The sequence below is a fragment of the Salvelinus namaycush genome, chromosome 35 (assembly GCF_016432855.1).
Source record: "Salvelinus namaycush isolate Seneca chromosome 35, SaNama_1.0, whole genome shotgun sequence".
In the NCBI taxonomy this organism is placed as follows: Eukaryota; Metazoa; Chordata; class Actinopteri; order Salmoniformes; family Salmonidae; genus Salvelinus; species Salvelinus namaycush.
In genome coordinates, this window is record NC_052341.1 from 7,803,208 (window position 1) to 7,866,602 (window position 63,395).

The window sequence follows — 63,395 nt, forward strand, 5'->3', positions numbered from 1 at the left end:
TCCCCCACAGCCCGGTTCGACCTGTGCCTGCACACTGGAGGGACCGGGCTAGAGTGGGCATTCAGCCTGCAAGAGTGGTGCCAAGGCTGCGCACCAGAACTCCAGTGCTCCCCCACAGCCCGGTTCATCCGGTGCCTCCTCTACGCATCAGGCCTCCTGTAGGTCTCCCCAGCCTGGTGGGCCCTGTGGCAGCCCCACGCACCAGGCTGTCTCTGCGTCTCCTCCCTCCAGCGACGCCCTCCAGTCCGGACCCTCCAGCGACGCCCTCCAGTCCGGAGCCTCCAGCGACGCCCTCCAGTCCGGAACCTTCCGAGTCGCCCTCCAGTCCGGAGCCTCCAGAATTGCCCTCCAGTCCGGACCCTTCAGCGACACCCTCCAGTCCGGAGCCTCCAGCGACGCCCTCCAGTCCGGAACCTTCCGAGTCGCCCTCCAGTCCGGAGCCTCCAGTGACGCCCTCCAGTCCGGAACCTCCAGAGGCCCTCCAGTCCGGAGCCTCCAGTGACGCCCTCCAGTCCGGAGCCACCAACAAGGGTGCCCAGTCCGGGGCCCACAACGAGGGTGCCCAGTCCGGGGCCCACAACGAGGGTGCCCAGTCCGGGGCCCACAACGAGGGTGCCCAGTCCGGGGCCCACAACGAGGGTGCCCAGTCCGGGGCCCACAACGAGGGTGCCCAGTCCGGGGCCCGCTACGAGGGTGCCCAGTCCGGGGCCCGCAATGAGGGTGCCCAGTCCGGGGCCCGCAATGAGGGTGCCCAGTCCGGGGCCCACTACGAGGGTCCCCAGCCCGGGGTCGGCGGCGAGGGTCCCCGCTCTAGAGGTGCCACCTAAGTGTGCCAAGCCAGAGGTGGAGCGTGGTCTACGTCCCGCACCAGAGCCGCCACCGCGGAGAAATGCCCACCGAGACCCTCCCCTATAGGTTCAGGTTTTGCGGCCCGGAGTCCGCACCTTTGGGGGGGGGGGGGGGGTACTGTCACGCCCTGACCGTAGAGAGCTTTTCATGTCTCTATTTTGGTTTGGTCAGGGTGTGATTTGGGTGGGCATTCTATGTTCATTTTCTATGTGTTTGGCCGGGTGTGGTTCTCAATCAGAGGCAGCTGTCTATCGTTGTCTCTGATTGAGAATCATACTTAGGCAGCTTTTTCCCACCTGTGTTTTCTGGGTAGTTGTTTTCGGTTTAGTACCTGACAGGACTGTTTCGGTTTCGGTTATTCACTTTGTTATTTTTTGTTTAGTGTTCAGTTTAAATAAAAAGGCATGAACACTTACCGCGCTGCGCTTTGGTCCGATTCCTCTTCATCCGACGACGACACCCGTTACAAGGATTGGAAATGATGCAGACAATTACATTGATGGAAGCTACAAGATAGCTGCAATATTAAAGCAGATCTACCCCCTAAAATAATAAATAATAATACTTTTAGTCCATAAACTGATTTATACTTTAGAACTGAGATGGTCTGAAAGGATAATAACATATTAGCCTGAAGGACATAAAATATCCCAACATAGCATTGTGAGAAGAAAAAAAAGCATTGAGCAAAAAAAGACATTGCACACATTAGTGAAATTGTGTGGGCCTTCGGGATTGTTTTCTGGCCAAGCATCAAGGGAAGCCTTGTGACAGAGTGCATGTGAGGGACAACATAGTTTTTATGTTCATGGTTGTGTGTGTGTGTGTGTGTGTGTGTGTGTGTGTGTGTGTAGAAGTTAAAGGGTTGTGTATGCCTGCGGGCTGAAACTGATGCATTGGTGATGAGAAATGATATAAGAGCTGTTTTGTCATCCCAACACAGCATTTTGAGAGAAGAAAAACATTGCACGCGTAAGTGAAATTGTGTCGGCCTTTGTGATTGTGTTTTTTTGCCAACTATCAAGGGAAGCCATGTGAGGGACGACATTGTTTTTATGTTCATGGTTGTGTGTGTGTGGTGAAAGAGTATGTATTTCAGTGCATGTACGTGCGGGTGTGTCGAATTAAATCTAATTTTATTTGACACATACACATCAGATGTTATTGCGGGTGTAGCAAAATGCTTGAAGTGTGTGTGTGTGTGTGTGTGTGTGTGTGTGTGTGTGTGTGTGTGTGTCTCTAAGTGTGAGGGTAATTATATGCATGTGTGAGCGAACAATGGGGGTCAATCTAATAGCAAAGTGCAGGGCCGGTGTAATGGATGCTTTGAATGAATGACTCACAGGGAGAGAAGAGCAAGGAACAGAAGGAGAGATGGAGGGAGGGATGAGGGAGGCGGTTGGATATAGATAGAACTCTACAGAAAAAGCAGGGAGAGAGGGAGCTAAAGAAAGATCTGTTACGTCATTGCCAACATGTTAGGATCTTTTATGCGCTCCAAAATAATACGGACCATTGTCTTACATACAAAACACCGAAAGACCCCTCTCTCAACCCTGTTATTCTGACTGTTCCAGTTCCAGGGATTTACTTCCAGTTCACTGAAGCAATTCATTTCTGATGGGAAGGTGAAAACAAACTGAGAAATTCTTAAGAAATCAATTTCAGAGAGGTGATTAGTTTACTGTAATGTGTGTGTGTGTGTGTGTGTGTGTATATGTATTTGTAGTGTGTGGTGCGTGTGTTAGCCTGTGCTGTGTGTCTAAAGAGACAGAGCCCTGGGGAAAGAGAAGAAGGCACTCGTCTGTGGCCTTCCCTCTCTACTGTCACTGCAGGAGCAAGAGCCGTATTACAGATCTCAGAGGGCCGATAACAAGCTAACTGTCCCTGGACGAGACCTGAATGACTCAGTAGTGCCTAAAAAGGTGCCTGTTGCAGATGGTGTGTGTGTGTGTGTGTGTGTGTGTGTGGTGAGACAGGGCCTTGGCACCTGTCAGAGTTTCACCCACAGACCCCACCTGTCACCTTGTCATTCCAAAGGTCTAACGTCAAATGTCCGCCCCCACACACAGGACCTTTTGGTTCCAGCCTTCCCTGTCCCTCTGTCTAATCTCCCTGGCACTAGGACCAGGGTCCATTTGTATCAAGCATCTCAGAGTAGGAGTGCTGATCTAGGAGCAGTTCTGCCATAGAGATCATAATGAATAAGTTTACATTGATTGATAACTACTGTGAAAAATTACACTTTTACCTGATTTGTTTGATATTAATAGTTAGCAATTAATACTTAACATATAGGAGGATATTTATGTCCTGTTAGTGTCTGTGTTTTTATAGTCTCCACTCTAGTTCCCTGCAGCTAATCTGGGCGTATGGTCACTAGAGATGGCTTGAGCTGACAAATGAGTTAAAGACTCCATTACATAGACAAGATGTTGTGGGTGTAACCGAGACAGAGATAGCCAGGAGGAGTTTAGAACACTTCCTCATTGTCTCTAAATCATCCTTGCATCTGGGAAACTAAGCCAGGGTGGGGTTAAGACAACAACCCATGTGCAGAAAATGACAGGATGAACCCAGAGTGGCTTATGATGCTCCTTGGTCTGCATGAGGGGTGTTGAACCAACCATGACTGAGCATTGTTAGTGTCAGCTATATAGAGTACTCTGCATTTGTGTAAAGGTTAGGTTACTCGGTCCAGCACTCAAGGGTGGGGGGTCGACCAGCCTCATTATTGCAATAATTCATCGATATTAAATAAAGATGATTGTTTGAAGAAATGACCAAATCTCTCTCAGTACTGAATTTCCACGACACTGCTCTCTGTCACTCTTTTATCCCTGTAAAGATTGGGACAGTCTTCCCTTTGAGTGATCTCCAGGCCAGCACGTCATTATAATGTCCTTTTCTTTTGAAGATCTATGACACTTTTTTGTTCTTGCATTCAGTTCTGTAAAAGAAGAAGAAGAAGAGGAGAAATGCAGCTCTATCTGGTACTCAAACGCTTTCCCATCACATTCGTCAGCTGTTTGCGAGTTGGGTACCAAGCAGGTCCAAAGTGCATGAGAGGAGATGACTGTGATTCAACAGTCACGTGGAATTTGACTGCGGTCATGACCTGTGACTGCCAGTGTGGCGGTAATACGGTCACTGCAACAGCTCGAGTTACAGTCTATTATCAATTACCTAACCTTGGATAATCAGAATCTTGACATTACAGAACCTTGAGGGATATACACATGACACAATAAATTCTGTATCACCTGGGTAACAGAGTGGCAGGTGGAGATAATGTATTTCACAATACAATTCTTGTAGATGCTCTTACCCAGAGCGTCTTACAGGAGCAATTAGGGCTATGTGCCTGGCTCAAGAGCACATCAACATATTTTTCATCTAGTCGACTCAGGGATTTGAACCATCAATCTTTCAGTTACTGGCCCAACGCTCTTAAGCGCTAGGCTACCCGTTGCCCCGGTAAGTACTTACTTACAGATGTAGGATCTTAATTTGATCACCCTGTTGCAGGAGAACTGTCATGCAATGTAGGAAATGTAAAAATTGTCATGTATTTGAGGCTTAAAAAGGCTTCTGAAGTTTCTAATTTCCACTTCGAAATTTCAGACTTGATTTTCCTCTACAAAAAATGTTTAAACCCCTACAAAAATGTCCAATAATTATAATCCACGCAATAATTCAAATGTTCTGTTGCTGCAGGATTATTCTCCCACTGTAGCAAACTGGCTCAAACTAAGATCCTACACCTGTAGTCCTCATTGTCCCGGGTGTGACATAAGGCCACAACAACCTTTTGCCACAGTCTGTCTTTGGCCACAGCTTGTCCTCTATCCAATGAGAGGCAATGCAAGAGGGTTATGAAAAAGTAGAGACAGAACAATGTTTTATCTTCATGGTTAAACTCATCAGTATTCTGTGATGACATAGGAGTATGGAACTGGCAATGGCTTTATGTGGCTTATTTTAACCTTTAATTAACCAGGAAAAGCCCATTGAAAAAGCCCAAGGTCCAGTCTCTTTTTCAAGGGAGACCTGGCCAAGAAGGCAGCAACAATCAAAACATTACAGAATTAAAACATGCAACAATACAATACAATTCAAAACATGATCCAGCCTAAAAAAAAGCATTTATACTCCTCTGTAACAGTCTCTCGCATTAAACATGTAAATTCATTCAGTGGCACTAACATATCTAGATGAAGCATGGCTTGTAGACTATTCCATACATCTGGTGCACAAGACGAGAAGGCAGTCTTGCCTAATACTGTAAATGTCCTGGGGACTTTAAGTAGCAACCACCTAGCAGACCAGGTATGGTAACTACTGGTGGTGGAGACCAGACTACAGAGGTAAAGAGGGAGTTTACCCAAAAGGGCTTTGTAGATGAACACATACAAATGTAGCTTTCTACGCATATAAAGTGAGGTCCAACCCACCATTTGGTACAAGGTGCAATGGTGGGTGAGTGACTTGGCATTTGTAATAAAGCGCAATGATGCATGGTAAACAGAGTCCCAGTCTCTGTAAGACAGAGGAGGCTGCATGCATATACAACAAGTCACCATAATCAATTACAGAGAGAAAAGTGGCCTGAACAAGTTTCTTTCTAGCCATAAGCAGGAAGCTTATTACAAAAATAAAAAACAATTTCAATTTAAGCTTCATCAAAAGATTATGCATATGAACTTTAAAGGAGAACTTGCCATCCAACCATATACCTTGGTATTTGTAGGATGACACTTTTTCAATGGATAAGCCACCAGATGTGACAATGCTAACCTTCTCTGAGTGTGAGCTCTGGTAAAGGTCATGAATTTAGTTTTTTGTACATTCAAGACCAGTTTGAGACCATAAAGGGAGGCTTGCGGTGCCTGAAAAGCAGTCTGGAGCTCTTCAACAGCCTGAACCAGAGGAGGAGTACATGAATATATGATATCATCTGCATACAGATACAACTTTGCTGGTTGCATCCTATGTCCCAAATCATTAATAAAAATTGAGAACACAGGAGCTAACATGGAACCCTGGGTCACACCTATATTAATCTCAAGAAAGCTAGACTTGTGATTGTCAGTATATACACATTGTGTTCTGTCAGAAAGATAGTTCCTAAACCAATTTACTGCCCTTCACTGAGAGCAATGTTACTGAGTCTAGCTAGCAACAATTCATGGTCAACTGAATCAAATGCCTTTGATAAATCAACAAACAGAGCAGCACAATGTTGCTTTTAATCAAGTACATTTATGATGTCATTTACCACTGACATAGCTGCAGTTGTGGTGCTGTGCCCTGATCTAAAGATGGAACCCTGCTCAGTATGTTATTTTCAATTAAGGCATTTTTTAACTGTGAGCTCACTAGGGATTCATAGACTCTGGCCAGGATAGGGAGTTTGGAGATAGGACCATAGTTATTAGCATCTGAGGGATCTCCACCCTTTAGCAGTGGGAGGACATAAGCTGATTTCCAAATGCTGGGTATGGAATTGGTCAAGAGACTCAAGTTGGAAATGTGAGCCACAGGTTCAGTAATAATACCAGCTGCTATCTTTAAGAGGTAGGGATCCAGGTTGTCTGGATCTGCAGACTTTTTAGTGTCTATAGCCTTTAGTCCTTTATAGACCTCAGTATAAGAAACAGGCTCAAAGTTCAAATGGCTCACATGAGAGCCTATATCATAGTTTACTGTAACAGAGCTTACATTAGAGGCCTGGGCCCAATCCATTATCAAAAACTGAACCAGCAGATATGAAGTGCTTGTTAAAAAACCCTACAATATTGGCATTATCCTTCACTTCATTAGAATCAATCATCAGAACCTGACACTGATTTGATTAGCTTCCAGAACTTGGTAGGGTTGTTTAGGTTCTCTGTGACTGGGTTTAGATAGAAATCTGATTTGGACTTCCTGATCAATCCTGTACATTTGTTTTTAGCGCTCTGAAGGAGGCCCAGTCAATAGGAGCAAGTGTATGTCTAGCTTGAGCCCAAGAGATGTTTCTCTTTCAAATTAATTATGCCAAGTTATCTGAAAAACAGGGATGGTCCCTTCCACTGATTCTAAATGTCTTAACATGGGCATGCTTATCACAAATGGACACACATTTCATATAAAAATAGTCCCAGGAAGTGTAAACATCAGGAATCAGACTTACTCTTTCAATATGATGGTACAGATCATGTAAGAACGCTTGCTCATCAAACTGTCTATAACAGGGTTTGGCTTTGGTCATGTTTGTATTTCTAACACAAGCAATTGCATAGTGATCACTGACATCATTACAGAAAATCCCAGTCAATGTGTATTTGTGAGGGGTATTCGGAATGTCCAATAGTGTCACACCCTGATCTGTTTCACCTGTCTTTGTGATTGTCTCCACCCACCTCCAGGTGTCACCTGTTTTCACCATTAGTCCCCGGTGTATTCATCCCTGTGTTTCCTGTCTCTCTGTGCCAGTTCGTCTTGTTTTGCCAAGTCAACCAGTGGTTTTCTTAGCTCCTATTTTTCCCAGTCTCCGTTTTTTTCCTAACCCTCCTGGTTTTTGACCCTTGCCTGTCCAGCCACCGAATCCGCCTGCCTGACCACTCTGGTCATTTAATCCAGGATGGCATTGAGTAAAGAGCAGTAACAGATACATAATTCCGGTTTTTCGAGGACTTTCAGCACAGGTGTGCAACAACCAGGAGAAGTTGTGTAGAACAACGTAAACATTATTCTATCTTCATGGTTAAACTCATCAGTATCCTGTGATGACATAGGAGTATGGAACTGGCTTTTCCTTTATGTGGATTATTTTGTTTTATGCTAATCCTTAATCTTGTTGACTCAGTGATGGGGGTTTATACACTATTAGAAAAAAAGTTTTTCGAAAGGGTTCTTCGGCTGTCCACAAAGGAGAACGAACCCTTTTTTGTCCCAGGTAATACTATTTTTGGTTCCAGGTAGAACCAATTTTGGGTTCCATATAGAACCTTCTGTGGAAAGGGTTCTACATGGAACCAAAATGGTTCTACTTGGAGCCAACAAAGGTTCTTCTCCAATGGGGACAGCCGAAGAACCCTTTTAGGTTATTTTTTATAAGAGTGTAGTGAAGACGAGGCTAATACAGAGAAAAACAAGTCATTCCTGTGATGGACAGTGAGAGAGAGACTAATATTCATTACCCCCCATCTCAGTGAAAGTGGCTGTAGATTAGAACTACAGTGTCTTGCAAAAGTATTCATCTCCCTTGGTGTTTTTCCTATTTTAAATAGATTTTTATTTGGATTTCATGTAATGGACATACACAAAATAGTCAAAATTGGTGAAGTGAAATGAAAAAAATAACTTGTTTTTAAAAATTCTCAAAAATGGAAAAGTGGTGCGTGCATATGTATTCACCCCTTTGCTAAGAAGCCCCTAAATAAGATCTGGTGCAACCAATTACCTTCAGAAGTCACATAATTAGTTAAATAAAGTCCACCTGTGTGCAATCTAAGTGTCACATGATCTGTCACATGATCTCAGTATATATACACCTGTTCTGAACGGCCCCAGAGTCTGCAACACCACTAAGCAAGTAGCATCACCAAGCAAGCGACACCATGAACACCAAGGAAATCTCCACACAGGTCAGGGACAAAGTTGTGGAGAAGTACAGATCAAGGTTGGGTTATAAAAAAATATCCAAAACTTTGAACATCCCACGGAGCACTATTAAATCCATTATTCAAAAATGGAAAGAATATGGCACCACAACAAACCTACGAGAGAGGGCCACCCACAAAAACTCACAGAGTTTGCCAAAAGGCATGTAGGAGACTCCCCAAACATATGGAAGATGGTACTATGGTCAGATGAGACTAAAATTGAGCTTTTTTGCCATCAAGGAAAACTCATCATTACCCCGAGAATACCATACCCACAGTGAAGCATGGTGGTGGCAGCATCATGCTGTGAGGATGTGATTCATCGGCAGGGACTGGGAAACTGGTCAGAATTGAAGGAATGATGGATGGCGCTAAATACAGGGAAATTCTTGAGGAAAACCTGTTCAGTCTTCCAGAGATTTGAGACTGGGACAGAGGTTCACCTTCCAGCAGGACAATGACCCGAAGCATACTGCTAAAGCAACACTCGAGTGGTTTAAGGGGAAACATTTAAATGTCTTGGAATGGCCTAGTCAAAGCCCAGACCTCAATCCAATTGAGAATCTGTGGTATGACTTAAAGATTGCTGTACACCAGCAGAACCCATCCAACTTGAAGGACCTGGAGCAGTGTGGCCTTGAAGAATGGCAAAAATCCCAGTGGCTAGATGGATGTGCCAAGCTTATAGAGACATACCCTAAGAGACTTGCAGCTGTAATTGCTGCAAAAGGTGGCTCTACAAAGTATTGACTTTTGGGGGGGGTGTATAGTTATGCACAATCTAGTTTTCAGGTTTTTTTGTCTTGTTTCTTGTGTGTTTCACCCCAAAAATATTTTGCATCTTCAAAGTGGTAGGCATGTTGTGTAAATCAAATGATACAACCCCCCCAAAAATCTATTTTAATTCCAGGTTGTAAGGCAACGAAATAGCAAAAATGCCAAGGGCGGTGAATACCTTCGCAAGCCACTGTATGTTCATTTCACTGCCATTCCAACTCGCTAATTAGATGAGAATGTGTTTGGATCAGTAGACACATATGCAAGCAGACACACACACACACACACACACACGCACTGCTGTGTAGGAATATTCTCAGTAACAAAAGAGTGATCAAATTAAGATCCTACATCTGTAAAAAATAAAAAATAAAAAAAGTTTACATTAATTCTCTCTTTCTATCTGCTTTCAGCCCTCAAGGACCAGAGGGTTTTAAGTGGCAGTGTGGCACACAAAGCCATGCCAGCCTCATCTGTTCCTCTCAGACTTTCACCCAAAATAGGCACATATTTTCTTTGAAACGGTTGAAACCAGTAGTATTTCTCTGCATCTTGCAACAACAGCAAAGTCGGCATTTTGCATTAGGATTTAAAATGAACAAGCCTTATTTTCGCCTATGCAAGATGGTAGAGAGTGGTCATGTGACTTCAACAGATTATATTGCATTTGTGTGTATGTGTGAACTAAATATCTCACCAATTCAGAGCCACACTCACACATGAATGAATACAACACTCGAATGAATACCTTTCTCCTCCAAAACCACAGAGGGAGAGCCATTATTATAATGATGTAATAAGTGGTTCCTGTGTGTGTGTGTGTGTGTGTGTGTGTGTGTGTGTGTGTGTGTGTGTGTGTGTGTGTGTGTGTGTGTGTGTGTGTGTGTGTGTGTGTGTGTGTGTGTGTGTGTGTGTGTGTGTGTGTGTGTGTGTGTGTGTGTGTCATTGTTTTCCTTCCTTTTCAGCAGAACATCATCAGCTTGGAGCTCAGCTGCTAAACCCACAGAGACCTTTAACCAATTTAACCATCCCTAAAAATGTACCACAGAGCACCCTGACCTGGGGAATATTTTGGAAGATTTAGGACTATTCATCATTTTCCAACCTGTCTGCTCCTTTTCCCAGGACACAGACCCACAGAGACTAACATTAGGAGATAAGGGTCTGGTAAAATGATTTAATCTGTCATCACCCCGAGAATACCGTAGGATCAATGTCACCTCGCTCCCTCTATTCCTATCTCTTTTTGTATTTTCACTCCTTTTCTCCCTCTGTCTGTATCAGCTCTCTCCCTGCAACTCCCAGTATTTTCACTCTCTGTCTGTATCCGCTCTCTCCCTGCTACTACCAGTCTTTGATCTGTTTTTTATGTCTTCATAGCTCAATAACGAGGCTGAAATATATTTCATTTCCAATAGTCAATAGTAAACGCTAGTGCAATAACAGAATAATATGGTTCATTTCCCACTCCCAGAGTTATTACCAAATGATTCGATTTTTCTTTGCCCAGGGGCCAAAAGCAATTCTGAAAGGAGGCAGTTTTCTCTCTCACTGTAAACAGCCATAGTTCTGTGTGGGCAGATCTATATTGGATTAAAACACTTGGGGTAGAGTAATGTGATAAAACAGAACAATATAATGAAGAAATATAAATGAAAGGGAAATGTGTGGGAGGGGATCTCACAACCAATAAATGAAAGGGCAATTTGTGTGAGGTGATCTCACAACTAATAAATGAAAGGGCAATTTGTGAGAGGTGCTCTCACGACTAATAAATGAAAGGGCAATTTGTGGGAGGTGATCTCACGACTAATAAATGAAAGGGCAATGTGTGGGAGGGGATCTCACGACTAATAAATGAAAGGGCAATTTGTGGGTGATCTTACAACTTGCCTTATTAAAACACTCCAAACAGTTGATTTCAAGTCCCCTCAGAGTAGAATTAGGATAGATTTCTTGCATTTGTAACTATTGTTGGGGTTCATTACAGAAATGGCTGAAAATACAGCATGCAGTATATGATGAGGTTATATAGTAGATTAATGATGTCAAAAGATTGTTGGCTTGTCATCAGCACTTCTTTCAGTCCAACAATCAGATACAAAACAAGAATTGTAGATACTGTATGTCGAGTCATGCTATGGTTGCATATAGTTTCCTTGTCATGCTTGAAAGTGCGTAGAGAACCTTTGGGCACCCAAGGGAAACAAAGGTAGTGGTTCTGATACTGAAGGTAACCCAGAACCAAGGAGGGATTTACTCAAAGCAATGGTGCCACCTACTGGTTATTCTGGAGAAGTGTATAGTATGTCTGCTCAACAGTATTGGCTTTATCAGCCACACTTAATAGGCTGACGGTTGTCTGGAACCGGACCCAGAACTTAGTTGGGGGTCTCAAAAAAAGAATGACAAATAATGTATGATAATTTATGCTTTGGCTGCGTAGAGTTTATTTGTCATGCTTAAAAGTGCATAGATAACCTTAGGGTTTCCCAAGGGTTACAAACAATGATGAATATAAACCTGCCTCAACACTGCATCTCTGTTCTCCTCTCTCCCCCAGACCTGATACTGAAGGTAACCCTGAACCAAAGATGGATTTACTCATCCAATGTGAGTACATGTTGTTTGAGGTACAGTAGGTCAATACAGAAACAGTACTATAGCAGGTCTTTACATACACCTTAGCCAAATACATTTAAACTCAGTTTCACAATTCCTGACATTTAATCCTAGTAAAAATTCCCTGTCTTAAATCAGTTAGGATCACCACTTTATTTTAAGAATATGAAATGTCAGAATAATAGTAGAGAGAATGATTTATTTCAGCTTTTATTTCTTTCATCACATTCCCAGTGGGTCAGAAGTTTACATACACTCAATTAGTATTTGGTAGCATTGCCTTTAAATTGTTTAACTTGGTTCAAACGTTTCGGGTAGCCTTCTACAAGCTTCCAACTATAAGTTGGGTGAATTTTGGCCCATTCCTCCTGACAGAGATGTGTAACGGAGTCAGGTTTGTAGGCCTCCTTGCTCGCACACGCTTTTTCAGTTCTGCCTATAAAATTTCTAGAAGATTGAGGTCAGGGCTTTGTGATGGCCACTCCAATACCTTGACTTTGTTGTCCTTAAGCCATTTTGCCAGAACTTTGGAAGTATGCTTGGGGTCATTGTCCATTTGGAAGACCCATTTGCGACCAAGCTTTAACTTCCTGACTGATGTTTTGAGATGTTGCTTCAAATTATCCACATAATTTTCCTTTCTCATGATGCCATCTATTTTGTGAAGTGTACCAGTCCCTCCTGCAGCAATGCACCCCCACAACATGATGCTGCCACCCCCGTGCTTCACGTTGGGATGGTGTTCTTCGGCTTGTAAGCCTCCCCCTTTTTCCTCCAAACAAAACGATGGTCATTATGGCCAAACGGTTCTATTTTTTGTTTCATCAGACCAGAGGACATTTCTCCAAAAAGTATGATCTTTGACCCCATGTGCAGTTGCAAACTGTAGTCTGGCTTTTTTATGGCGGTTTTGGAGCAGGTCCTTTGCTGTTGTTCTTGGATTGATTTGCACTTTTTGCACCAAAGTACGTTCATCTCTAGGAAACAGAACGCGTTTCCTTCCTGAGCGGTTTGACGGCTGCGTGGTCCCATGGTGTTTATACTTGCGTACTATTGTTTGTACAGATGAACTTGGTACCCTCAGGCATTTGGAAATTGCTCTCAAGAATGAACCAGACTTGTGGAGGTCTACAATTTTCTTTCTGAGGTCGTGGCTGATTTCTTTTGATTTTCCCATGATGTCAAGCAAAGAGGCACTGAGTTTGAAGGTAGGCCTTGAAATACATCCACAGGTACACCTCCAATTGACTCGAATGATGTCAATTAGCCTATCAGAAGCTTCTAAAGCCATGACATAATTTTCTGGAATTTTCCAAGCTGTTTAAAGGCACAGTCAACTTAGTGTATGTAAACTTCTGACCCACTGGAATTGTGATACAGTGAATTATAAGTGAAATAATGTGTCTGTAAACAGTTGTTGGTAAAATGACTTGTGTCATGCACAAAGTAGATGTCCTAACTGACTTGCCAAAACTATAGTTTGTTAACAAGAAATTTGTGGAGTGGTTGAAAAATGAGTTTTAATGACTCCAACTTAAGTGTATGTAAACTTTCGACTTCAACTGTATATGTCAGAGCGGCATTGGACTAAGATACAGTGGCATAGTATAGAGTACAGTATATACATATGAGATGGGTAATGCAATATTTACAAACAATTAAAGTGAATAAGATACTGTAGACTAAGATACTAAGATACCGTAGTACAGTTTACACATACGAGATACGGAGACATTATTAAAATGGCTAATGTTTAATTTCCTTAAAGTGGCCAGTGATTCCTAATCTATGTCTATAGGCAATCGCCTCTGATGTGCTAGTGATGGCTGTTTAGCAGTCTGATGGCCTTGAGATAGAAGCTGTTTTTCAGTCTCTCGGTCCCAGCTTTGATGCACCTGTACTGACCTCGTCTTCTGGATGATAACAGGGTGAACAGACAGTGGCTCGGGTGGTTGATGTCCTTGATGATCTTTTTGGCCTTCCTATGGCATTGGGTGCTGTAGATGTCCAGGAGGGCGGGAAGTTTTCCCTTGGTAATGCGTTGGGCAGATCGCACCACCCTCTGGAGAGCTTTGCGGTTATGGGCGGTCCAGTTGCTGTACCAGGCGGAGATACAACCAGACAGGATGCTCTCAATTGTGCATCTGTAAAAGTTTGTGAGTGTTTTAGGTGTTAAGTCAAATTTCTTCAGCCTCCTGAGGTTGAAGAGGCACTGTTGCGACTTCTTCACCACACTGTCTGTGTGGGTGGACCATTTTAGGGAAACGGAGTGATGTGTCAGTGATGTGAACGCTGAGGAACTTGAACCTTTCCACCTTCTCCACTGCGGTCCCATCGATGTGGATAGGGAGTGCTCCCTCTGCTGTTTCCTGAAGTCCACGATCATCTCCTTAGTTTTGTTGACGTTGAGTGAGAGGTTATTTTCCTGGCACCACACTCCCAGAGCCTTCACCTCCTCCCTGTAGGCTGTCTCATCGTTGTTGGTAATCAAGCCTACTACCGGAGAGAACATCTGGCTGCTGCTCTGTTGCCATGGAGAGGAAGGGAGGCCGGCACAACATCTGGCTACAGTCTCCCCAAGAGAGGTCAGGAAGAATTCATGTCTTTGTATCCCAACTCTACCAGATAATGTGGTCATTTAACAGATGTTTTTATCCAATCTGACTTACATAACTGTCAACATTGACAGTTAGTGATACATATGAGCTGATATAGTGCTGGAAAGGACAGGATCAATAATGTATCTGTCTAATTCAGTGGTTTTCCACCTGTGGTAAGAGGGACCACTGGTGGTCTGCGGGGTACTGCAGTTGGTCCACGATTATGAGACATTTTTGGAAAATATTAGGGAACATTTGGGACAATAATTATAAACAATGTTCCGTTACCTTTCACAATGCAAATTGTTTAACAAACATCCATCTGTAATAATAGGCCTTTCATTTGTGGCATTTACTCAGATTGTCTCTAAATTTGAACAGCAAATATATTCTATTTTAAAGGTCCAATGCAGCCATTTTTTTAAATCAATTAAGTACCTTACTGTGATTGTTTTCAATCAAAATGGTTAAAAAAAAAAAATATATATATATATATATATATATATATATATATATATATATATATATATATATATATATATATATATACTGTATATAAAAAATTGCTTCTTAGCAAAGAGCATTTTCTCAAGCAAGAATTTTGCTAGGACTGTCTGGGAGGGGTCTGAGTCGGGATTTTTTTTTTTTTTTTGTGGCAAGAGTGTGGCGTCTTGGAGTGTAGTTTCCTCTCAGTTTCTAATGTTCCACGTCATCATCAGTTCCACGTCATCAGGTCGTTGGGTATGGACAAGAGTCTTTTCACGCGCCTTGAGAATCACAGTGAGGCTGTAGTCAAGCTGAACGTCCAGTACAGGAAGAACAGGTGGGTTATTCTCCCTAAGAAAATCATGTCAACTATTTCATCAAATTTTTCAAATATATATATATGTATTTTTTCAAATATCATATCTCCTTTTCTATGCACTCAAAAGTTGCTGTTTTCATCCATCAATGTTTTTAAACTAATTTATTGGTGTCCCACCCTGTAAGATCATGTCCCTGAGAAACACTGATGTAAGGAGGCAGGCTTGAGTGTGGCTCATTGCGTACGGCCGACTGCATGCTAACCTTGCCCTCCCAGGGCTCTATCCAGAGGCAGCTGGGGCTGATCCATCCGGTAGACCTGGCCTGGGTCCAGGCAGCTCTCTCTCTTTTCTCTCTCTCTCTCTCTCTCTCTCTTTCTCTTAGTAAACAGCATAGTGGGTCAATTTCCGGAAACAACTAAGAGCGATTAGTTAGTGTAGTAATACCTCTACATGTATCAGTATTAATCACAAAACGGGGCACCACGGGGCATTTTGAATCAAAACTGTAGTGGAACACAAAGAAATGGATGTTGAACCAGTGACCAGATTACTGCATACTTTCTTCAAGACAGATATGCAGTTCTGATACACAGTACATACAATCTCTATCATTGCTGTGAATCTATGTAAATCAGACAAATTATTTTAAAATGTATTATTTTGTGTATTTCATTTGATTTTCATTGAAGCTCTCACCTTCAGTAGCAGGATGACTAAGCCGTGCATCAGATCAGCTTCCGTTTGGTTGCTGATTCCCCCCTTGTCAACTGTCTCCAGGACAGGAACCGGACAGACAGCTGCAGCATGCAGACACAGGTCCAATAACATACTGTACATAGGTCCAACAACACAGTTACACAATACACAGGTCAAACAAGCCACACTTAAAGGTAGAGTCAGCGAATTGCCATTGCCACTAGCAGCACAGCAGATATTGAGATGAACGAGATCTGTTACAGTGTGGTAGCCAGGATACCAAAACAGCAGAGAAGTTTAGCCTTATACCCTCCTGTTCTACTAGGCTGGTTGCAGGGCCAGTGACATTGGGGTCATTGCTCCCTACAGACAGCAGCTGAAGGCCATCTTAGGCCTGCTAACTGCGCAAGCCTTCAGCACTGTGGAGGTCAACGCTGTGGAGAAGTACAACAGTGTCATCACCATTTCCCTCGTCAGGAGTCACCCAGAAGGCAACGTGAGTGGACCTTAAACCAACCATGTCTCTTGAGATATGAACCTTTACTTGGTCAAAGTGCATAACTTTTGGATGGATAGTTATAACAGACTTTGAGCAAATTTCACCATTAATTATTTGTATCTAAATTGGACATATTGTATGGGTCATGACCTTCGACCTGTGTGTGACCTGGTCTGAGCTGTTGAAAGACTAGAGGAGGCTGAATGTGGCCATCACAAAAGCTCCTCATGGTGGTCTCGGCCACCATCCTGCACTGCTACGCCCCTCTGGAGAAACTCCACAGCCACCTCAACCAGGAGAGCATGATATCTTTTACACTGCCCAGCATGGCCTTATCCGTATGGCCTTAAACTTGGATGAGAGAAATACAGTGACGAATGGATTGTGTAGTTTGCAGATAAGCTGGCTGATATATTGTAGAGGTGCTGTGATATGTCAATGTTGTATGGAGATCAGTATTTTACAGGTTTTAACAGTGCTTAAAGTTGTTGTATGATGATCAGTATTTTACAGGTTTTAACAGTGCTTAAAGTTGTTGTATGGAGATCAGTATTTTACAGGTTTTAACAGTGCTTAAAGTTGTTGTATGATGATTGATAATAACTGTTCAATCCACTCAGGATTGTTTTTATTAATTGTCCCACGTTTTCCAGCTCCCCCCAGCAGCCCATGAGGTATGACTCCCCATGCACCTGTAACAGGACATCTGAGGTATGACTCCCCATGCACCTGTAACAGGACATCTGAGGTATGACTCCCCATGCACCTGTAACAGGACATCTGAGGTATGACTCCCCATGCACCTGTAACAGGACATCTGAGGTATGACTCCCCATGCACCTGTAACAGGACATCTGAGGTATGACTCCCCATGCACCTGTAACAGGACATCTGAGGTAGAACAGTGCCTTTCCTCTGCTCACCATCTGGAAATCAGCCTTCAGACTGATCAAGCAATGGATCCATCTCTAAATATTGATTACTTTAATTGCTCCTGGCCGCCTTAAAAAGTTGAAAGTATGCTACAGTATTTTTGGAGATGAGTGTTTTACAAAGCCATTGCATCTATGGGTTGGTATGTTTATTGTTTTAACTATGGGTTGGTATGTTTATTGTTTTAACTATGGGTTGGTATGTTTATTGTTTTAACTATGGGTTGGTATGTTTATTGTTTTAACTATGGGTTGGTATGTTTATTGTTTTAACTATGGGTTGGTATGTTTATTGTTTTAACTATGGGTTGGAATGTTTATTGTTTTAACTATGGGTTGGTATGTTTGTTTTAACTATGGGTTGGAATGTTTATTGTTTTAACTATGGGTTGGTATGTTTATTGTTTTAACTATGGGTTGGTATGTTTATTGTTTTAACTATGGGTTGGAATGTTTATTGTTTTAACTATGGGTTGGAATGTTTTGCTATTGTTTTAAAGATTTCTATTACAACAGAATGTGACCATTCGAAAGCTGAAGTACAGGTACCATTAACACTGAATCTGCACAATCATTAGGGCTATGTAGCAATACTCTGCAGCAAAACAAATTCATGAATTACTCAAACTTTGCTCTGACCTTTCCTCACACAGACCTGTTAGATTAAGATTGGTAATTAGTCATGTTTTTGAGACAGTACTGATTGTCAAGCTTTTACTTTTTATATGTGAATAAATCATTTTTGGTATTATTGTACATGTTTATTTCCCTGTTAGTCAGTAAAAACTGTTGAAATACAGTCGTCACCATATGTATTTGAACAACGAAGCTAAAATTTGAATTCAAGTTTGGGGATACCTAAAGTGCTTTTATTTCTTAAAGGAGAAGTTCACTTTATTATTTGAGGCAAATCTGTATTTTGGAATGTAAATGGCATGTTATAGAAGAATCCAGACACCTTGTTTTTTGCAATTTCACTTGGTTTTGAGCAACTTACCCCGACCAGTGATACACTTCCTCAGTCGTCGTTCTGAACAAAAGCTCCAGAAACATAACTTTAGAAATGACATTGCTCTCAGTATAGTGATGCAGGTCTTTAGATGTTGTACACATGAAACTGTGTCAATCCAAAATTTTAACTGCAACATTATATTCCACTTTGTACAACTTGAGTCATACTTTCTTTGTGTGTGCATAAGCAGGCTACACATAGATATCACAGCTGGAAAGGGGAAACAAAATGGAATATAACTTATAATATAAATATAATATAAAATTCGGAATGGCACAATTTCATGTGTACAACATCTAAAGACCTGCATCATTATACTGAGAGTGCTTCCGTTTCTTAAAAGATGTATTTGGGTGTGTGTTTTTATGTTGTTGCTTTTGTTAATGTTTTATCTAAACCCCTACACTGCAGAATGAGCATGAGAAAGTATATTGCTGGCAGGGGAAGTTTCTCAAAACCAAGTGAAATTGCAACAAAGAAAAATGTTTGGACCCTTCTATAACCAAAATACAGCTTTTGGTTTAAATAAAGTGAACTTCCTTAATGGTTAAACCGATATGTATGAAAATACCCCCAAATAAAAGGTGACATTCAGTAGTCACCTCATATTCCAAACTTGATCTCATATCCAAAATGCTGGAGTATAGAGACATTTTAAAATGTTGCATCACTGTCCAAATAGTGAGGATTGTATGCTGAATGTTGACTAACAATTTGAAACAATAGAATAATCTCTCAAAACCCAAATAATCTGTAGACACAGTCAGAGTTTTTTAAAATTTAATTGCTACGCTCCTGTTGTACATTTAGCTAGGTCTGAGTAAACAGTATAGTCTCTACACAGTGAGAATCCCCTGCAGGACGGTGACCGCCTGGCCAGCGATATTGAGCCTGCCATCATCCTGTAGCTCAAGCTCCAGCTCCCCACCACGGCTAGAGCACTGATAGGCTGTCACACAGGGGGAAAATATAGTATGTTAGTGGCAGTTCTTCAAATTATTCCATTTACATAATTATTGATTGGATTTTACTGGACTCAAGATGTACCTGTCCACCAGTATCTGTAAATGTATTGTTCTGTGCAATGGAATTTGACCTCCATGTTGCAATACTGTTTAGATTACCCACCCAGCATCTTTTTCTTGCCAAGTTTCTCTGACCAGTAGCCTGCAAGGACAGTATGCGCAGAGCCTAAAAAAAATATTTAAAAATATATATATTTGAATTAAAGGTTCTAAAGGCCTACAGAATAAGACAGGCCAATGTCCTCTGTTCTTACCAGTCACAGGGTCCTCAGGAACCCCGAACCAGGGGAAGAAGTTTCTGGAGTAGAAGTCATAGCCAGACTGACAGCCAGGGTCTCCGATCATGGTGACAAGCAGACCCCTAACCCTCCCGCCAGTGTCTACACGGAGCAGAACTGCTGGGTCTGGCTGCAGGGACGTGAGCACTGACCTATAACCCAAGACTCACTGTTTCAATCCCTTTCAGGTTAAGTTGCCCTTCCATCCTCTCCGTTTTCCAACAGCTCAGGGATAATGAACTGAGTGCTTTTATTATATATTTTAAAGTTACCTGTCACAACTGTCAGCAAGGCGCACCATTAGCATTTTGGTGGTGGCACAGAGGCACACTTCTTGAACTGGCTGGTCTCCCACAGCAGCCTGCACATACACATTAAGACTGTCACATCAAGTCTTATTCTTCACCATAAATTATAGAAACAGTGATAAGAAGGACGATGCACTTACTTTAACTATGTCTTTAAATTCTTTAAGACCCTGCGGATATTAAGCTTCAATTAGAACATTTAAAAAGTTACATTGATATGCGAAGGCTTTTATGCAATATTTATACTAGCATGTGCACTGAGTGCACAAAACATTAAGAACACCTGCTCTTTCCATAACAGACTGACCAGGTGAAAGCTATAATCCCTTATTGAGGTCACGTGTTATTTAACCTTTATTTAACTAGGCAAGTCAGTTAAGAACAAATTCTTATTCACAATGACGGACAACAATATTAGGTAGGTGTTCCTAATGTTTGGTATACTCAGTGTATATAACATGCTGAACATGAATGTACCACATTGATTCCATCACCTACCACAGGAGTAGGTTTGTTCAGGGGGAAATTCATCACTATAGATTCCCCTTGTTGTCGCACATACAGCTCTCCACTCAATGTCTCAAATACCACTGTTGAGTTGACATTTTCTGAAGGAAGGGGGTCGTGGGATAGAAACAGTTAATTGAATTGCAGTCTATACAGAAAGTGTGTACTTGTTACAATTCACTCGCTTACATGTGAGATACTGTATTATAAACTGGGTGGTTCGAGCCCTGAATGCCGATTGGCTGAAAGCAGTGGTATATGAGACCATATACCATGGATATGACAAAACATTTATTTGTACTGTTCTAATTATGTTTGTAACCAGTTTATAATAGCAATAATACACCTCGTGGGTTTGTGGTATATGGCCAATATACCACGGCTAAGGGCTGTATCCAGGCACTCCGTGTTGACATACCACCCCCTGTTGCCTTATTGTTTAATGTCGTCACTGTCATTCTTACTTTTTTTGTAAAACAGTACTGCAGCTGAAGCCAGGGTGGCATGGCCACACAGAGGAACCTCAGTGGTGGGGGTGAACCAACGCAAACGGAAGCGTGCTCCTTCAATACAACACATACAAGTTCCCATGTCAGTCATTTTAGGAAGTTGTGGTGAGTTGATTTACATGTTCTTTCCTCAATCCCCATTTACTCTCATTGGCAGCAGTCACACCCTCTTAGTTAATTGCAATAAAATAGATTACCACCAGATGGCAGATTTGCAAACTTCTGCACAGAAAATTGTAAAAGTGGCATGGCTTTTTATATCAAATACATGTGTAAGTTTCAACTCTATTTCAGAATGTCCAAAAAAAGATACCTGAGCTGAAGTCATCTTTTGAATTCAGCCGTATGATGAAGGCAGTCTCTGACAGGTTCATCTCAGCAGCAATGTTCTGGTACATATCATCCTGCAATTCCTTTGGTTGAGAACAGTCAACAGTATTTTTTTTGCATGATTACATTGGTAATATTTAAGTATACCTGTGGTAAGATAACTTAAAGCAAATACTCATGTTGATTATTCAGCAATACATGAGCATATGCAATGACATGTAATCATGTATTATTTGCCCAAGTAGAAAAAAGTATACTTACATGTAAAAGCAGACAAACTGCTGCAGGATTTCCTTTGAAAGGTAAGTTGGTAAACGCATCAACAGTGAATACTGGAATCTCCATTACTTACTAGAGTAGGCCTGTGCTGATTTTAGAGAGAGAAATTAATAAGTTTAACAGCTGCACGCCTCCAAATAAACTTTAACCAGAGGGTGTATCATTCCAAAAGTCTAAAGTCCATTGCTTCCTCTCATTTTCTTCGTCTGCACCGACTTGATAGGGCTGGCTTGGCTAGACAATCTCCCCATAGAATACGCCCAACATATTGCGCTTTCAGACCAGTGCAGGTGAAAAAGGTTAGGTAACTCTGGTCTCCTAGCTATCTTTATTTCATTGATTTGATAGAAACTGTAGGTAGGCATCTACCCAGGGTAAATGTGTATTTTAAAATCATTGTAAAGAGGAGACAAGGAGAGAAACCCACCTAGACTATTTTGATCATATATAGGCAGCAGTCCAAACTAGACAACCCTCGGTCCTAAACCCTCGAATTACGTTTTACATCGTCAAATCCGAGTATACCTTATGTCCCTTGCCCAAGCGAGTGAGAGTGATGATCGGAGAGGCAACCTCCTTGGTGGAAATATTGAGCTTAAAAACGTATTAATGTACCTAGCAAGCGAACATAGCTAGCTAAAACTAACGTAACTGTCAGGTAGCTAGCTAGCTAGTTTTATAGTTTGGGCATTTATTCCAATAAATGTCAGAATTCCAAAAAATATGTTTATGAAACTAGCTACGTTTTATATATATATATATATATATATATATATATATATATATGGTTTTTTTAAAAGCTAGTTTTGTAATTTTGTCTGACATGCCGAAAACGCAGTCATGTTGATTACATTTGAGAGTTCCTGTACACCGGAGTTTGACACGTGACTATAGTTTGCATTGAATTGTGGGTCATATCAACCCCACAAGTGATTACAGTTCTTTACTTGCTCCCTCGAGCTAAATTGGTTGTAAAATCGAGGCCTGGGGTGGATAACGTTTGTGAATTGGACCTCCAATTAAGAGGGCAATCTAACTGCATCCGGTTTCGACGGTGATAACTCGAGGGAAAGTAGCTAGCGCGACGGTTGAGGGCGTCTGCGTTTCAAACTCAAAGTAGACAGCCCGGTTTAAAACAGGGGCGTATTCAGTTCGATTCAACGTTTGTTGCATTGTGACTGTTTGTACTGAACGACACGTCTCCCCAAAACTGCATTGTTCTACAACAGTTTAGTGTGTACGTTGTAGTGTGGCCTGATCAATATGGGTGTGACCATTTGAAATCACATAACTCGTGCAGCACACACCATACATAATCTCCATCTGGGCTACCATAATCACATCGTTATTCAAATAGTCGTTTAGTACAGTATCTGTCAGTTGAATAAAACGCACCCCAGACTGACACTGCTGTGAGCGCTGCGTTATTCAAATCCGGTATCAGGATAAATAAAAAGCAAGGTCTGCTAACTTTCTTTAATTATGTTTAATTAACGCAAACAATAAATGGCAAATGCAATTTTCGTATATACGGGTTCACTGTATCTCCGCGCAGGGTAGAACAGGGAACTGGCAGGAAGTACGTAAACAGCTGTTCTTATACCGTGATGACGTAGTTCCAACGCGTCTGTTGGCCTATCACAGTAGAGGCTGAGCGCGGTTTAAACTTTGCTCAGCCTATGCTGGCACTCGGACTTGTCCAAGTCCCTTAGTGCTCTCCTCTGTCCGCATCTGGTTGTTGGGTAGATTAGATCCGTCTTGTGCCGCTACACTCAAACAGTTCCTTATATGGTATTGTCCAGTGTCCTAATCTCCCTGGTTGGCCTGGAGATATGCACCCCTCCCCTCTCCAGATTGACCACAGCTTTTATGGCCTGTCACTCAATGTTGGTCAGTCTTTACACACATACATCTGTATTGTTTGTGTCTGTGTGTGTAACAAAACAATATTCATCTTCATACAATATGGTAGCAGGCTATAGCTATAGTGCTTACTACACAATGTACACTTAGTATTACTTTCTTAGCTACAGTATACATATCTCCCTGGCATATTACATAAATTATGCAGCAGCATACAAGATATTGTTGGACTCCTTTTGTGCTATGCTCACTTGAACAGGAAGGTGGCGTGGTGTTCTTTTTTGGGCAAATTTTGTCATCAAACTTTGCCAAAGTCTGGAATTCTCTGGATTTATGGTGCTTTCAAGACAACTGGGAACTCGGAAAAAACAAGGTCGAATCATGATGTCAGTGATCTTCAGGTCGGAGCTCTAGAAAAAGGCCCGAGGTCCCGACTTGGAATTCCGAGTTGGATGACCGTATTTTCCCAGTCGGTGCTCCCCCCCCCCCCCCCCCCCCGAGTTCCCAGTTGTCTTGAACTCACTGAAGTATGAGATTTCCCAGTTGTTTGAACGTAGCAGAAGTCATGCTAGAATTGACAGCATGGCCAATGTATTTAACCTTTTAATGACCCATGATGTTGAATGTTTATCCTTTTAAGCTTGGAAAAGCCCTTAAACCTAGACTTAGAACACACACCAAAACAGTCCAAAACAGAGAGGCTTAAAATTAAGCACTGCTTGTTTTTTTAAATGCATAAATACCAAATTATCAAAGTGTCTCCTACAGTATTTGTCAAAATGTAACTTGTCTATATCGTAATACTTTTTATGTCTCTGGATTTATTTTTGTTGTGTGTGATATCTATATATTGTTTTGTACAATGTTCATGTAAACACTGCTTGTAGCTAACTTCGCTAAATTAAACTAGTCAATATATACAAGGTTTGCCACAGAGGAAGATGCAATCGACCTTGAGGCAAATAACTAGCTAGCTAACTAGTAAATGGTTTAACTAGCTACTAGTAAGTACCTGGAAATTGAATTCCACATCAGGCCTAGCAAATAAGTTTATAAGGTATATGCATGATATTGCTAATGAAGACTTTTCTTGCCCTTTTCAAACATGGTCCAGACGAAGGGACTATGGGGAGAACAAGTATTTGACACACTGCCGATTTTGCAGGTTTTCCTACTTACAAAGCATGTAAAGGTCTGTAATTTTATCATAGGTACACTTCAACTATGAGAGACGGAATCTAAAACAAAAATCCAGAAAATCACATTGTATGATTTTTTAGTAATTCATTTGCATTTTATTGCATGACATAAGTATTTGATCACCTACCAACCAGTAAGAATTCCGGCTCTCACAGACCTGTTAGTTTTTCTTTAAGAAGCCCTCCTGTTCTCCACTCATTACCTGTATTAACTGCACCTGTTTGAACTCGTTACCTGTATAAAAGACACCTGTCCACACACTCAATCAAACAGACTCCAACCTCTCCACAATGGCCAAAACCAGAGAGCTGTGTAAGGACATCAGGGATAAAATTGTCGACCTGCACAAGGTTGGGATGGGCTACAGGACAATAGGCAAGCAGCTTGGTGAGAAGGCAACAACTGTTGGCGCAATTATCAGAAAATGGAAGAAGTTCAAGATGATGGTCAATCACCCTCGGTCTGCAAGATCTCAACTCGTGGGGCATCAATGATCATGAGGAAGGTGAGGGATCAGCCCAGAACTACACGGCAGGACCTGGTCAATGACCTGAAGAGAGCTGGGACCACAGTCTCAAAGAAAACCATTAGTAACACACTACGCCGTCATGGATTAAAATCCTGCAGCGCACGCAAGGTCCCCCTGCTCAAGCCAGCGCATGTCCAGGCCCGTCTGAAGTTTGCCAATGACCATCTGGATGATCCAGAGGAGGAATGGGAGAAGGTCATGTGGTCTGATGAGACAAAAATAGAGCTTTTTAGTCTAAACTCCACTCGCCGTGTTTGGAGGAAGAAGAAGGATGAGTACAACCCCAAGAACACCATCCCAACCGTGAAGCATGGAGGTGGAAACATCATTCTTTGGGGATGCTTTTCTGCAAAGGAGACAGGACGACTGCACCGTATTGAGGGGAGGATGGATGGGGCCATGTATCGCGAGATCTTGGCCAACAACTTCCTTCCCTCAGTAAGAGCATTGAAGATGGGTCGTGGCTGGGTCTTCCAGCATGACAACGACCCGAAACACACAGCCAGGGCAACTAAGGAGTGGCTCCGTAAGAAGTATCTCAAGGTCCTGGAGTGGCCTAGCCAGTCTCCAGACCTGAACCCAATAGAAAATCTTTGGAGGGAGCTGAAAGTCCGTATTGCCCAGCGACAGCCCCGAAACCTGAAGGATCTGGAGAAGGTCTGTATGGAGGAGTGGGCCAAAATCCCTGCTGCAGTGTGTGCAAACTTGGTCAAGAACTACAGGAAACGTATGATCTCTGTAATTGCAAACAAAGGCAAATCTCCACTGGGATTCTCTGCCTCTAACCCTATTACAGGGGCTGAGTCACTGGCTTACTGGTGCTCTTTCATGCCGTCCCTAGGAGGGGTGCGTCACTTGAGTGGGTTGAGTTACTGACGTGATCTTCCTGTCTGGGTTGGCGCCCCCCCCTTGGTTTGTGCTGTGGTGGAGATCTTTGTGGGCTATACTCGGCCTTGTCTCAGGATTGTAAGTTGGTGGTTGAAGATATCCCTCTAGTGGTGCGGGGGCTGTGCTTTGGCAAAGTGGGTGGGGTTATATCCTTCCTGTTTGGCCCTGTCCGGGGGTATCTTCGGATGGGGCCACAGTGTCTCCTGACCGCTCCTGTCTCAGCCTCCAGTATTTATGCTGCAGTAGTTTGTGTCGGGGGGCTAGGGTCAGTTGGTTATACCTGGATTACTTCTCCTGTCTTATCCAGTGTCCTGTGTGAATTTAAGTATGCTCTCTCTAATTCTCTCGTTCTCTCTTTCTCTCTCTGAGAACCTGAGCCCTAGGACCATACGTCACGGCAAACCGGGCATGATGACTCCTTGCTGTCCCCAGTCCACCTGGCCTTGCTGCTGTTCCAGTTTCAACTGCTCTGCCTGCGGTTATGGAACCCCTACCTGTCCCAGACCTGCTGCTTTCAACTCTTAATGATCGGCTATGAAAAGCCAACTGACTTTTATTCCTGATTATTATTTGACCATGCTTGTCATTTATGAACATTTTGAAAATCTTGGCTCTCTCTAATTTTCTCCTTCTCTCTTTCTTTCTCTCTCTTGGAGGACCTGAGCCCTAGGACCATACGTCAGGACTACCGGGCATGATGACTCCTTGCTGTCCCCAGTCCACCTGGCCTTGCTGCTATTCCAGTTTCAACTGTTCTGCCTGCGGTTATGGAACCGCCACCTGTCCCAGACCTGCTGTTTTCAACTCTTAATGATCGGCTATGAAAAGCCAACTGAAAATTATTCATGATTATTATTTGACCATGCTTGTCACTTATGAACATTTTGAACATCTTGGCATAGTTCTGTTATAATCTCCACCCGGCACAGCCAGAAGAGGACTGGCCACCCCTCATAGCCTGGTTCCTCTCTAGGTTTCTTCCTAGGTTTTGGCCTTTCTAGGGAGTTTTTCCTAGCCACCGTGCTTCTACACCTGCATTGCTTGCTGTTTGGGGTTTTAGGCTGGGTTTCTGTACAGCACTTCGAGATATTAGCTGATGTACGAAGGGCTATATAAAATAAACTTGATTGACTGTACCAAATATTAAGTTCTGCTTTTCTGATGTATCAAATACTTATGTCTTGCAATAAAATGCTAATTAATTACTTAAAAATCATACAATGTGATTTTCTGGATTTTTGTTTTAGATTCCGTCTCTCACAGTTGAAGTGTACCTATGATAAAAAATTACAGACCTCTACATGCTTTGTAAGTAGCAAAATCGGCAGTGTATCAAATACTACCAATTAAGTTAATCCTGTGCATCTCTTGCAGATTGTAACGTCCTGGGGAAAGTGAATGGAGCGTCCTTCACGTTTTCCAAAGGAAGGAAGGTCCAGTGGGGAAGCTTTCGTGGAGTTGAAAACAAAAGAGGATTTTTAAAAAAAACCTAGCTCGATTGTCCATTATATATAATCTATATATACTTGTTCCCTTATGTACTTTCTGTATTGATTTGTTGTTAATAAAAAACATTTTTTTTAAATAAGAATAATAATAAAATTTTAAAAAGTATTGAGTTTTTGCGCGGAGAGTGAATCGAGGAGAATGGGAGGTTAGGGGTGGGCAATGAAGATGGCAACAGCGAGTAGTAATTCAATCATGAACTATATAGCGTCAGGCTGTATGAATTAGCTCCAAACAAATCCCTCAGTAAACTACCATCGGCTGCCCAAGGACCTACAACTTTTGAAGAAGTGGCTCCATGTCCTGAAGAGGAAGGATGTGCCAGCAGGATCTGCAGACAGCATTTTGCGGAGGCAGACTTCGCGATGAAGGGCACTTTCGATGCGGCAACCGGGAGTTTCCGAATGGAAAGGAGTCATAGGCCTACGTTGAAGCCCTCTCTGCTTGCACCTCCATTTGACATTTCGAGGGTTATGGTGTAGCGACCAACCATCATCAACATCGCTCATTAACCGGTCATGACTGTTGTTAGCGTTAGACACTGTGCAACGTAGTTGCAACTCTAGTTGAAGGTGTTAGGATTTATGTTTATGCACTATAGGCTGTTAGCATATTGGTTGAAGAGGAATATTGTTTTGTTACACACACACACAAACAATACAGAGGGGGGTGTGTGTGTAGGTGTAAGGACTGACCAACACAGGCCATAAAAGCTGTGGACAGTCTGGAGAGGGGAGGGGTGCATCTCTCTAGACCAACCAGGAGTTTAGAATACTGGACATTACCATATTAGGAACTGTTTCAGTGAAGAATCGAGGGGGACACAGGATGGAGCTGCTCTACCCAACAACCAGATGTGGAGAAGGAAAACGCCAAGGGGCTTGGACAAGTTCGGGGGCCCACAAAGGAGGAGCAAGATTATTAACCATGCTAAACCTCTACTATGATAGGCCAACTGGGCAAGTTGAGAATAAAATTGTCATAGTATAAAAACTACTATTTGAGTACATTCCACAGTTCTCTGATCTACCCTGCGCGGAGATACAGTGAACCCGTATATACGAAAATTGCATTTACCATTTATCGTCTGAGTTTAATTAAAATACTTAAAATATATTCGGTGACTATGAATCACATTTTGTCCTGATGCCAGATTTGAACTGACGCAAATCTCTTTCAAAGGTAACTAGCTAATTGCGTCTGAAGTGTTTTGTGTAACACCCCCAAGCAAATAACGTTAGCAAGCAACTCAACTGCAACTAAAATTGCAACACAGTTTATCCGTGTACCCGTTATTGGTTAACGTTAGTTACTGTAGCTAGCTTCCACCTCAGATAGTCAAGTACTGTAATACATTGTGTTGACATTTGTTTTTGTAATGTTTTGTTAGCTCCACCTCATTTAGCTAGACTAAAGTTGACATAGCTAACTAATGTTTGCTGAAAAATATATGTCCCTGTATTTGCTGTGTGTGTGTGTGTTGACAAAGCATACAACAGGTAGCTTGTTAATGCCAACTGATATTTTGGGGTTCCGTTTCTTTTCAGGAGGACATCTTCATCCCTGAAAATGTTTTCATCCTGGAGGAGACTGCATACAAATCCATGTTATTTCTAAGGCTGTTTATTTCAAGTATATGCTGTGATTCTTGAATATAACTATAGCCTAATAGATGCCTTAATTATTTTCTACCAACAGGAAAGAACAGTTAGTACAGCATGCCAAACTGGCCCCTGGGTGCCAGAGTGTTCCTGTGCTGCGGGGGAGAAGAGGTCCACTGGGACCATCGCTAAAGAGCTCAGGGCTCAGCTAGATTGCGCTCAAGACCATCAGTATACAACCGAGTCCTGCCCTTATACGCCACAGATGGAACTGACGGAGAGTGAGATCAGTGAAGACCATAACTCGCTGTATGAACCTGAGAGCTCAATCACAATCATCACAGTGCGAACCAAGATATGCTATCGATCACTTTGGGGGAGTGGGATGGTGTTCTGAAAATGGAGAAGGAGCATGCCAGTCAACAGCAAATTCAAAGATACACCCATCCATAAAAGGAATCGGAGTGAAATTGTTTTGACTGTTTAAAAAAATAAACGTTTCAATGGATGTGCTACCATGTCCCGGTTCTGCTGTTTCGACTCTCTGTCAGCCTATTAATCCTCAGCTATGAAAAGCCAACTGACATTTGCTCCTGAGGTGTTGAACTGCTGCACCCTCTATAAACACTGTGGTTATTATTTTGATGTAAAATGGGCTTTTGTCAAATATGTTTGCTGTGCTGGATGCTGTGTATTCACTAACTGAGTGATGGGACATTTTTATAGTATCTGTAACATATTTTGGTGTGTATTTAATTTGCATCTTAACTTCTTAGTGGCAATCAGCAGCAGAAACAATAACAAAGTGTCTCCCTGCTCCTCTTTTGGTAAAAAGCTGACGGATGGGCCTGGAGAAATATAACCACTCTCAAATGCATAGACAGAGCTATAGATGCAAGGACTGACCATCCATGATATCAACATTGTAATCCTGTTTCTATGATCTGTTTCCACTACCATATAACCCAGTTCGCTCTGGATAAAGGCGTCTGCTAAATGGCATATATTATTAAAGTCCACTTTGACTCTGACAACGAGCTGCCCAGTGTAGTTACCATTCCTTTCCAATAGATGGCAGCCAAAGCTAGTTGAAGTCGATACTCTAGCGACAGGGACACGGGATTAGTACGCACTGAAAGTAGTTTTATCTTCAAAGCAAGTTTATCAGGTTACACTTGAACCTGTTGTTATAGGGAACAAGCTAACTAATACTACTTTCACATAAGGCGCAGGCATTAGGTCTATGTCTTAGGCTAGGCTAGATTTATTAAATTAAATTAACTGGTTTTATTCAAACGTTTATTCATTGCCTTTGGTTCTAGCTATGCGCTTTATGGAAGAAACAACACACGCAGGGATGAGATGCCGTACACCTTGTCCAACTCTCGTGCCCATAGAGTGATCTGTCGATAAACTGCCAGCCTGTATGCTCTGAAAACAAAATTATAAGAAAAGTTAGTCTGATACCGATACTAAATCACAATGTATTTATAACGAGCACACTCCATTATTGGTTAGAATGGGATTTCATGAATCATGATGCTGTCTGCCATTGGAACTCTGGTCGTCTAATCTAAAGGTAAATGTGTTACAAACAGCGCTGATGATAAACATCGTTATAGGATACTGATTATATATATTGAGCACCGACACGTCCAATAAATACATCGCCATCTAGACAGACAGGAACCTCTGACTGGATGTAATAATACAGCCACCATCCGCTGGGATTGTGTGTTGTATCGCCACTATCGCTCTACAACACAAACTCTATTTTTGTCAAGAGTACCACACCTCTATATGTTAACAGCCTTTTAATAATGCATCATGATGAAAGTGCAAAACAAAACCTGCTGTAATATTAGCAGATTATGGGAAAGCTGCGCCATATTTTTACTGCGATTGTTTAAATACATTTTATTATTCCAATATTATTTATTATTATTCTAAATCTATAATTAAGGCATCTGTTTGACCCCAACTATTTGGCTTAGATAAAGTTGCCAATTTGAAATCATGCAGTGTCTTGTCTGCTGATGTTCTCCATATGGCTGTTACCCCATGTTATGTTCTTGTCATAACTCGAACTGGATTTACATCCATTCAGGTACATATAAATCTTTAAGAGCAGCCGGATTGAAATCCAGTTTTACTATGAGCTCCCCAGAAGGATGATGGGGCAGAGACACAGTCCCTGCGACAGACCCATGACAGGCGAGGTGGGTTCTTCCCTGGGCCAGCCTGAGGGGGTGCTCTTTTGGACCATATGCGTGGAGGCGGCTGCTACGCTGGGGGTATGTATTTTCAGTAGTTTTGGTTAGTGAAGTCAATTTAGTGTTTGAGAATGGCTAATGGACTGACAAGCTGATCATTGATTCCCCATTCTCTCTCTGTCTGTTCACATAGGCTATGGCGGATTTGACAACTACAATGGCTTCAGTAATTACTGTTTTCTAATGGAATAACGTTATTTGATGACCGAATTAGTGGCGATAGAGGAAGAGGTAAAATATGCTCGATAGAGGAAAAGGTAAGATATGCTCCTTTCTTTGTAATGTCAGACTGATAGTGTGCCTGCAATTCTTTCTCAGATACATTAACTCCTTTATCGCTGTGATTGCCGCTATAGGTGGCCATGGCAACGGTGGTGCAGATGACACTAGCTCCCACAGCAACCATTTTGTACGTGAGGGGCCTGCCTTTCCGTGCCACTGAGGGAGACATAGCCAATGTAAGAATCACGTTTCTCTAGCACCCATAATCACTCCCATTCCTTTTTCCAATGATGTCAACACCTTAAAAGATCATATTCACAGTACAATTATGTAACTCTAATTTGTACAATCATGATGTTCGTATCAGGCCCTTATTCTTTGGTGTGTGTGCGCCTTTTGGTTTAGTTCTTCTCACAATTGATTCCTGTGGGAGTTCATATCGATGTTGGACCCAATGGAAAATCCACAGGCCAGGCCGATGTTGAGTTTGTCTCATGAAGATGCCGTTTCAGCCAGGTCAAAGGACAAGAATCACATGCGTATGTGGATCTCTAAGTCTCTTAACTATTGCCCCGTTATGATAACCCCTTTCAATGAGAACCATTACATAAATCATTGAGTTTTTTGGGGTAAATACTTTCATTCATCTCCTCTGATACCATCATCTGCCTGTATTTCAGAAAACACGCAGATGACAATGGTTGAATCAATGTTTTTAATTTCTGGATTTCTTTATTTTTTGGTTTTAGGCCGTGGTGGTGGTTTCTATGGTAACTCAAGAGGCATGGGCTCAAGAGGGAGTGGACTGAGCGGGATGTTCTAAAACAGAGTTAACTAAACCTTGAAGATTGAATGTTTTTACGTTCATGAAAAGTACCTACTTCTACTCTCTACCTACTCTCTACCTATTCTACCTACTCTCTACCTACTCTCTACCTATTCTACCTACTCTCTACCTACTCTACCTACTCTCAATGAGTGGTGTAAAATAAATAGATATATACTAGTACCAGTCAATTTTGGACACACCTACTCCTTCCAGGGGTTTTCTTAATTTTTTCTACGATGTAGAATAATAGTGAAGACATCAACACTATGAAATAACACATATGGAATCATGTAATAACCAAAAAAAAGTGTTAAACAAATCAAAATATATTTGAGATTCTTCAAAGTAGCCACCCTTTATTTAATAAAATGCATACAGATAATTATCCGACATGAGAAAATGGGTTGTTATCAGTGAGCTGTTTCTGATTTGATAAGCCAATGAATGTGGTTGTGTTTTGATCAGCTAGCTAGCTAAAACAAAGTTATACCAGTCAGATGAGCGCTAACATTGGCTTGCTAGCTAACCAACAAGCGAGGAAACCTAGCTATATTTTGCTAAGGAAGGTTTTTCATAAGGCTTAAGTCGTCAGTGTAAACTGCTGTTACACAGAAACTTGTGTGTAAGAGCACAAACAAATATGCACAAATAAGTTGGCAAATGTCCTTGGCTGCTATGATAGCCAGTTAACTAAGTTAGCTAGCTATGTAACATTAGCTTATGTTATGTTCGAATCCAGGCTGCATCACATCTGGCCATGATTGGGAGTCCCATAGGGCGGCACACAATTGGTCCAGCGTCGTCTGGGTTTGGCCGGGGTAGGCCGTCATTGTAAATAAGAATTTGTTCTTAACGTACTTGCCTAGTTAAATAAAATAAATATGTATGGCCAGTTCATGCACTAGATAGTTTCCCAAAGTTTGGTGTTGCTTTGAACCTGTCACAATGCATACAAAGGGCATTGCAAAACTAGCTAGGCTACTCGAGGTAGCCAGATTTGAGATGGGACGAACATTGTTTACACTGCAACTAGCTATGCTAATGTCTCATTCCCTCAACACAAACAATAGCCAAGAAAACAAAAAGCAGTTCGCTAGCTATGTTGAACCGTATACAGTCATTGGTTGAACCCCAAACGCACATGTAACAGAGCCTCGGGTTGTGCACTACAGTGTGCTAATATGCAGCCAATTTACCAGACTGACAGCATCGCTATTTCAAACATCCCAAATCAATTCTAGCTTCTCTCCTGCCTTCTTGACATTATAATCCAAATTTGCACTGACTAGCTTGACAGTTGATCACTACCTGGACATATGTAGTAGCCATTAACAAGTAAACTGGGGAGGGGGCGATTCCCCCAGAAATGTTTAAATATTTATTTCCTAATATTCACTCAGTTAAATTATTCAGTACTTTGAGAGTCACTTACAGGAATTGTGCTTATCCCAAAAATTGGCAACATAGTTTTAGCTTAAAAGCCCCAACGAGGGTCATTTTTAACCCAGATTTTTAATGATTGCAAAGAGACACTGTCAAGCAGTAACACTTATTTTATTAACCTTTCGTAAGAAATGGTTTAAATTCCCTAAAATAAAAAAATAAAAACGTGTAGTTAAATCTTGTTTTTGAACAGATATTTTGATCTTCATCCATAGCCACTTGTTATGAACATGTCTGTTATTAATTCAAAGTGTTTCTTTGGTACTCAGAGGCTGAGAAATTGGCAATTTAGCTAATCTGACATACCGGTACAACCTAAAATGGCCACCGGTAACAGACCTTTAGCTCTACTTTTCAATGCTATAGGCTATCAACTCAGTTCCAACTGCATCTGAAGAATGAGACTAGAGACATTGACTGTAAGGTAATATGTATTTGCATTTGTTATTTTTGAGTCTGTGGCTGTCACTCCCCTCGAGTGGCTAAATCTGGGTTGGTGACATATCCATATCTTTCCAGAGTTCATACTTCTCCATCTCTGACAAATTTGTTTACAATTGAGTCCACATTTTCAGCTCCAACACTTCAATTTTTAGAACATCATTTGAAGTGCAAATTAAAACAAAAAAAGACACCTTTTGCATGTGGAAATGTTGTATAATTACTTTCGGTATAAAAAAACCATGGAAATTAAACAACATTTTCAGTGAAAGTGTGTGGCCAAAAAAATAAAGGAAAATCACATGAGCACCACAATGTCTACTTCACCAATGCTCTAATAAGGTTATCCAGCACACAGCTTTGACCTACTACAGTAGTTTTGAATCCTAAGTAACCTGTCTATATGTTGTTTGAAGTACAATAGACCAACATAGCTACTGTAGTAGGTCAAAGCTGTCTGCTGGAACCCTTTGGTAGAGCATCACCGAAGTTAGGCATTGTGGTGCTCATGTTAATTTACTTTTTTGGCTTCAGACCAATCCCTACTTCTCACAACCCAACCTGAACCTTTAGAACCACAGTATTACAACCCAACCTGAGCCTGTCTTTAAGACACAGGCAGGAAGTAGAAAGGGAAATATGCTAACCTACTACCTGCTTTACCAACAAACAAAAAACAAGTAAAGTGTGTTGGACAGTAATCTCTCAGAGAGACTAACATATGAGGTTTTCTGTTCTGGGATGCTGAGATTGGTAGGACTGTATCTGACTTAGAAATATCAACATTTTTAAATAGTTTATTGTAGTGATTTTCAGTAAAAATATCGTGCACACGACTGATACAGTGTATTATAGTGAAAACCCTAATAGTTGTGCCTTTCAACCTTGGCCGGGATTTAATCTGATCGCGCTTGTAGACAATGCAACTTTTAAAGACAATTTCAACGCATTTGCAGAGATGGCATTAATGGTAAACGTTTCATATTTTGGCTGTATTAAAAATTACCTTTAAAATGTCAAGCATGCTATAATGCGGATCTACCACAGACCGGATTGAATCACACCCCTTCTTGGTTACAATTAAATCCCCAAACAATACAAGTCAATTGGTAGATGTACTGTATATTGATGTCATAACTGTAAATACTTCAGTGCAGAGTCTTATAGCTCAATATTTCAGTATAAGTATCTGCTTCATTATAAATCACATGGTCTGTTGAGGGCAGTGTCTTGGTTTGAACCCAATCAGTCACAACCAACTGTCACTTCCTTCAGCCTTCAGTTACAGTATCTGACTAATACTGTGTTTATCATAGCCCATCTTATCTTACGGCTGTAAACCCATGGTAGGCAGTGTTCGAGAGCATCAAAACTGTGATGTATCGTGTAAATTGTGACTGATGGATCTACAAATAATATTGTAGTAGTTATTTATGATACGAGGTGATTTGTATATCAGTCAGACTGGACTTGGCTTTAAAGTCGGCTGCTATGTGTTAATAGGCCATCTTATGTCTTACATGACTTCTGTCCTGTGGTATATTTAATGTGTAGAACCACACAGACAGTGATGTGATAGTCTGTCTCTAAGCATGTTGTGGGTGTGATCATTCAGTATCCCCGTCCTCTTCAGTGTACCAACTGTCCTCTTCTTCGTACACTACCTCTATATCATGCAGCTCCACTAACTGGCAACGTTTGATGACATCACTCTGTGAACTCTGGGGTCATGTGTAGTCTGAGTAGGTCCTGACCCCTTCTGATCACCATGGTGATGCTGTCGCTGGTCCTCACGGCATTGTAAATCTCCTCTGACGTGTTCACCTTGGTGCCGTTGATCTCCAGCACTATGTCACCTGGCTTCATACCTGCCCTGTGGAGGGTTATAACGACACTGTCAGCTAACGTCATGCCTGCCCTGTGGAGGGTTATAACGACACTATCACCTGGCTTCATACCTGCCCTGTGGAGGGTTATAACGACACTCACCTGGCTTCATACCTGCCCTGTGGAGGGTTATAACGACACTCACCTGGCTTCATACCTGCCCTGTGGAGGGTTATAACGACACTATCACCTGGCTTCATACCTGCCCTGTGGAGGGTTATAACGACACTCACCTGGCTTCATACCTGCCCTGTGGAGGGTTATAACGACACTGTCACCTGGCTTCATACCTGCCTTGTGGAGGGTTATAACGACACTGTCACCTGGCTTCATACCTGCCCTGTGGAGGGTTATAACGACACTCACCTGGCTTCATACCTGCCCTGTGGAGGGTTATAACGACACTGTCACCTGGCTTCATACCTGCCCTGTGGAGGGTTATAACGACACTCACCTGGCTTCATACCTGCCCTGTGGAGGGTTATAACGACACTATCACCTGGCTTCATACCTGCCCTGTGGAGGGTTATAACGACACTGTCACCTGGCTTCATACCTGCCCTGTGGAGGGTTATAACAACACTCACCTGGCTTCATACCTGCCCTGTGGAGGGTTATAACGACACCATCACCTAGCTTCATACCTGCCCTGTGGAGGGTTATAACGACACTGTCACCTAGCTTCATACCTGCCCTGTGGAGGGTTATAACGACACTATCACCTGGCTTCATACCTGCCCTGTGGAGGGTTATAACGACACCGTCACCTAGCTTCATACCTGCCCTGTGGAGGGTTATAACGACACTGTCACCTGGCTTCATACCTGCCCTGTGGAGGGTTATAACGACACTCACCTAGCTTCATACCTGCCCTGTGGAGGGTTATAACAACACTATCACCTAGCTTCATACCTGCCCTGTGGAGGGTTATAACGACACTGTCACCTAGCGTCATACCTGCCCTGTGGAGGGTTATAACGACACTGTCACCTGGCTTCATACCTGCCCTGTGGAGGGTTATAACGACACTCACCTAGCTTCATACCTGCCCTGTGGAGGGTTATAACAACACTATCACCTAGCTTCATACCTGCCCTGTGGAGGGTTATAACGACACTCACCTAGCTTCATACCTGCCCTGTGGAGGGTTATAACGACACTGTCACCTGGCTTCATACCTGCCCTGTGGAGGGTTATAACGACACTCACCTAGCTTCATACCTGCCCTGTGGAGGGTTATAACGACACCGTCACCTGGCTTCATACCTGCCCTGTGGAGGGTTATAACGACACCGTCACCTGGCTTCATACCTGCCCTGTGGAGGGTTATAACGAAACTCACCTAGCTTCATACCTGCCCTGTGGAGGGTTATAACAACACTCACCTAACGTCATACCTGCCCTGTGGAGGGTTATAACGACACTATCACCTGGCTTCATACCTGCCCTGTGGAGGGTTATAACGACACTCACCTGGCTTCATACCTGCCCTGTGGAGGGTTATAACGACACTGTCACCTGGCTTCATACCTGCCCTGTGGAGGGTTATAACGACACTCACCTGGCTTCATACCTGCCCTGTGGAGGGTTATAACGACACTATCACCTGGCTTCATACCTGCCCTGTGGAGGGTTATAACGACACTGTCACCTGGCTTCATACCTGCCCTGTGGAGGGTTATAACAACACTCACCTGGCTTCATACCTGCCCTGTGGAGGGTTATAACGACACCATCACCTAGCTTCATACCTGCCCTGTGGAGGGTTATAACGACACTGTCACCTGGCTTCATACCTGCCCTGTGGAGGGTTATAACGACACTCACCTAGCTTCATACCTGCCCAGTGGAGGGTTATAACAACACTATCACCTAGCTTCATACCTGCCCTGTGGAGGGTTATAACGACACTGTCACCTGGCTTCATACCTGCCCTGTGGAGGGTTATAACGACACTCACCTAGCTTCATACCTGCCCTGTGGAGGGTTATAACGACACTCACCTGGCTTCATACCTGCCCTGTGGAGGGTTATAACGACACCGTCACCTGGCTTCATACCTGCCCTGTGGAGGGTTATAACGAAACTCACCTAGCTTCATACCTGCCCTGTGGAGGGTTATAACAACACTATCACCTAGCTTCATACCTGCCCTGTGGAGGGTTATAACGACACTCACCTAACGTCATGCCTGCCCTGTGGAGGGTTATAACGACACTCACCTGGCTTCATACCTGCCCTGTGGAGGGTTATAACGACACTGTCACCTGGCTTCATACCTGCCCTGTGGAGGGTTATAACGAAACTCACCTAGCTTCATACCTGCCCTGTGGAGGGTTATAACAACACTATCACCTAGCTTCATACCTGCCCTGTGGAGGGTTATAACGACACTCACCTAACGTCATGCCTGCCCTGTGGAGGGTTATAACGACACTCACCTGGCTTCATACCTGCCCTGTGGAGGGTTATAACGACACTGTCACCTGGCTTCATACCTGCCCTGTGGAGGGTTATAACGACACTCACCTGGCTTCATACCTGCCCTGTGGAGGGTTATAACGACACTCACCTGGCTTCATACCTGCCCTGTGGAGGGTTATAACGACACTCACCTGGCTTCATACCTGCCCTGTGGAGGGTTATAACGACACTATCACCTGGCTTCATACCTGCCCTGTGGAGGGTTATAACGACACTATCACCTGGCTTCATACCTGCCCTGTGGAGGGTTATAACGACACTCACCTGGCTTCATACCTGCCCTGTGGAGGGTTATAACGACACTGTCACCTGGCTTCATACCTGCCCTGTGGAGGGTTATAACGACACTCACCTGGCTTCATACCTGCCCTGTGGAGGGTTATAACGACACTCACCTGGCTTCATACCTGCCCTGTGGAGGGTTATAACGACACTATCACCTGGCTTCATACCTGCCCTGTGGAGGGTTATAACGACACTGTCACCTGGCTTCATACCTGCCCTGTGGAGGGTTATAACAACACTCACCTGGCTTCATACCTGCCCTGTGGAGGGTTACAACGACACCATCACCTAGCTTCATACCTGCCCTGTGGAGGGTTATAACGACACTGTCACCTGGCTTCATACCTGCCCTGTGGAGGGTTATAACGACACTCACCTAGCTTCATACCTGCCCTGTGGAGGGTTATAACAACACTATCACCTAGCTTCATACCTGCCCTGTGGAGGGTTATAACGACACTCACCTAGCTTCATACCTGCCCTGTGGAGGGTTATAACGACACTCACCTGGCTTCATACCTGCCCTGTGGAGGGTTATAACGACACCGTCACCTGGCTTCATACCTGCCCTGTGGAGGGTTATAACGAAACTCACCTAGCTTCATACCTGCCCTGTGGAGGGTTATAACAACACTATCACCTAGCTTCATACCTGCCCTGTGGAGGGTTATAACGACACTCACCTAACGTCATGCCTGCCCTGTGGAGGGTTATAACGACACTCACCTGGCTTCATACCTGCCCTGTGGAGGGTTATAACGACACTCACCTGGCTTCATACCTGCCCTGTGGAGGGTTATAACGACACTATCACCTGGCTTCATACCTGCCCTGTGGAGGGTTATAACGACACTATCACCTGGCTTCATACCTGCCCTGTGGAGGGTTATAACGACACTGTCACCTGGCTTCATACCTGCCCTGTGGAGGGTTATAACGACACTGTCACCTGGCTTCATACCTGCCCTGTGGAGGGTTATAACGACACTGTCACCTGGCTTCATACCTGCCCTGTGGAGGATTATAACGACACTGTCACCTAGCTTCATACCTGCCCTGTGGAGGGTTATAACGACACCATCACCTGGCTTCATACCTGCCCTGTGGAGGGTTATAACGACACCATCACCTAGCTTCATACCTGCCCTGTGGAGGGTTATAACGACACTGTCACCTGGCTTCATACCTGCCCTGTGGAGGGTTATAACGACACTCACCTAGCTTCATACCTGCCCTGTGGAGGGTTATAACGACACTCACCTGGCTTCATACCTGCCCTGTGGAGGGTTATAACGACACTCACCTAACGTCATGCCTGCCCTGTGGAGGGTTATAACAACACTATCACCTAGCTTCATACCTGCCCTGTGGAGGGTTATAACGACACTGTCACCTGGCTTCATACCTGCCCTGTGGAGGGTTATAACGACACTCACCTAGCTTCATACCTGCCCTGTGGAGGGTTATAACGACACTCACCTGGCTTCATACCTGCCCTGTGGAGGGTTATAACGACACCGTCACCTGGCTTCATACCTGCCCTGTGGAGGGTTATAACGAAACTCACCTAGCTTCATACCTGCCCTGTGGAGGGTTATAACAACACTATCACCTAGCTTCATACCTGCCCTGTGGAGGGTTATAACGACACTCACCTAACGTCATGCCTGCCCTGTGGAGGGTTATAACGACACTCACCTGGCTTCATACCTGCCCTGTGGAGGGTTATAACGACACTGTCACCTGGCTTCATACCTGCCCTGTGGAGGGTTATAACGAAACTCACCTAGCTTCATACCTGCCCTGTGGAGGGTTATAACAACACTATCACCTAGCTTCATACCTGCCCTGTGGAGGGTTATAACGACACTCACCTAACGTCATGCCTGCCCTGTGGAGGGTTATAACGACACTCACCTGGCTTCATACCTGCCCTGTGGAGGGTTATAACGACACTGTCACCTGGCTTCATACCTGCCCTGTGGAGGGTTATAACGACACTCACCTGGCTTCATACCTGCCCTGTGGAGGGTTATAACGACACTCACCTGGCTTCATACCTGCCCTGTGGAGGGTTATAACGACACTCACCTGGCTTCATACCTGCCCTGTGGAGGGTTATAACGACACTCACCTGGCTTCATACCTGCCCTGTGGAGGGTTATAACGACACTATCACCTGGCTTCATACCTGCCCTGTGGAGGGTTATAACGACACTATCACCTGGCTTCATACCTGCCCTGTGGAGGGTTATAACGACACTCACCTGGCTTCATACCTGCCCTGTGGAGGGTTATAACGACACTGTCACCTGGCTTCATACCTGCCCTGTGGAGGGTTATAACGACACTCACCTGGCTTCATACCTGCCCTGTGGAGGGTTATAACGACACTCACCTGGCTTCATACCTGCCCTGTGGAGGGTTATAACGACACTATCACCTGGCTTCATACCTGCCCTGTGGAGGGTTATAACGACACTGTCACCTGGCTTCATACCTGCCCTGTGGAGGGTTATAACAACACTCACCTGGCTTCATACCTGCCCTGTGGAGGGTTATAACGACACCATCACCTAGCTTCATACCTGCCCTGTGGAGGGTTATAACGACACTGTCACCTGGCTTCATACCTGCCCTGTGGAGGGTTATAACGACACTCACCTAGCTTCATACCTGCCCTGTGGAGGGTTATAACAACACTATCACCTAGCTTCATACCTGCCCTGTGGAGGGTTATAACGACACTCACCTAGCTTCATACCTGCCCTGTGGAGGGTTATAACGACACTCACCTGGCTTCATACCTGCCCTGTGGAGGGTTATAACGACACCGTCACCTGGCTTCATACCTGCCCTGTGGAGGGTTATAACGAAACTCACCTAGCTTCATACCTGCCCTGTGGAGGGTTATAACAACACTATCACCTAGCTTCATACCTGCCCTGTGGAGGGTTATAACGACACTCACCTAACGTCATGCCTGCCCTGTGGAGGGTTATAACGACACTCACCTGGCTTCATACCTGCCCTGTGGAGGGTTATAACGACACTCACCTGGCTTCATACCTGCCCTGTGGAGGGTTATAACGACACTATCACCTGGCTTCATACCTGCCCTGTGGAGGGTTATAACGACACTATCACCTGGCTTCATACCTGCCCTGTGGAGGGTTATAACGACACTGTCACCTGGCTTCATACCTGCCCTGTGGAGGGTTATAACGACACTGTCACCTGGCTTCATACCTGCCCTGTGGAGGGTTATAACGACACTGTCACCTGGCTTCATACCTGCCCTGTGGAGGATTATAACGACACTATCACCTAGCTTCATACCTGCCCTGTGGAGGGTTATAACGACACTATCACCTGGCTTCATACCTGCCCTGTGGAGGGTTATAACGACACCATCACCTAGCTTCATACCTGCCCTGTGGAGGGTTATAACGACACTGTCACCTGGCTTCATACCTGCCCTGTGGAGGGTTATAACGACACTCACCTAGCTTCATACCTGCCCTGTGGAGGGTTATAACGACACTCACCTGGCTTCATACCTGCCCTGTGGAGGGTTATAACGACACTCACCTAACGTCATGCCTGCCCTGTGGAGGGTTATAACACTATCACCTAGCTTCATACCTGCCCTGTGGAGGGTTATAACAACTCACCTAACGTCATGCCTGCCCTGTGGAGGGTTATAACAACACTATCACCTGGCTTCATACCTGTCCTGTGGAGGGTTATAACGACACTAACCTAGCTTCATACCTGCCCTGTGGAGGGTTATAACGACACTCACCTAACGTCATGCCTGCCCTGTGGAGGGTTATAACGACACTATCACCTGGCTTCATACCTGCCCTGTGGAGGGTTATAACGACACTCACCTAACGTCATGCCTGCCCTGTGGAGGGTTATAACAACACTATCACCTGGCTTCATACCTGTCCTGTGGAGGGTTATAACGACACTCACCTAGCTTCATACCTGCCCTGTGGAGGGTTATAACGACACTCACCTAGCTTCATACCTGCCCTGTGGAGGGTTATAACGACACTCACCTAGCTTCATACCTGCCCTGTGGAGGGTTATAACAACACTATCACCTGGCTTCATACCTGCCCTGTGGAGGGTTATAACGACACTCACCTGGCTTCATACCTGCCCTGTGGAGGGTTATAACGACACCATCACCTAGCGTCATACCTGCCCTGTGGAGGGTTATAACGACACCATCACCTAGCTTCATACCTGCCCTGGAATTGTGCATTCCACATTCGTTCATTCTTAAGTGTATTTCACTGACGCATGAAGAAAGAATAAACAATGTACACATCACAGAGACCTTATACACGGACATTACACGGTGCTCACCTGTTGGCTGGAGAGCCCATGATGACCCGGTGGATCATGATCCCGTAAGTGACATCAGGGAAGGAGGGGTCCCTCAGCTTCAACTCGGCAATGATACTGCAACAGAATAGACATCCAACTATGACTAAATCCTCCACTGTCATTCATCCTACCCCAGGTAGGTGATAGCTTTCCTGTTAACTCAGGTGCAGCGCAATAGCTGTCATATGACCTTTACCTTGGAGTCAGGGTCAGCATCATGACACCGATGTATCTCCGCTTGGTGTCCAACACCCCCAACTGAGACTCTAGGAGAGACAATCACAAAAACCTTACACTTCCAAAAAGTGCAAATAACTTAAAAGGTAGGGGGTCTATGGTCTTATTAAACTGGTCTCAGACCTGTTGGTGGTGTCTGACCTAGTCCTATTGTCACACAATGACCATAAGAGCCAACATAGGGAATTGGCTCTTACTAGCTCTGACAAACATATCTGGGACCAGGCTATGGCCCTTTGTCAGCACGGTAAAGTAACTCACTCTTCTTGTCGGAAGCTTGGTTCAGGAAGTGTTTGACATGATCCGAGGGGATCGCGAAGGAGATCCCTGCCGTCACCTTCATGGTGTTGATGCCGATCACCTCACCGTCCAGATTAATCAGAGGCCCTCCAGAATTCCCAAACTGCAAGACAGAACAATCCAGAAGCATTATTGATCACGTCATACATTTGGAGAACATAAGGCTTTACTCTTACTAGCCCTGGTTTTGCAGAGGGGCTTGTGATGTGTGGTTGTTCATACAACTTGTTCCTTACAAGCTGGACGCACCGATTGTACATTTATCTGGATAAGAGTGTCTACTAAATTACTACTGGCAATTAGTTCACATCCATGACCAGACCAGTGGATTTACGTCGACGGCTGTGGACCGCAATGCTTTACTAGCAGGTTAGGGTCACTGTCAATGCTTTACTAGCAGGTTAGGGTCACTGTCAATGCTTTACTAGCAGGTTAGGGTTACTGTCAATGCTTTACTAGCAGGTTAGGGTCACTGTCAATGCTTTACTAGCAGGTTGGGGTCACTGTCAATGCTTTACTAGCAGGTTGGGGTTACTGTCAATGCTTTACTAGCAGGTTGGGGTTACTGTCAATGCTTTACTAGCAGGTTAGGGTTACTGTCAATGCTTTACTAGCAGGTTAGGGTCACAGTCAATGCTTTACTAGCAGGTTAGGGTCACAGTCAATGCTTTACTAGCAGGTTAGGGTCACAGTCAATGCTTTACTAGCAGGTTAGGGTCACAGTCAATGCTTTACTAGCAGGTTAGGGTCACTGTCAATGCTTTACTAGCAGGTTAGGGTCACAGTCAATGCTTTACTAGCAGGTTAGGGTCACAGTCAATGCTTTACTAGCAGGTTAGGGTCACTGTCAATGCTTTACTAGCAGGTTAGGGTTACTGTCAATGCTTTACTAGCAGGTTAGGGTCACTGTCAATGCTTTACTAGCAGGTTAGGGTTACTGTCAATGCTTTACTAGCAGGTTAGGGTTACTGTCAATGCTTTACTAGCAGGTTAGGGTCACAGTCAATGCTTTACTAGCAGGTTAGGGTCACAGTCAATGCTTTACTAGCAGGTTAGGGTTACTGTCAATGCTTTACTAGCAGGTTAGGGTCACTGTCAATGCTTTACTAGCAGGTTAGGGTCACTGTCAATGCTTTACTAGCAGGTTAGGGTCACAGTCAATGCTTTACTAGCAGGTTAGGGTCACAGTCAATGCTTTACTAGCAGGTTAGGGTCACTGTCAATGCTTTACTAGCAGGTTAGGGTTACTGTCAATGCTTTACTAGCAGGCTAGGGTTACAGTCAATGCTTTACTAGCAGGTTAGGGTTACTGTCAATGCTTTACTAGCAGGTTAGGGTTACTGTCAATGCTTTACTAGCAGGTTAGGGTTACTGTAAACAGACCAGGGTACTCACATCGATGGCAGCGTCTGTCTGGATATAGTCCATGTTGGGTTTGGACAGACCCAGCTCCTTGCTGCCCCGCTGGACTGAAGAGACGATACCTGACGTGATGGTGTTCCTCAGGGCAAACGGGCTGCCCATGGCAACCACAAACTCCCCCTGACGCACATCCGACGACAGCCCCAGAGAGAGGGTAGGGAGAGGGTGCTACAGAGAGGAGAGAGTCACAGTTAGAGGGTAGGGAGAGGGTGCTACAGAGAGGAGAGAGACACAGTTAGAGGGTAGGGAGAGGGTGCTACAGAGAGGAGAGAGACACAGTTAGAGGGTAGGGAGAGGGGGCTACAGAGAGGAGAGAGACACAGTTAGAGGGTAGGGAGAGGGTGCTACAGAGAGGAGAGAGACACAGTTAGAGGGTAGGGAGAGGGTGCTACAGAGAGGAGAGAGACACAGTTAGAGGGTAGGGAGAGGGTGCTACAGAGAGGAGAGAGACACAGTTAGAGGGTAGGGAGAGGGTGCTACAGAGAGGAGAGGGTGCTACAGAGGAGATACGGAGAGGGTGCTACAGAGAGGAGAGGGATACGGAGAGGAGAGGGTGATACAAAGAGGAGAGGGATACGGAGAGGAGAGGGTGATACAAAGAGGAGAGGGATACGGAGAGAAGAGGGATACGGAGAGGAGAGAGAGAGAGACGGAGAGGGTGCTACAGAGGAGAGAGATACGGAGAGGGTGCTACAGAGAGGAGAGGGTGCTAGAGAGAGGAGAGGGTGCTACAGAGAGGAGAGGGTGCTACAGAGAGGAGAGGGTGCTACAGAGAGGAGAGAGAGACGGAGAGGGTGCTACAGAGAGGAGAGAGAGACGGAGAGGGTGCTACAGAGAGGAGAGAGAGAGATGGAGAGGGTGCTACAGAGAGGAGAGGGTGCTAGCGAGAGGAGAGACGGAGCTACAGAGAGGAGAGACGGAGCTACAGAGAGGAGAGACGGAGCTACAGAGAGGAGAGACGGAGCTACAGAGAGGAGAGACGGAGCTACAGAGAGGAGAGACGGAGCTACAGAGAGGAGAGACGGAGCTACAGAGAGGAGAGACGGAGCTACAGAGAGGAGAGACGGAGCTACAGAGAGGAGAGACGGAGCTACAGAGAGGAGAGACGGAGCTACAGAGAGGAGAGAGAGAGACGGAGCTACAGAGAGGAGAGAGAGAGACGGAGCTACAGAGAGGAGAGAGAGAGACGGAGCTACAGAGAGGAGAGAGAGAGACGGAGCTACAGAGAGGAGAGAGAGAGACGGAGCTACAGAGAGGAGAGAGAGAGACGGAGCTACAGAGAGGAGAGAGAGAGAGAGAGACGGAGCTACAGAGAGGAGAGAGAGAGAGAGAGACGGAGCTACAGAGAGGAGAGAGAGAGAGAGAGACGGAGCTACAGAGAGGAGAGAGAGAGAGAGAGAGACGGAGCTACAGAGAGGAGAGAGAGAGAGAGAGACGGAGCTACAGAGAGGAGAGAGAGAGAGAGAGACGGAGCTACAGAGAGGAGAGAGAGAGAGAGAGACGGAGCTACAGAGAGGAGAGAGAGAGAGAGAGACGGAGCTACAGAGAGGAGAGAGAGAGAGAGAGACGGAGCTACAGAGAGGAGAGAGAGAGAGAGAGACGGAGCTACAGAGAGGAGAGAGAGAGAGAGAGACGGAGCTACAGAGAGGAGAGAGAGAGAGAGAGACGGAGCTACAGAGAGGAGAGAGAGAGAGAGAGACGGAGCTACAGAGAGGAGAGAGAGAGAGAGAGACGGAGCTACAGAGAGGAGAGAGAGAGAGAGAGACGGAGCTACAGAGAGGAGAGAGAGAGAGAGAGACGGAGCTACAGAGAGGAGAGAGAGAGAGAGAGACGGAGCTACAGAGAGGAGAGAGAGAGAGAGAGACGGAGCTACAGAGAGGAGAGAGAGAGAGAGAGACGGAGCTACAGAGAGGAGAGAGAGAGAGAGAGACGGAGCTACAGAGAGGAGAGAGAGAGAGAGAGACGGAGCTACAGAGAGGAGAGAGAGAGAGAGACGGAGCTACAGAGAGGAGAGAGAGAGAGAGACGGAGCTACAGAGAGGAGAGAGAGAGAGAGACGGAGCTACAGAGAGGAGAGAGAGAGAGAGACGGAGCTACAGAGAGGAGAGAGAGAGAGAGACGGAGCTACAGAGAGGAGAGAGAGAGAGAGACGGAGCTACAGAGAGGAGAGAGAGAGAGAGACGGAGCTACAGAGAGGAGAGAGAGAGAGAGACGGAGCTACAGAGAGGAGAGAGAGAGAGAGGCGGAGCTACAGAGAGGAGAGAGAGAGAGAGACGGAGCTACAGAGAGGAGAGAGAGAGACGGAGCTACAGAGAGGAGAGAGAGAGACGGAGCTACAGAGGGGAGAGAGAGAGACGGAGCTACAGAGAGGAGAGAGAGAGACGGAGCTACAGAGAGGAGAGAGAGAGACGGAGCTACAGAGAGGAGAGAGAGAGACGGAGCTACAGAGAGGAGAGAGAGAGACGGAGCTACAGAGAGGAGAGAGAGAGGGAGCTACAGAGAGGAGAGAGAGAGACGGAGATACAGAGAGGAGAGAGACGGAGAGGGTGCTACAGAGAGGAGAGAGACGGAGAGGGTGCTACAGAGAGGAAAGGGTGCTACAGAGGAGAGAGACGGAGAGGAGAGGGTGCTGCAGAGGGTGATACAGAGAGGAGACAGAAAGGGTGCTACAGAGAGTAGAGGGTGCTACAGAGGGTGATACAGAGAGGAGAGAGACAGACCGAGAGGGTAGGGTGAGTGTCATGTCTCAATCATAACCTCTTACCTGGGCATTGATTTTTATAGTGGCTATGTCCGCCACCTGATCGACGTCTTGCACAGTGGCGTTATACGTCTCCCCATTGGTTAGCTTGACCCGGACTCCTCTCTTATTGGCCACTACATGGGCATTGGTGACTATGAGCCCATCACTGCTGACAATGAACCCAGAACCGTTGGAGATGGGGACTTCCCGCCCGGAGAACGGGTGCCTGTCAGTATCATAGTTGAACATTATATGTTAAGTTATTGTTCATTGGTTATAATGGACATTTAGAACGCCATTTCGCAACACCCCTAGATACACACACACATTGAAAGTCACAGGGTCAGCTGCAGTGCGGAGTCCCTGGATGGAGAGCAATTGTTGGTCAGGGTTTATCATCAACTTGGTCTCAGATCTGTATGTGCTCTTGCCAACATTGCCAATCCAAACATGACATGATAATCAGTGACAATGAGTTGGTACGATAGCACAAACGGGACTGGCACTATTGTATTTTGTTATCAAAACAAACTAGCCTATCAAAGCGGTCATGTGATCTTACCGGCCGACGATTTCAATATACACGACAGCGGGCGTAGCTTTTTCCACCACATCCGCAATGAAGTTGAACTTGAATCGTGGACTGTCGGGTTTAAAAGGAGAGGCACAGTGGGCTGTTGGCAAGACACGTTCTAGGAACGAATCACAAAGTAGACCTCTCCTCTCACAAGCGTGGTTTTCCTCGTCCCCTCTGAAATGCAGAACTGCTGCACTACCGAGTCCCAACCCAACAGCAACTGACTTGAGGAGAGTAGTCCGCTCTGAGCCACTGCCCCTGCCGCCTCCTGCGCTCCAAATGATCGGAACATTGTTGACATGACAGGTGTTTGCGTCTCCCGTTGAGTGCTGTTTGTAACCGACAGAAGCACCGGAAACTCGTCCTAGTGTTCGCTCGTTCAAAATGTTACATTTTCGGAGATATTCCCCAGTGTACCTCCTGATTATCCAGAAGAGCGGACGATTGACATGTGTTGACATGTTGTTGCATCAGTCAGAATGCAGTAAAATAACTTTTACAACTAATTCAACAATTCACACTCCTTTCTTGACCATATGGATCTACAACTCTTTCTGACGTTAGTAACCTACGGATTTATAAAAACGTAATCATAAAACAATAAAAACTGTGGCTACTAGCTAGACGTACCAGCTCTCAGATCACGACCTAACAGGTCGAAAAAATAACCAGCGTCTCGTCAGTAACACAAAAAAAAGTACTTCCGGGTCACAGAATTTCAGAAACGTTCTAATTATAAGCCCCGCACGCAATAGAAGTGTCAACCTGTATTTATTCATAAAATATGAAAAATGATTATCTAAACATTAACAATGATTCATATTCGTTCATATTTAAGTGACATTGGAATTACATTTGGGTTTTAAAACATGTTCCAAAGTCAAATAAATGCCCCCAATGCAACATAGTGTATATAAAATACATATAGGCTTATAGAGAGAACTATTCTAGGTGCCGAAGTAAGTGGAGTTGGGATTGCTCACTAGGGTCTGTGGAATCTCTACATAGTGTTATTTCATGGGGGAGTGAGGTCTAAATGCCTAGCAGTACTTTCTACTCCACCCACTCTATTCACTGCAATGCAGGCCTATAGGTGATTAGTTACTTAAACAACACAACGTCAACGGTGAACTGGCAGACCTGTTAACAACCTAGATTAACCTAATGATGATGAGCCAGTTGCACCTTTTACACATTTAAATCAGTAATTCTCTTTAGTTGAGATTTTCCCCCATGTAGTTATACTTTTTTTACATAATAACATTATGCAAAGCTGCAAAAAAATTATTTTGTATGTTACAGTCAATTAACAGCATTCTTACAGTGTTACTGTGCAAAATCCCAAAACCGGAAGTCTTAATGTTGCTGCTGTGACGCTAATTTATGTTCAACCTTGATCGAGAAACACTTTTCACGCCACTTCCGGTGACTTATTCTTATCAGGTTAGGAGAATTAGGCGACACCGTCCTAACCAAGATCACCACCATAGAGAATGATAGAAACCTCTAGTGGCCAAAATGCCATTTTAGTATGGGTAGCACCATTGAGGACTATCACCATTTTAATGTAGTCAATTGGGAGAGGGTTTCCTAAGGTTAGGGAAAGAGTTAGGGTTAGCTAAAATTCAAAAAAATAAACTTTTGATGTCAATTTGACCAAAGCTGTATCCCGTCAGGACATTACCCTGTGCGGTGGGCTGTAAAACTTATAAGGGTTGCGTTCCTGCCCGACTACATTGCAGATACCTTGACGGCCCTGAAAGAACGTCACTGGACTCTATGTAAACTGGAAACCATATATCCTGAGGCTGCATTTATTGTAGCTGGGGATTTTAACAAAGCTAATCTGAAAACAAGGCGAACCACTGCTTTTAATCATGGCAAGGTGACCGGAAACATGACTGAATACAAACAGTGTAGCTATTCCCTCCGCAAGGCAATCAAACAAGCCAAGCGTCAGTATAGAGACAGAGTCGCAATTCAATAGCTCAAACACGAGATGTATGTGGCAGGGTCTACAGACAATCACGGATTACAAAAAAAAAAAAAACAGCCCCGTCGCAGACACCGACGTCTTGCTCCCAGACAAATTAAACAACTTCTTTGCTCGCTTTGAGGACAATACAGTGCCACTGACATGGCCCGCTACCAAAACCTGTGGGCTCTCCTTCACCGTGGCCAACGTGAGTAAAACATTTAAACATGTTAACCCTCGCAAGGCTGCTGGCCCAGACGGCATCCCTAACCGCGTCCTCAGAGCATGCGAAGACCAGCTGGCTGGTGTGTTTACGGACATATTCAATCAATCCCCATCTTAGTCTGCTGTGCCCACATGCTTCAAGAGGGCCACCATTGTTCCTGTTCCCAAGAAAGCTAAGGTAACTGAGCTAAACGACTATCGCCCCGCAGCACTCACTTCTGTCATCATGAAGTGCTTTGAGAGACTAGTCAAAGATCATATCACCTCCACCCTACCTGACACCCTAGACCCACTCCAATTTGCTTACCGCCCCAATAGGTCCACAGACAACGCAATCACACTGCACACTAACCTAACCCATCTGAGCAAGACGCATACCTATGTAAGAATACTGTTAATTGACTGCAGCTCAGCATTTAACACCATAGTACCCTCCAAACTCGTCATTAAGCTCGAGACCCTGGGTCCTGGACTTTGACGGGCCGCCCCCAGGTGGTGAGGATAGGAAACAACATCTCCACCCCACTGATCTTCAACACTGGGGCCCCACAAGGGTGCGTTCTCAGCCCTCTCCTGTACTCCCTGTTCACCCATGACTGCGTGGCCATGCACGCCTCCAACTCAATCATCAAGTTTGCAGACGACACTACAGTGGTAGGCTTGATTACCAACAACGACGAGACGGCCTACAGGGAGGAGGTGAGGGCCCTCAGAGTGTGGTGTCAGGAAAATAACCTCACACTCAACGTCAATAAAACAAAGGAGATGATCGTGGACTTCAGGAAACAGCAGAGGGAGCACCCCCCTATCCACATCGACGGGACAGTAGTAGAGAAGGTGGAAAGTTAAGTTCCTCAGCGTACACATCACAAACAAACTTAAATGGTCCACCACACAGACAGCGTGGTGAAGAAGGTGCAACAGTGCCTCTTCAACCTCAGGAAGCTGAAGAAATTTGGCTTGTCACCGAAAACACTCAAACTTCTACAGATGCACAATCGAGAGCATCCTGTCGGGCTGTATCACCGCCTGGTACGACAACTGCGCCGCCCACAACCATAAGGCTCTCCAGAGGGTAGTGAGGTCTGCACAACGCATCACTGGGGGCAAACTACCTGCCCTCCAGGACACCTACACCACCCGATGTCACAGGAAGGCCATAAAGATCATCAAGGACAACAACCACCCGAGCCACTGCCTGTTCACCCCGCTATCATCCAGAAGGCGAGGTCAGTACAGGTGCATCAAAGCAGGGACGAAGAGACTGAAAAACAGCTTATATCTCAAGGCCATCAGACTGTTAAACAGCCACCACTAACATCAAGTGACTGCTGCCAACATACTGACTCAACTCCAGCTCACTTTAATAATGGAAATTGATCAAAAATGTATCACTAGCCACTTTAAACAATGCCACTTAATATAATGTATATGTATATACTGTACTCTATCATCTACTGCATCTTGCCATCTTTATGTAATACATGTATCACTAGCCACTTTAAACTATGCACTTTTATGTTTACATACCCTACATTACTCATCTCATATGTATATACTGTACTCGATACCATCTACTGCATCTTGCCTATGCCGTTCTGTACCATCACTCATTCATATATCTTTATGTACATATTCTTTATCCCTTTACACTTGTATGTATAAGGTAGTAGTTGTGGAATTGTTAGGTTAGATTACTCGTTGGTTATTACTGCATTGTCGGAACTAGAAGCACAAGCATTTCGCTACACTCGCATTAACATCTGCTAACCATGTGTATGTGACAAATAAAATTTGATTTGATAGGTGCGGTAAAGTCATCGGAGACTGAGGTATGCACAGAGGATCAGGTTGAAGAAGAGTCTGTGACAGTAGGAGTGAAGTTTATGGAAAAAGTGGACTCTTGCCTTTTGGCTGGTCCATTTGTGTTTTTTGGGGGGGTGAAAAAAAAAGAGTTGGGTCATGTTGAATCGGTGAGGGTAACTAGAAGTTGTCTAGTGATAATTGTTTGTGTTTCTGTTGGGCAGAGGAAGAATGAGCTCGAAGTAAAATAAATGGGGGCAAGAAAAGTGAATTGTTTCGTTCTCAAGAAAAGGGCACCAATGAAAGGAGTGATAACTGGGGTAACAGTAGATATAAACGTTGACCAGCTGAGGGCAAAGATTCCCGGTGTATGTATAACAGTATTGCTTCTGTCCCTCTCCTCGCCCCTACCTGGTCTCGAACCAGGGACCCTCTGCACACATCGACAACAGTCACCCTTGAAGCACCGTTATCCATCGCTCCACAAAAGTCGTGGCCCTTGCAGAGCAAGGAGAACAACTACTTCAAGTCTCAGAGCGAGTGACGTCACCAATTGAAACGTTATTAGTGCGCACCCCGCTAACTAGCTAGCCATTTCACACCGGTTACATATGTGATGCTCATCGTTTGATGCGACGCGACGCAGACAGGGTGGCGAGAGTGGGGAAACAGAAGAGTCATTGTGTTATTTTGAGTTTTAAAGTTGAGTCTTTGCCTGACAAAGATATATAAGTTATCCTGTACGAGCGTATGTGCCGAATATATTAAGATGTTACAGGTGTCAAGTTTATGGGCATGTGGCAGCAGTGTGTAGGAGGGAGGGTCCAATGTGTGAGAAATGTGCAGAAGGGCATGAGACAAAGGACTGTGTAGCCCTGGGGAAAGTAGTGGTATGTGGTGCCCATGGTGCTGGGGATCAGAAATGTCCCGTGTGAGAGAGGCAGGTTGAGGTTTCCAGGGTTAGAGTAGAGCAGAAGTTGTCAAATGCTGAGGCAGTGAAGAAAGTAGAGTTAGATGGGTTAAGGGGGAGGAGTGGTGAGAGTAGTAGAGATATCAGTATAGAGGGATAGGCCAAAAAGTGAAATAAGTTTCCGTAAGATCGGATTTTTTGCATTTTTAGCAATGGTTATCAATCGTACTGCAGGAATGGATCAGAAGTCTCAGGAAATGGAGGTTGTGGTGGCAGCTGCAGAGGTATTTGGGTGTGCGAGACTTGACAGCAGAAGCGTTACAGAATGTGTTAAGTGATGATGTTCCATCCTTTCAGGGTGATGGCATGAGGTAGGAATAAATACATTTAATTAGTGGAGTAGGGGGGTGTTAATTTAATTTTATATAATTTTGAAATTAGTGAGTGTAGTGTTAAATGGTAGGGTATTTATTTAGTAAATTTTTCTTTTCCAAGTAAAGTATAAGGGAGTTGTACTCCAGTCTAGTAGGTGGCGGTAATGCAACAAATTGGATGCCAACCGCCGTTTAACCTCATAGAAGAAGAAGCCATCCCTCTACAAAAATGGCCATGTGGTGAAGATGACTGTGCTGCAGTCTCCCTCGCTGCAGCACAGTCCTCTTCACCACGTGGCCATCTGTGTCGATTGCAAAGTTATAGTTCTTAGGGTTGTCCAGGGATTCCATAATACGCTAGTCATGGTTCTCCTGGGTGACGAAGCTCTTGGCTTCCTCCTGGAACATCAAATCAAAGTTTATTTTGTCTGTTGCACAGGATATAACAGGTGTAAATTCTAAAACAATCCAGCGAAATGCTTACTTAAAAGCTCTTCCTCAACAATGCACTGTTCAATATCAAAGGTAAGAAAATAAAACATCCAGAATAGGATCTTAAAGTGCACAGATCAGAATATCTAAAAATAAAAACTAATTTAAAACAAATCTAAGAATAAAAACACAGAGGTAGTGGTGGGTAAGCCATCCTACTCAAATTCTACTCAAATGTACTGTATATGTAAATGTACATCGGCAGTTGTCAAAGTGCTTTACAGTTACAGTAGTTACATTGCATTTCTTGCTCTGTGGGGTTTAGGCTGAGGCAGAAGCAAAGTAGTGAGGAAAAACTCCCTAAAAGGCAGGAACCTAGAAAGAAACCTAGAGAGGAACCAGGCTCCGATTCGTGGCCAGGTAGAGATTTAAGAGTACATGCGGCCATGTAGCAAGCACAGGATAATGTACATACTCTCCCAATATCACCTGCAGTTAGAACGCATCAGTTTGTGCGTCCATAAAACCAGGGTCCAGTCCACTCACTACAGTCCCTATAATACAAAACCGGTCAGTTTAAACAAAAAATGTCATTTCTGGAAGAGAACTTTGTAAATGAATAGGGTTAAGGGTTTGGTAAAGGCTTTTGTTAAAGTATGGGTAAGTATTCGATTAGCTAATCTGTCTGTCTGGATGCTGGTCATAAAAGCCCCCATAGTCTCTCCTGTGGAGAGGACAATCCTGGTGTTATGGGATAAGTGAGAAACAGAGGTAATGACGTTTCCATTGTGTCTTTAGACTCCTGGCTCAAGTGGTGCTTCCATATAATTAAATGATAACAATTGAACAGAAATGTATGTAATGTAATAAGTATTCAAGTATATAGTATCGCCGTGGGTGCTACACACCTTACTATAACTCGGGTTGGGATCAATTCCACTTAAATTCAGTCACTTTGAGGCATTCCATACCAACTGACTTTCCAAAAGCAATTTCAATTTCAATTTCCTGAAATATGTCAAGTGCAATGAAAATATGTTAAAATGTAATTTTCAATTGTCAGAACATCCAGTATTTGGAACAACCGATAGCATACTGCAGACTTTCTTTGTTGTTGCCTTCAGCCCCGTTTCACACAAACATGCGAGTACTCAATAATTTTCATAAGAGAACTCCAAGAAAATACTTTCTTTCAAATGCCCATCCCTAGAATTGACCACACCACTGCCTCAACTGCAATTAGGCTACCCAGACTTTTTTCGGTCATGAAAAGTGCCATAGAAGTTAAAATAATAATAATAAGTGTATATTATGTGGGCTACATCGCTACCTGACAAAGAACAATGGATAAACATCCTTTCTCTGGGCTCTACCCAATTTATTTTCAAAAAGTAACCATGTACAAAATAAAGTAAAACATTTGTGCTTAGCTCATGATTGACGCCTTAATAGGCGACTATATCAATGGAATTTACCATTGAACAGATTCCCAGATTTCAGACAGTACCTTTAACCACGAGCAGTGACCTGAGGGGTATGTCCTCTTAATATTGTATCTTTCAACTAACACATTTTACACAAAGGATTTTTACATGTTCTCAGTCATTATGAATATTCTTTCTGTGAGTTCGCAGATGTCTTTTCAGACTTGATGCTAACTTCAAGTGAGTTCCACACAAATGACATTGTACTCCCTCACCTCTATGAGTCCTCATATGAACTGTCAGGTTTCCCTTCAGACCGAAGCATCTGCCACATTCATTACAGCGATGAGGTTTCTCCTCGGTGTGAGTCATCATATGCTTTGACAGGCTTCCATTCTCACCAAAGCATTTGCCACATTCTTTGCACCAAAATGGTTTCTCCCCAGTGTGAATCCTCATATGCTTTTTCAGGTTTGACCTGCAGAAAAAGGCTTTGCTACATTCTTTACACCGATGCGATTTCTGTTCCGTGTGCTTTTTCTGATGAAATTTCAGACCACCTTTAGTCGTCAAGCATCTTCCACACACGTCACATTTAAAAGCCCCCCCTCTATGAACACCCATATGATTTTCCAGGTTCTCTTTGTGAAAGAAACATTTGCCACATTCGGTGCAGCAATATTGTCTCTCCTCCGTGTGACGCTTCATGTGCCGGGTCAGGTAGCCGTTCAGGGTGAAACATTGTCCACGTGTGTCGCACATGTATGGTCTCTCATCACTGTGCCGATTCCGCCGATGCCTCATCAGACTACGTGCTGCCGTAAAGCATTTTCCACACACGTCACATTTTAGATCAGGCAATCCACTGGTTTCTTTTCTTGGTCTCTCTTCACTGTGATGATTGTGTTGATGTCTTTTCAGATTCGCTGCTGTCGCCGAGAATTTCCCGCACACGCCAAATTTCAGATCAGGCGACTCACCGGTGTGCTTCCTTGGCCGTCCTCTTCCCCTCTTTGACCTTGACGGTGGTATTCTGCTCACCACTCCATCCACTTTTCCATTGTCACTGTCTGGGTTTACATCAGAGTGGGGCTGATAGTCACTGGTTGATTGGGACTCTCTGTTGCTCTCGTCTTCTGATTCTGTTTGGTTCTCTACCGTTATGATGTTGATAGAGTCTCATATAGACTCTACGGCATCAGATTCCACCGGCCCCAGATTGGCGCTCCATTCCTGCTCACAGTGCTGCTGGCCACAGTTAACCTCCTCTTCAGAAAGAGTGAGTTGCTGGAGGTCTGGAGGGAAGAAAGGATGAAAGAGCAAAATTAAAACACTGAAAAGTGACAAGAAATGGGGCTACTACCTACCTTTGACTGATTATTGGACTGAACACACGATGCATCCCAGTAAAATATAATAGGCTTACTCTTTCAGAAACGGATTGGATACAATTTAATACAAAATGGCCTAAAATATAGATTATGAATAACAGTTTTTGCTGTGAAATTGGTAGCCTCTAGCACACTCAGACGAGAGTGCTCTGAAATCGGAGTAGATAGCCAGAGTGAATTTATGAACGGAGTCATCTTCTACATGTGGCCGTGTCACTTAGAAATGAATACCTCCTGCAAAGACGTTGGGAAATGCGAGACGTCCGGCATCTAAGTTGGCGAGAGAACTCCTCACACAAAAAGTGGTTTAAATATTGTTATGAATATTCTCTGGTTATCGGAGTTCCACCTGCAACTCGAAACAGGTGTGTATAAGACACCCAGTGCCTTCCGAATCCAAAATGTAGAAAGTATTGCCAAGTAGAGGGTTGGTTGAAAATAAGTTAACCAGCTTAGCTATGCCGCTGGAGGTTCGATATAGATTCCGAATGCACTGTAAGTATAGGCAAAGTATTCAGACCCCTTGACTTTTTCCACATTTTGTTACGTTACAGCCTTAATCTAAAATTGATTAAATATTTGTTTTTCTCATAAATCTACACACAATACCCCATAATGACAAAGCGAAAACAAGTTTTTATAAATGTTTACAAACTTAAACATAAACAGAAATACCTTATTTACATAAGTATTCAGACCCTTTGCTATGAGACTTTGAAATTGAGCTCAGGTGCATCCTGTTTCCATTGATCATCCTTGAGCTGTTTCTACAACTTGATTGGAGTCCACCTGTGGTAAATTCAATTGAACGGACATGATATGGAAAGGCACACACCTGTCTATACAATAAAGTCCCAAGTTGACAATGCATGTCAGAGCAAAAACTAAGCCATGAGGTCAAAGGAATTGGTCCAGTGGAAACAAATGGGCTTGTATGAAATGAGACTCTCTTTGTCCACTAGCAAAGACTAGCAAAGCTTTGTCTATCAGGCAAATTACGTTTACAGAAGAGGAATTCCAAAATATAAGGGAGATTCTCAGTTGGTTGCTTGACTCCTCGCGTCTCGTCCTCCATCCTCTCCTTGCCTCTTTTTCATAAAGGTAAAAGGTAGTCAAGGAGAGGAGGCGAGAAGTGGAAACAAATGTGCTTGTATGAAATGAGATTCTCCTTCTCCACTCACAGGTCATCGGGCACATGACGTTTACAGAGGAGGAATCCCAAACTGTACAGTATCAGTCAAAAGTTTGCCACACCTACTCATTCCAGGGTTTTTCTTTATTTTTACTATTTTCTACATTGTAGAATAATAGTGAAGACATCAAAACTATGAATTAACTATGGAATCATGTAGGAACCAAAAACAAAGTGTTAAACAAATCAAAATATATTTGAGATTCTTCAAAGTAGCCACCCTTGATGACAGCTTTGCATACTCTTGGCATTCTCTCAACCAGCTTCACCTGGAATAACACACTCACTTTCTGTCTCACACAGATCTTATTACACTGTTACCATCTGTTCTTGTACTCATGTTTCTTAACTTTGTATTATATGACATTTCAGATGTAGATATGACAATATTTTTATTTTATTTATTTATTTTTTATTTATTTTTTACGTAGGTTATGATGTAGTGAACTACTTTTTCAAAGTAACTTAAACAGTAACAAAATACAGTGTATTCCTCTTAAGGATTGCTTTACTGTAGTTTTAACGTCTTCCAGTGTGATGTAATTGGTAGCTTGTTAAACTATATTTCAGAGTACCTCCCCCAACACTGTATACAAAGCATTCGGAAAGTATTCAGACCCCTTGACTTTTTCCAAACTTTGTCATGTTACAGCCTTATTCTAAAATGTAGTAAAACTATTTACACCTCAATCTACACACAATACCCCACAATGACAAAGGAAGAGAACAGGTTTTTAGAAATGTTTGCAAATTTATTACAAACCAAAAACATTTTGCATAAGCATTTACTCACTACTTTGTTGAAGCACCTTTGGCAGCGATAACAGCCTCGAGTCTTCTTGGGTATGACGCCACCACCATGCTTCACCGTAGGGATGTTGCCAGGTTTCCTCCAGACGTAACGCTTGGCATTCAGGCCAAAGAGTTCAATCTTGGTTTCATCAGACCAGAGAATCTTGTTACTCAAGGTCTGAGAGTCTAACGTCTTTGAAAATTCCAAGTAGGCTGTCATGTGCCTTTTACTGAGGAGTGGCTTCCGTCTGGCCACTACCATAAAGGCCTGATTTGGTGGAGTGGTGCAGAGATGGTTGTCCTTCTTGAAGGTTCAGAGGAACTCTGGAGCTCTGTCAAGAGTGACCATCGGGTTCTCTTGGTCACCTCCCCCGATTGGCCCTTCTCCCCCGATTGCTCAGTTTGGCCAGGCGGCCAGCTCTAGGAAGAGTCTTGGTAGTTCCAAACTTATTCCATTTAAGAATAATGGAGGCCACTGTGTTCTTCGGGACCTTCAATGCTGCAGACATTTTTTTGTACCCTTCTCCAGATCTATGCCTCGACACAATCCTGTCTCTGAGATCGACGAGCAAGTCCTTCGACCTCATGGCTTGGTTTTTCCTCTGACATGCACGGTCAACTGTGGGACCTTATAAAGAGAGGTGTGTGCCTTTCCAAATCATGTCCAATCAATTGAATTTACTACAGGTGGACTCCAATCAAGTTGTAGAAATATCTCAAGGATGATCAATGGAAACAGGATGCACCGGAGCTCAATTTCAAAGTCTCATAGCAAAGGGTCTGAATACTTTGTAAATAAGGTATTTCAGTTTTTTTATTTGAATACATTTGCAAACATCTCTAAACACTCGTTTTCTCTTTGTCATTATTGGGTGTTGTGTGTAGATTGCTGAGGAAAAACATTTATTTAATCAATTTTAGAATAAGGCTGTAATGTAACAAAATATAGACAAATTCAAGGGGTCTGAATACTTTCCGAAGGCAATGTGTGTGTGTGTGTGTGTGTGTGTACATATATTTTTTTAGCTAAACAGGTGGGACTCAAAACTGGTGTGGTTCTGCCCCACCTGCCCTGAATGACGAGTCACCACTGAACAAAACAGCCTAATGCATGGCTGGCTACTACTGCCTGATTTTATTCCAGACACACATTTAGATGAAGGTAATTACATTTGTAATTTTATGTTCTAATGATCTGTTGTTTAGTAAACATGCCTGGGTGAGAATAAATAATAATAGCAAGCATGGGCTTGGATCACGACATTATGACAGACTTCGTCAGCAATGGAATAATTATATGGACAGACAAAGTAGGCCACTTTCTGAATTTAGACAAACTTAGAGCGCATGGAATCTTGATTTTCAAAATTACTTTTAAAGAGCTAAAACAAGAGCCACAATTTTAGTTGATGTAGTTACCTTTGACCTTTTTCAAAAAGAGGAGACAACCACAGCAGAGAAGTGTTGCCATATTCTTGGTTTTCCCGCAAATTGGGTTACTTTAAAAGGGATGTCATGAAAATGTATTGGTCGCGGGTTGCTGGTTTTTGGGCTATTTCTAAGTTGCACCGCGGCTGCCATGGCATTTCTCTTTAAAAAATATATATATTTCACTGTGACCTGCAGCTTACTGTCAGGTGTGAGTGAGTGATGGGGAGGGCCAGAGGGGTGTGTGTCTGTTGAGAGGGAACTACAGCTATTGGCTGAGTCACGTGAGCATGAGGAGAATGCGCGCACCTCATGACAACTTTTTACCAGTTGTAAATAGACTATTTAGATTGTCATTACGGAGACATCTATTTTAAACCCTTTTTCCGTAAATCATATTAATACGCTAGAACTGATGCACATCAAGAAATAGTGCAGACAAAGCACTGGAAAACGACTTTGGGCGCACTAGAGCTTATTATATACATCCGCTAGGAGGTGGTTTAAACTGCAGTCGAATGTTGACATTACTAGAAAAGGGTATCAAATTTTATTAGTCACATGCGCCGAATACAACAGGTACCTTACAGTGAAATGCTTGCTTACAAGGCCCTAACCAACAATGCCGTTTAAAAATACAAATAATAAGAAATAAAAAAGAACAAGTAATTAAAGAGCTAAATGTTTTATGCATGCTTAGTTCTTGGGGGCTGCACGAGTGGAAATCTGAAATGGAAGTTATGAAACTCCCTCGTGTGGTTCTTTTTATTTGTTAAGTCCTCAATGAAACTGACATTAAAATGTGCCTTTGTTGGCCATCAAGTAAACTATTAATGTATATGCCATTGTAGACTACCATTTGATACAATAAATATGTTGAAATGACGATATCAATGGCTTCATTGCAAATCAATTTGTGCCACTTGTGTAGCCTATAGGAGCTGGCATACCAATTGAATAAATAACCTATAACTTCCGTTTATTGTTGTTGTAGCCTTGTGTTATTATGCAAATTTTAATGGACGTTTAATTAATTAAATTGGAAGTTATCAAAGTTCTATCGCAACTGCCGATCAGTTGCTAGAACGCATTAGATTGATGGTAACAGTAGTCAGATTAGGCTACAGGGAGAAAAATAAATAAAAGCATATTCACTTCATATTTACTTAACCAGGCAAGTCAGTTAAGAACAAATTCTTATTTACAATGACAGCCTACCAAAAGGCAAATGGCCTCCTGCGGGGACGGGATAAAAAAAAAATATATATATATATATATATATAGGACAAAACCACATCACGACAAGAGAGACAACACTACATAAAGAGAGACCTAAGACAACATCACAGCATGGTAGCAACACAACAACGTGGTAGCAACATATTATTAATATTTAATTCAGAGATTTAAATTATGACCCCATCCTCAGTAGCCTATTCCAGCAGGCTATTGGGAAACACAAGCACTTCTTACCTCGAAATCGCCTCGCTATTCATGTGGAATAAATGAGTCTGTTAATTTGAACTAAGCAAGCTGCTAGATCATTCAATTTACACCAGGCCTACATCTTGTCTAGGCTACTGTAGATCATCTAAAATTAGATGTTGGCCTATCAGGGGCTATAGGATACCATTTATAATGGTTTTTAGTCTCAACATCTGGCACATAAGAGCACAATTGCAAGAAAATAGCCTAACATTAGTTTATGTTCATCCAAGTGTTTCTTGCTCAGACTGTGATCCTCTGTCCAACTTTCATCACTCAAACTCTCCTGTCAGATTTATCTATAGTTATGCACATGGGCAAAAGGGTTTTATTTACAATTATAAACCTGGTTCAGCCCTGAATGCTGCTTGGCTGAAAGCCAAAGTAAAATCAGACCATATACCATACTCCCTTGTGACTTAATCATACGAGTTAGATCGACATACATTGATGGGAAAAAATTTGGCAAGTTTAATTAGGGTGTGAAATAAAATTAGCCTAGGTTCAGGCCTTTTGGGGGGGCTTTGAATCGTCATTTGTCTCGAAAATGTAGCTACACCTGGCAACCCTGAGGAGGAGAGACGCGAGGAATTGAGCAAAACATTTGAGATTCTCCCACTGTCAGTATATGGCTAATATGTGGTACGCAAAGCCTCTAAAATTGTGCTAAATGTCAAATGAAAGGCAAATAGAGAGATATAGTCACAAACCTGCTAATCTATGCAACTTTATCTCTGGTTTGAAAACCAAATCCAGGATTCTTCGTAAACGTTCATTCGCCCGTCTCAAACGGCAGATTTCTTCCTGGTGCTCTGCTATCGTTTTTTTAACTGCCACGGATATCTCCAAAGGAACTGCGATGAATTTTTCGTTGAGAAACAGATTAAGCAGCTGTAGTTTATACATGTTAGGGAAGAAAGGAATGAGATTGAGAAATTGTTGTTTTTGCAGCAAGATTCGCTAGTTACGGTCGGACACAATGTTGCTGCTGCTTCTATGGTATCATGGTGGTCCGCAAAAAAACGTTTATGTGCATGCCGCCACCTACTGTGTTGGAATGTACGATCAATCATGATCTCCCCAATTCTGTACTACCATGAAAATAAAATTCAAAACCAAATAAATCCCTAACTTCTAACACACCCTCCCCCCAAAC

At 43.6% G+C, this 63,395-nt stretch overlaps 2 protein-coding genes and 1 pseudogene across 5 annotated transcripts; 1 reads left to right on the forward strand and 2 right to left on the reverse strand.

The window, feature by feature from the left end:
- Positions 1-19,205: 19,205 nt before the first annotated feature.
- Positions 19,206-22,341, reverse strand: LOC120029891 (phenazine biosynthesis-like domain-containing protein). Of its 3 annotated transcripts, XM_038975199.1 has the most exons (10): positions 22,204-22,341; positions 21,661-21,766; positions 21,383-21,482; positions 21,025-21,123; positions 20,552-20,661; positions 20,194-20,223; positions 20,018-20,106; positions 19,722-19,897; positions 19,571-19,633; positions 19,206-19,391 (listed from the first exon to the last, which is right to left on the reverse strand). In XM_038975199.1, the coding sequence occupies exons 2-10, from the start codon at positions 21,742-21,744 to the stop codon at positions 19,279-19,281; spliced, it is 864 nt and encodes a 287-aa protein (XP_038831127.1). In that variant the 5' UTR covers positions 21,745-21,766; positions 22,204-22,341; the 3' UTR covers positions 19,206-19,278. The 3 variants fall into 3 exon arrangements, with proteins under 3 accessions (XP_038831127.1, XP_038831128.1, XP_038831126.1); XM_038975200.1 differs by lacking the exon at positions 22,204-22,341 and having other exon boundaries at positions 19,571-19,609; positions 21,661-21,997; XM_038975198.1 differs by lacking the exon at positions 22,204-22,341 and having other exon boundaries at positions 21,661-21,958.
- Positions 22,342-29,530: 7,189 nt separating this feature from the next.
- On the forward strand, positions 29,531-32,583 carry LOC120029379 (annotated as a pseudogene).
- A 1,541-nt stretch (positions 32,584-34,124) lies between these two features.
- LOC120029524 (serine protease HTRA2, mitochondrial-like) lies at positions 34,125-49,483 on the reverse strand. Of its 2 annotated transcripts, XM_038974783.1 has the most exons (8): positions 48,794-49,483; positions 48,253-48,457; positions 45,951-45,965; positions 45,463-45,642; positions 44,029-44,170; positions 43,727-43,796; positions 43,510-43,605; positions 34,125-36,346 (listed from the first exon to the last, which is right to left on the reverse strand). In XM_038974783.1, exons 1-8 carry the CDS (start codon positions 49,267-49,269, stop codon positions 36,181-36,183), a joined length of 1,350 nt encoding a protein of 449 aa, XP_038830711.1. In that variant the 5' UTR covers positions 49,270-49,483; the 3' UTR covers positions 34,125-36,180. The 2 variants fall into 2 exon arrangements, with proteins under 2 accessions (XP_038830711.1, XP_038830710.1); XM_038974782.1 differs by lacking the exon at positions 45,951-45,965 and having other exon boundaries at positions 45,463-45,657.
- Between the last annotated feature and the right edge of the window lie 13,912 nt (positions 49,484-63,395).

Coding starts and splice junctions, on each gene's coding strand:
- LOC120029891 (XM_038975199.1), bottom strand. CDS start 21,744: ATGGAGATTCCAGTATTCACTGTTGATGCGTTTACCAACTTACCTTTC. Junction 21,124..21,382: donor AAAAGATGACTTCAGCTCAG/GTATCTTTTTTT, acceptor GTTGTATTGAAG/GAGCACGCTTCCGTTTGCGT. Junction 19,392..19,570: donor TGGCAAGAAAAAGATGCTGG/GTGGGTAATCTA, acceptor CCTGTGTGACAG/CCTATCAGTGCTCTAGCCGT.
- LOC120029524 (XM_038974782.1), bottom strand. CDS start 49,269: ATGTCAACACATGTCAATCGTCCGCTCTTCTGGATAATCAGGAGGTAC. Junction 48,458..48,793: donor TATATTGAAATCGTCGGCCG/GTAAGATCACAT, acceptor TGATACTGACAG/GCACCCGTTCTCCGGGCGGG. Junction 44,171..45,462: donor AGACAGACGCTGCCATCGAT/GTGAGTACCCTG, acceptor TCTGTCTTGCAG/TTTGGGAATTCTGGAGGGCC.